Below are 72,089 nucleotides of genomic sequence, written 5' to 3'. Positions count from 1 at the left end.
TCACGTTCTCCATTGTCTCATCTATAAAATAGACATCCCACAGGGCGATTTTGAGGCTCTGATGAGATAATACACATAAACCACTTTGGAAACCCTAAAATGCGTCTAAGCTTTGGCTTATTAAAGGAATGCGCTGTGTGGTGGAGAGTTCCCTGATTGCATTCCTCCGAACCTCCTTCCCCCAAAGTGTTAAGATTTCAGACACGCTGGGAGGAAAATAAGTAATCATCTCCCCTTGGCAGATTTCAGTTTGTCCTCGGGAAGGACATATCTTTCCTACCTGCACTCGGGGGGATGGGAACATCCCAGCAGCCATTCCCAAGGAAATCTCTCATTCCTGCTTACTAGAGTTGGAGGGGCTCTTAGAGGTCGTCTAGTTCACCTCTTTCATGATGAGGAAACAGGCCCAGAGAGGTTGTGACTGCCAAAGGATTACAGATAGAGAGCAGCAAAGTCAAGATTCAATGCCACGTCAGTCAGTAGTCAAGGATTTTTCAAGCATTTACTATGTGATAGATCCTGGGACAAAGAAAGATGAAAACAGTCCCTGCCCTCAAGGAGCTTATAGACTCATGGGGGTGGCAATATTCCAACAACTAAAGGAGACATTTACAGAGAAAAGCTGAAACACTTTCTGTTGTACCACAGCTGTGGTATTGTGCTAGTTTGCACCACACCTTTGGGATGCCTTCTGGCTCTTCTCCACAGGGTGAGCACGAATGTCCATTCGGCACCCACTCCTGGGAAGGAAGGAGCTCTGCTTCAAGGACAGAGAAGTCAAAAGTGAGACACATCCTAAGACATGTTCGAAGAGATATAATGGTCAGAAGACACATGACCTTGGACAAGTCTTCTCCCCCTTCTGGAATCCATGAAATTATAAATTTCAGAGCTGGGAAGGATGGTACAACAAAGGGCACCTAGTTAAACCCAGTTCTTTACAGGAATCCTCTCTATGACATCTCTAATAACGGGACATCCAACTCTGCTTGGTGGCTTCCAATAATGGGAAAATAATTATCTCCTGAGGAAGTTCATTCCATTTTGGATAACCATTGGGAATCTCTTCCTTTGACCGAGACCAAACCTGCCTTTCTGCAAATTCCACTCCCAGTTCTCTCCTCTGAGATCAAGTAGAACAAGTCAAATCCCTTCAAATACTCTAGGACAATTATAATATATCCCCTAAATGTTCTCTTCTTCAGACTGAGTCTCCCCATTTTCTTTTACCATTTTTTTGAATGGTATGGTCTTCATTTCTCAACTGTGCTTACTAAATGTTTATTGATTAATTAATTGATGAATTATTCTGAAGGTGAGCCCACAACTTTTTCCAAAATGTGGCCCTAGCACTGGACACAATACTCAATTGTTTCTTCTATAAGATGAAAAGTTTAGATACATAATAATTTGGGACTCAGGAGGACTCTGGAGATTGTCTATCTTGATTCTTTCATTTTAAAGAGAAAGAAACTGAGGCTTTTACAAGGAAAATGATTTCTACAGGAAGATTTTCCAAAGTCCTTTCTCTCTGTTGACGATTTCCCATTTATTCTATATATAATTATGTAATTATTTGTAAGTCATAAACCTCCAAAGATTGTGAATTCTTTGAGGGCAGGGGCTCTCTTTTGCCTTTTCTTGTACTCTTGGTGCCTGGCACACAGTAGGTGCTTAGTAAATGTTTATTGACTAATTGACACCCAAAGTCACAAAGGTAGTGATAGAGGAAGGATTCAAACCTAGTTCCTCTGGCTTGAAACCCATTGTTCTTTCCATTAAATCACTGCCATTCATGACTTGATATTCTCTGAGACCACCCTACCCCATCTTTATGATTGGAAGCATCATCAAGATCCCTTCTCCTCCCACACACAGACACAGAAACAGAGCTAAAAGGAGCCTTTGAGAGCATCAGGTCATGAGTAACAGTGTGATTCAGAGGTCCTCTGACTGAGCAATGAGCATCTTGGGGGCATTTCCAGCATCAACTGGTCAGGAACTGACTCATCTGGCCTTATTCTGACCACCCACACTTAAACCCATCCCCCTTGCCAGTCAAACCTGCCTTCTTGTCCCCATGTCATTGGCTTCTCCATGGACCAATGACTGGGAAGGCAGGGGGAGGAAGGAGTGGAAGTTATTATCTTCATCTAAAAGCAAGGGTCAGGTCAGGCCACTTTCATGATAATTTTTCTTACCAGCTCCTATGTGGCACTGAGGTTGCCTCAGTGCATCATGGGAGAATTGGCCCTTTCAGTTTGCTACCAACCCACTCCCTTTCTGGTCACCTCTTCGTAGTCAAAGATCTGTCCCTTACTACTTGGATGACCTTTGACGTTAGGCTGCTTAAATTCTCTAGACCTCAGTTTCCTCATCTGTAAAATGTACAATCTGAATATTTCGACTTCATATTTTAATTTTTTTCTCTGTTCCTTATTTCATTTAAAAATAATTAATTCATTTTAAACATTCATTTTTTAAAATTCTGAGTTCAAAATTCTCTTCTTCCTCCCTCCAGCCCCTCTCTTCTCTTCCCCCTTGGGAAGCAATAGAAAATCAGTTATATATGTGAGGTCATGAAAAGCATATTTCCATAACTAAGATTACTTCCAACTCTACATCCTAGGATTCCTTATTCCTTGGTAATGGACAAAGACCTAGTGTTGAATGATTTCTGTCCATCTCCAAACAGTATCCCACTCTTCTCCACATTTCCAATCTGACATTTCCTGCAAGGCCCAGTTCATATTCTACTGACGTCATTTTGGCTGTCTTGACTACTCCAAAAAAGTGATCCTCGCTTCCTCTGAATTTTCCTAGCTCTTAGAATCATTATGGCACAGGTAGTAGCCCTAATCTCACAGACTTTGGGAAATCTCTTGTATTGTTATTTGGTTATCACAGAATCATCTTATCACCAAGTGACAGAGCTGGAAAGAACCTTAGAGATCCAAGAATCACACAAAATTGCAGAATCTCTGAGTTACTGTATAGATCAGAGGAACATGACGCTTTTCCAGAGAGCTCCTTCTGCTTTCCTCTCACGCTCACTGTTGAAAAGGTTTTCCTTGAATTAAGCCTAAATCTTTCCCATCCATGAATCCTAATTCTATACTTGGAGGCCAACTTGGTTGTTGTTCTGCCTACTCAAAGAGGACCAAAATGGCATCTCTATGGGTGATGTCTTGATTCATGCATAAGTTTCGTGAGTGAGGCAGTGCAGTAAGTGAGGCAGAGTTGTGCAAAGTCATCAGCCTCACTTCATCTTCCAGAGTCATTGAAGTCTGGTGGCAAGACAAAAGTGAAGAAGACTAGTGATGGCTAGGGATGCAGGATGAATGACCTTGACTTCTTCAATGTCTTACTAAATCCTAAGCTCTCCCTAGCACCTACTTCAACCACCTTCATGAATGTTGGAACAACTTGCTCTTATCTGCCCCTTCCACTGGTGGAACCTTCACATGCCTGGAGTAGATTCCCCCATAACTCACCTACAGGTATGAGGTCTGTTGGTTACTCTCTATCTAGTTTAACCTGCCTGCCAAGATGGTTTACCAGAGTGTGGCCACTTTGCATGTGGCAGCTTTTAGGAGCCATGTGTGAGAGCTGGGTGGCAGATGGACACTGAAGGAGAAAAGTGGTCCTGAAAAGGGCTTAGCAAACACTCCTCCAGTGGAGGTACCAAGTAGAATGAGTCTAAATTATTTCCCACATGACTGTCCTTTAACTATTTGGATGACATCTATCATGCCCCCCCCCCCTTGTATTTGGGGCTAGCACTGGCCCAGGTTCACACAGCTGACAAGTAGTAGGGCTGGTATTCAAACTCAGGCTCTTTAACTAAACTCATGGAACTCTCCAGTACTCCAAGCTTTCCCCATGGGATTGGCTCCTCAGCCTGTCCCTTCTAGTACAGCTCACTCAGGCAGTTCACAGCAGGCCCAAACAGCTTACTCTGCTCTGAGAGAAGCTTAGGGTACAAGCTATTTACAGAATAGGTCACAGCAGGTGATTACAGTTTTAGTGTCTCTAGCTTCCCTTTCTTTATAGTGCTTTCCCCATATTTCCTTTCCTGATCCCTTGCTATCTTGGGTTCTCTTAACTCTCCAGGTCACTAAATAAACAAGGTTCTTTCTGGCTGGGCACAGCTCAACACCACCCTCCTCAAAGCTGCCTTAACCCCATCTAGGCAGCTTCTTGGGATTTTCACCATTTTTTATTTGAGCTAGCTCCTCCCTGGCCCAGCACACAGCCCACAAGTGATGAAGAAGATTCCTTTACTCTCTCCTTTGAGGCTGTTGATCCTCTTTTTTTTATCTCAAATTCCTTGACATCTTAACCTTCCTTTTTCCACACCCACAAAGATCTTACCTGGGTGACATAAAGCTAATGCCAGCCTAAGAAGACAATGACATTGGAAATGCAGATAGGAACATAACCATTAACATATCTAAAACACAATTGTACTTTGATTACTCTTGCCTTACACAGACTGGGTTTATACAGCATCTCCATAATTGGGAGTGAGTGAGGTTTTCTTTAACCCTTCCTTCCTTCCTTCCTTCCTTCCTTCCTTCCTTCCTTCCTTCCTTCCTCCCTTCCTTCCTTCCTTCCTTCCTTCCTTCCTTCCTTCCTTCCTTCCTTCCTTCCTTCCTTCCTTCCTTCCTTCCTTCCTTCCTTCCTTCCTTCCTTCCTTCCTTCCTTCCTTCCTTCCTTCCTTCCTTCCTTCCTTCCTTCCTCTCTCTCTCTCTCTTTCTCTCTCTTTGTTTGTTTGTTTGTTTCTTCCTCTCTCCCTTCCTTCCTCCCTTCCTCCTTCCCTCCCAGAGGTTCTGAAGTCCTTAACACTCTGGTCTGAGCAGCACTGTAAGGGACCATGAAAATGTAGGGTTAATTTTTAAGATCTAGAAGTGCTTAATTCCAGGAGGTAGAGGTCATCACAAGAACCCAGAAAACCCAGGGAGAAAAGACCAATCCAATCCAAAGTATTGAAGGGGGTGGAGCTGAGTTCTGGTACAAAGCCTCAATTCAGGAACTGAATTGTTGGAGAAATGAGTAAATCAAAGAAAACACAAATTGGCATAAAAATTATTGTGAACCTAACTCTACAACAACTTTAAGAGACCTGAAGGGGGAATAACAAATTTTCTATAATGACTAAATTACTACCTAGAAGAAATGAAGCAAAAGACAAAAAAAAACCTCTTGAAGAAAGAATTAGAATGAGAATAAGTGGTTTCCAAAAGAAAGTTGTAATCCATACCTAAGAAAGGTGCTCTCTGAAAACTAGAATAGACCTAAGAGAAATCAGGTTGCTATGAGGTAGCAAGTTATACATAATAGAACAAAATTTAAAAATAAAGGAAAATGTAAGATATTTGATATAAAAATCAACAAACCTAGAAAACAGGTCAACAAGAGATTATTTAAGAATAGAAAGACTACCTGAAATCCAAACCATGATTTTAAAAAAAAGATTGGACATTGTATTTTAAAAATGCAAAAATGAACACTATCCAGATCTACCAGAACCAAAAACACAAAGTAAAGACAAATATAATCCACTATTCACTTCCTGAAAGGAACCCCAAGAATAAAAATATGAGGAATGTCATAACCAAAATCTAAATCTTCCAAGTCAAAACAAAAAAAGTTTCAAAAAGTAGTATAAGTGCCAAGGAAATATAATGAGGATAACACAAGACTTGGCAGCATCTATTAAAAGCAAGAGATCCCAGAATACTATATTTCAGAAGGTAAAGATATAGACTTAAAATTTATGATAATTTACCTCGCAAAGCTGAGTATAATTCTATAGTTGAAAATGGATCTTTAATGGAATAGAAGACTTCCCAACATTTCTGATGAAGACTAGAAATGAGTAGGAGCTTCAAAATGCAAGCACAAGAGATCAGAGAACCCTAGGAGAGTAAGTTTATTTGATTGAGCGAAAAGAGCTATATAATGATGTAGTGCTAACATTCTGATAGGAAGAGAAGAAAACAAGTGTCCCTTCAGAACCTTAATGTCTTCAAAGGATATTGAGGGAGTTAAATAAGAAAGAGGGACTGGAGGTGGATTGGATCTATTCTGTGTGTTTTAAAAGGGGAAAAGGGAAGAAAAGATAGAATATACAACCATAGAGAGGAGGGGGGGGGGAAACTTGCTTTCCCATAATTAGGGTACACGAGAAGTGTATTCAAACATGGAGGAAGGAGTGGGTATGATTAAAATTTCATCTGAAACATAAAAAATAGTGGTGAATACACATATACACAATCAACAGAAAATAGGTAGAAGGGGGGTTAAGATTAAGAAGGTGAATAATACTGGGGAGGAGATGGTAAAAACATTTATTGATCTTGAAAGGTATAGTAAATGGTGAAAATGAAAAGAACTACTGTCTAAGGGAGTGCTTTAGATGACCCTTTAGACAGCTGGGGAACAGTTGAACAAATTTTATAAAATATAATATGGTACATGATTGTGGCAACAATGCAACATTATTGAATCATAAGAAATTATGAAATAGCACAATTTAAGAGAATCCTGACTAGTATACACTGAAACAAAAGTGAAGTGAGAAGAACTAAGAGAATAATTTCTTAAAGAGCAGCAATATAAAAAATGACTTTGAAAGTCTTTAGATTTCTAATCAACGCAATGACCAGCTATATCTCCAGAGGACCTATGATAAAAGCATGATTCTCATCTACTGACTGAGAGCCAATGGTGGAAAAGGAGATTATTTTTGGCTATAGACTCTATGTGGAATTGTTTTGCTTGACTATGCTTTTTGTTACAAGGGCTTTTTCATCTTTCAGTTTTTAATTGGGATAGAGTGTTAGCATTAGTGATGAAAAAAGAGAAAACTATTTGTAAAAATTTTTAAATGCACAGGAAAGAACAAAAGGAAGTTCAGAAAGAAGCAGGACAATTTTCAAAGTAATACATAGAATTTCTTATATATTTTATTAAAAATGAGCAGTATGAAATGGTGATTCACAATTTTAGATATAATCCTCCTTTTGTGTTCAGCTTATATATGGAAATACCCTTTTTGATCTTTTAGTTCAAAATAATGAAAAAAGAGAAAGAGAAAGAGAAAAGAGTTATTCAACAAGAGAGAGCTTTTGAAGCATCCCTGGGGGCAGGAGAATAAAGAAATGAACAGGATGAATACAGAGAAGTCTGGAAAGATTTATATTAATTGATGCAAAGTGAAGTGAACAGAGTCAATTAAATCTATAAGATGACTATAATAAGGTAAATTATAAGAACAACCAAAAAACAATTAAAAAAAAGATGACTATGGCACAGTAAATAGAGCACTAAGTCTAGAGTCAGGAAGGTCTGAGTTCAAATCTAGCTTCAGACATGTATTGGCTGTGTGACTCTGGGCAAATCATTTTGCCTCTGTATACCTCAGTTTTATCATCTGTAAAATGAGGATAATATCACCTACTTCTAAGGGTTGTTGTGAGAATCAAATGGGATAATATTTTTAAATGCCTGGGGTATGTGGGGAATACTAAATAAAATGTCAACTATTATTGTGGAAATAATATTAGTAAAAACTAAGTTTGACCCCAAAGAAGAGATAAGTGAAGATACTTCTACCCCTCCCTCCCTCACTTGTCAGAGTCCTTGGATACGGAACACTGCATAAAGCCTGAGATCCATTTTACTGAATTTTTCTCTTCCTCTTTTTTGTCCTTTTTAAAAAAATAAGTCTTTGTCATAAAGAACGGCTCTCTGAGAAAGGAAAAGGATATAGAATGATATTTAGGTGATGCAAAAGCAAAAGATATCACTAAAATCCATTAAAAACAATTAAAGTCCCTCTAGCACCTGGGTCAGCCTTCAAGATCAGGAGAAATAGGCTTGGGTTTGGGAGGTTCTGACCTCAAATCTGGCCTCAGCACTTCCAAACTGTGTGACCAAGTCTCTTAATCCCAGTTGCCTAGCCCTTACTTCTGGAACCTAAGAGAGTAGGCAAGGGTTAAAAAAAAGACCAGGGGAAATAAAATAGCTCCGACCAGTATGTTCTCCCCTCTCACAACACAACCCACACAGCGCCTCCCCCAGACCCTGAAATCCTGCAGATGCAGGTCATAGAATAGGGGTGCAGCAGTGGCCAGTGGTGGCACCAGAATGTTGTAAATGAGCAAAGAGATGGGATACTGTGGTGGTGGTTGGTAGGCTGCATAGTTTAACATCTCCAGGTCCCAGTTTCCACATCAATATAATGAGAAATTGGGACTAAGTTTGCTCAGTGACTTAGGGAGCTAAGAGAAACTGAGCAAGCAAGAGAATTAGAAAGGGAGTGGTAGAGGAGGCATTTGAAAGAGAAGATCTAGAGACAATTGTTCAAAAGAAAATGCTGTCTCATGTGTGAAACTGTGACCCAGTCCAAAAATAGCTTGTACCCTGAGCTTCCCTCAGAGAAGAAAATGATGCTTAATATTGCTGTAAGTTATCTGAGTGAACTGTGCTAGAGAAGACTGGCTGGGTGGGGGACAGGCCCTGGGAGCTTCATCAGAGACGAACTTCCTTCTTGGTTCATTGTGATCAGGGCAGACCCTGCTTATAACACACCTAGCCCTGGAATTATAGAATTTAGAACTGGGAAGAACCTTCTTGTTGTTCAGTCATTTTCCAGTCATGTCCAACTCTTTGTGACCCCACTGGGGATTTTCTTGGGAAATACACTGGAATAGCTAGTTGCTTCTTCAGCTCATTTTACATATACAGAAACTGAGGTAAAAGGTGAAATGACTTGCCTAGAGTTACACATTTAGGAAGTATCAGATGCCAGATTTGAACTCAAGAAGATATCTTCTTGACTTCAGGCCCAGTGCTCTATCCACTGCACAATCTAGGAAGGACCTTAGAGCCTTGCAAGTCCATAGCAGCATGGACCTGGAGGAGCACAGACCCACATCATCCCTTAACTGCTGTAACAAAAAGAACTATACAAAGGAAACAAAAAAGGGACCACAAATTCCTCCATCTCATTTAGAATTATTCAAGGAGATTGTCAGAAACCTGCAGATATTCTGATCAGGTATAAGCCAGAGTGGGCAGAAACCACAGCAAACCAGAACCAGAGGAGGAGATAAGGCCAGACCATAGCCAGACCCAGAACAGGACTCAGTCAGCCTGCATGCAAGTCACACCACATGACTGGGTCAAATAAGGTGATGGGGACAGAAAAACCCCTAGAGATCACTTAGTCCAGTTCTCCCATTTTATGGATGTAAATATGGGGACCCAGAAATGTTCATTTATTTGTTCCAGGTCACAAAACCACTAAGTAGCAGAGTCAGAATCTGAATCTCAGTTTTCTCATTCCAGATCTAGTGATTTCTGTGAGGAGAGCTATTCTGTTAAAATTCTATCCACCAGTGATTCACAGAACTAACCAATTTGCTGTGCCTGTCCCCACTCTCCCATCTTTTCCTCTTAGGGATGCTTCAATGAGATACCCAATACTCAGTAGCAGAAGGAGCCCTTGTCTGAGCAAGAGCCCTTGGCCCAAGTCTCAACCTCCTCCGTAGCTATCATGTATGACCCTGAGCAAGTCCCCTTTGCACCTTGGACCAGTCTCCTGGTATAAAACTGGTGGTGGATACTGGGTGCTGTCCAAGGTTCTAGGAACAGCTCTGTACAACATCCTTCTCCCTTTCTGTTAGTATATGCCCCCATTCTTTCTTTCTCTTGAATCTGCAATCTAAACCTGAACTTGAAAGTCTGAAGGATTCTTCACTACAGCTTTCGCATATTGCTTCTAGTTCTGCTGTCTGATACCAAGCAGAAAAGGTTCTTCCTTCTACAAGGCAGTATGATGGTAAGGAGAGAGAAAATTCTAGGGAAAAGGTTTCTAGCCTGAAGCATAGGGGAGAGACATTTATTGTTTGTAAAATGTTTATTGATTGAAAAGCAGCAGTATAATGCATTGGAAAGAACCCTAGATTTGGAGGTAGAAAATCTGGTTTCTATTCTAGTTCTGCCATTTTCTAGCTGTGTGAGCACAGGCAAGTCTCTTCACATCTCTGGGCTTCGGTTTGGCATGTGTCAAAGATCATCACTTGATGATCTCTAGTCTGTCTTTTCTAGTGCTATATTTTGTGAGGCTATGTCCTATCTAGCATAATCATTTTCCACCTAGCTGCACTCCTTTGGACTTTTCCATCATGCCCCTGTGCTGGGTACCTTTCCTTCCCAGCCCCCCTCCTTTTATTTTCTTTTGTGTGTTATCTTCCCCCTTTAGATTGTAAGCTCCTCGAGGGCCAGGACTATTTTCTTTTTTTCTTCCAGATTTTTATTCCTAAAGCTTAGCACAGTGCCTGGCACATAGGTGCAAAATCAATGTTTATTGACCACATGACTGAAAAGCAGATAATGCTTTACAGTTTACAAACTGCTTTATGCTCAAAATCTTGTTTGAACCTGTAAGGTAGATGCTACAGGGATTATTACACCCATTATTTCAGACTGGGAAACTAAGACTTATCTAGTGACCCACCATTACCTCTGACACTTATTGGCCTTGTGACTCTGGGCAGATAACTCACTTCTCTCTGCCTCAGTTTCCTCATATGTAAAATAGAGATGATAATAGCAACTACATCACAGGGTTGTTGTGTTGATCGAATGAGATTTTGTATGTATATATGCACATATATATTTGTCAATGCAAACTTTAAATCATTATATAATTACCCAAATATCTCTAACAATTAGAGTTATTGAAAAGGAGAATGATATGTTTCAGAGTAATAGCTTCAGAGCTAGAAGGGACCTTAGAAGCTTTCTAGTTTTATCCCCTTATTTTATACATGAAAGATGCATACATGAAGATGAACATACACAGCATGATAGACGGGATTTGAACACAGATTCTTTGAGTCCAGAGCCATTGCTTTTGCTTCTATTCCACCTCAGAATTTGTTAGAAATGTTGCCTAGAGGACTCTGGTCAAGATTGGACTAGATGACATTGGAAGTACCCTTTCAATATTGAGATTCTATTATTTGGAAGTGTCTAAGCTCAGATCAAAGCTAGCTCTCCTACTGCCAATGCCAGGGCTCTTTTCATATCACACAGCATGATGGAAGAGGGAGAAGACTTTTCTGTTTGGCGTCAGAGGGCAGAACTAGAAGTAGATGCAGTACTTTAAATCTTATAATAATGAAAACTTAAAAAAAATTCATTTTTATTACATGCACAACCCACCTCCATATCAGCCATTGTTGTAAGAGCACACTCATATAAAACCAAAACCCCCAAATAAAACCATATGAAAATTCTTTAAAAACCTTTACCTTTCACCTTAGAACCAAAACTATGTATTGGTTCTAAGGCAGAAGAGTGGTAAGGGCTAGGCAATGGGGGTTAAATTACTTACCTAGGGTCACATAGCTAGGATGTATCTGAGTCCAGACTTGAACTCAGGTCCTCCTGTCTCCAAGCCTGGTGCTCTATCCACTGGACTACCTGGCTGCCATTGAATCCCCTATCAGACTTTGAGCTCATTGAGGGCAGAGATTGTTTTGTTGTCTATATATCCCAGTGCTTGGTATAGTGCCTGGCACATAGTAGGTATTTATGAATGCTAGTTGACTGACTGAGTGGAACTAAAGGGTCCCCTCTCTCCTTCTCCATCTTTATTAACAGGGTGAGGCTGGGAAAGAGATGTCACACTGGCAAAAAGACTATTTCCTGTTTTTGCCTCCTAGATCCTCAATGTCCTGGCTAGGAACAGCCCAGAATCCTTAGGACAGAGCCTTGAATCAAGCTGTAGGAGGTGGGGCACACAGAGGACTTAGAAATGGAAGGACATTTAGAAGTCATTTGTCTAAATCCTTTCATTCTATAGGTGGGGAAACTGAGGTCCAGTGAGGTGAAAGGATTCTCTCAATATCAAACTAGTGATAAGTAGCATGGCCACAAGTCTCCCAAGGGTTGTTCAAAAGTGGCATTCTTAAAAATTGAGGAGCCCCCAATAGTTTTGTTTATGTGGACTACATTTATCAATATTTACTATTTTAGAAATTAAAGTATAAATTTAAAATATTCACTAATTCACTAAAGTAATAATAAACTCATTAAAGTAAATGATATTTTAATTAAAAAGTTGCTGAAAAATGTAATGAAAATGTATGAAAAATTCACAGAAAAATGTAAATATTTTCAAAACAAAAAATCAGTGAGAAGAGCAGTATTTTTTTAAACTTATTTTTGCAAATCTCTTTTATGTCTGACTTAATAGAAGACAGCTGGATTCTCAAACCTGCTTCTGCATTCAATCTTCTGTGATGTGTTGTTTTGGTTGAAGTACATGAAGGAAATCTAGCCTCACAGAGATGTGGAGCTGGAAAAGGGAGGATTATTTTAAAAGGCAAATGGTGTCTTAGCATTATTATAAAGGTAGTTTCACTTCATGGATGCTCTGAAAGGGTCTCAGAGTACTCCAGGGATTTTCAGACCATACTTTGAGATCCAATAGGTGAGAAAAACTCCCAAATCCCTTCCAATTCTAAATCTACAAACCTCTGTAGCTGTTTTGGTATCTGTAAAATGGGTTCGACAATCAATGTACTGTCTGCCTCGATAAGTTGGTATGAGCCAAGAACCTGCCAGATTTTGAAGATTATGTAAATGTGAACTATTCCAGATGTACAGTTGGAAATTTTTTTTTTAAACCCTTACCTTCTGTCTTGGAGTCAATACTGTGTATTGGCTCCAAGGCAGAAGAGTGGTAAGGGCTAGGCAATGGGGGTCAAGTGACTTGCCCAAGGTCACACAGCTGGGAAGTGTGTCTGAGGTCAAATTTGAACCTAGGACCTCCCGTCTCTAAATCTGGCTCTCAATCCACTGAGCTACCCAGCTGCCCCCTACAGTTGGAAATTCTTGAACCCCTAAAACTACATTACCCAAAATTCCTTTCTGCATTACCTAGAATCCTTTTCCCTTTTTCTGTGCCTCCATGTTTGTGTGGCCACCTTATTGTTTTATAAGTTCTGTAGCTCCTCCCTTTCTTTCTTGGCTGGACTGGGTTTAGATAGTTCTTTTACTTTAGTTATTATTAATAAAACTTTAAAAATATTATACTTTCCACAAAGAAGCATCTAAATGATCACACAAGATGATATGGTAGAATTCTTCCTCAAATACAAGCTATGTGACCCTAAGCAAATCAATTTACGCTATTGCCTGAGTTTCTTCTTCTGTACAATGAGTTGGAGAAGAAATTGAAGGAATTGGTGAAGCCCTCCAGTATGTGTTCCAAGAAAGTCCCAAACAGGATCACAAAGAGTCAGACACAACTGGAAATGACTAAGTAAATAAGTTGACTAGAAGGTCTCTGAGGTTTCTTCCAATACTGAGATTCTAGGATTCTTCAGGCAAAACCTTGGTTTCTTTAAAGCTTCCAGGAACATATTCTCTGATATCTAAAGTGCCACTAGAAAGAGGTGGCTCTGCTGTGTAGAATCCACTAATTCTTTTGTTCTTCCATCTTTTTTTAGCCCTTACCTTCCATCTTAGAATCAATACTGTGTATTTCAAGGTAAAAGAGCAGTGAGGATTAGGCAATGAGAGTTAAGTGACTTTCCCATGTCACACAGCTAGGAAGTGTCTGAGGCCACATTTAAACCCAGGACCTCCCATCTCTAGGCCTGGTTCTCAACCCACAGAGTTACCTGGCTGCCTCCACCCCTGTTTTTACATCTTAACTGATTGTGGTTCCTGTGCCCTTCACGGTCCTCTAGTATAACCCCCTCATTTTTTAAAATGGGGAAACTAAGACCAGGATAAAGTGTGACTTGCCCAGAGTCATGATGCTTTTATTTGTGCCTCTGTATCACAATCACCTGGTGCATACTAATTGCTAAATAAATGTTTATCGTTGTTGATTGCCCAAATTCAGACTCTGGGGGGAGGGGTCATGGGTATAGTAGACATAGGAATAGCTCATATTTCCATGGCATTTCTTTTTAAACCCTTGTTTCCCATCTTAAAATTGTTACTAAATATCAATTTAAAGCCAGGAGAATGGGATGGGCTAGGCATTGGGATCACACAGCCAGGAAGCACCCGAGTTTTATAACATTTCCCCCTTTTTTCTTTTAAACACTTATTTTCTGTCTTAGAATTAATACTATGTTTTGTCCAAAGCAGAAGAACAATAAGGGCTAGGTGACTTGGGCAAAGTCATATAGCCAAGAAGTATCTGACACCAGATTTGAACCCAGGATGTCCCATCTCTGGGCCTGGCTCTCAATGCCACTAAGCCGCTTAGTGGCTCTGTTCCATGGCATTTTAATATTTATAAATTCAGTTTTTCCACAATGACCCAGGAATCAATCAATCAATCAACAAGCACTTATTATGCACCCACTATTTGCCTGTCATCCTGATAGGTTAGTCTCTTCCCTCTAGGAACTTAACCTGTCTATCACTGTAAACACAAGTAGATAAATTATATACAAGGGAAATAAAAATAATTTGGAGAGGAATGAACTAGCAACTGAGGCAAGGGAGTAGGAGAGTGGGGAAACAGAAGGACAAGGGACCAAGACAAGACTCATAGAGGAAGGCAGTTATTTGAACTGAGCTTCAAAGGAAATTAGGAATTCTAAGAGGAAAAAGTGAGATAAAGGGTATTCTAGGCAAGAGTTACTGCCTGTGGCAAAGACCAGAAAACAGGAGATGCTGTACCACATGTGAGAGGTAAATAAGAGGAGATAATAATCACTTGCATTCGTATAGCACTTTAAAGTTGGAAAAAACTTCATAGGTTTAACTCATTGAATTCTAACAAGTCTGCCATTAGGTGAGATGTTATTTATTATAGATAGGCATTTATTATAAATAGATGCCACTTATTATTCTTATTTTATAGTTGAGGAAACTGAGGAATACAGAGGTTAAGTGACTTGCCCAGGGTCACAGAGTAGTTCAGTGTCTAGAGCTGTATTTGAACCCAAGTCTGGGGGTCTTTCCCCTAAACCCATTTTGGTGAACCTATGGCATGCATGCTGGAGTGTGTCAGAAGGGATTGTTCCCCTCCCTCTCACCACACATGCCTGAGGGCATTTCTCACATGATCTGCCCCTCCACCCAGCAGCCCAATGGGAGCCCTTCCTCTCTCCCCTGCCTGGGATAAGGTGGGAAGCTCACATGTGGTGTGAGGGTGCAGTTTGGGCACTCAGTCTCTAAAAGGTTCACCATCACTTCCCCAAACCAACCAGAAGCTGGTAAATGAGAGTAATGTAGACTAGTGGTGTCAAACTCAGAGAGAAACAGGACCAATAATCCATACATAAGAATCCTTGACACCACATATTGACTTAGTTTTAAAATGCAGTTTATCTGTGTTTTATTGTATTTTTATTTTGTTAACTGTTTCCCAATTACATCTTAATCTGATTTGGGGAGTGTTGCTGCAGTGTTTGGTCCCCAGGGTGAAGATGTTTGACTCCTGCGTGCTGTAGAATAAGGCTGAGAAGGAAGGCTGGACCCAAGGAGTTTGTGTTTAATTTTGGAGGCAAGAAGGAGGTAATACAAATATTATCTCAATTTTCCAGAGGAAGAAACTGAGCAAGATCAGAGTTCTCCCCTGACTGGCCCACGGTCACACAGCATGGAAGTAGTCCAGAAAAGTCATGAGGAAAGCCAGGTTTCCTAACTCCCAGGTCTTTGCCTCTCAGTCCTTGTGTTCTGGACAGCATGCTGGAGATGGGAAAATTTTCGATCCCAGAGGGAGATCCAAGATGCTTTAATTCAAGAGGTCTGTTCAATCACATGGCAAATGTGTGACAGAGTCTGGATCCCTACACAGGACTCCTGACTTACTTTATCCACCCTTTTCCACCCTGGAGCTGACCCTGGTGCTGGCTGGGCCAAAGATCCCAGAGTGAGGTCATGTCTGATTGTGTGTGCACTCTCCTCTCCTGGAGGAGAAGACTGTCTAAGCTTGGAAGTGCTCTAGAAATATGAGCTGCTGTTATTATTGAGGGCCTTGGGGCTTCTTCCACAGCCCCCCCCCAGTTCCCAGTGGAGAAAGGGGGCAGAGATGATTCTCTCAACATTCAATTTGGTGGGAGATGAACCAAGAAGGAGGAAAAGACGATGGAATTGGCTTCCGGGGAAATGAGCGATGAATGATGGCAGGTGTATACTTGACTGACTGGTCTGATTGGTGTCTCTTTCTGCATCTCCCTCATTCTCCCAGCCCACTGGAGCAGCCGGCTGCTTCAAGGTTACTTAAGCGATAAATTATGTTATTTGGTTAACAGCCCAGCCAATCACATTCGCTGCCGACTTGCTAAGCCCCCACCTTTTTTACCTCAGAGCAGCTGTGCAGGCCCCCTACATTACCCTTCTCTTGGCCTTATTACAGGAGGCCTGGACCCCAATCAGCCTACGGGCTGGTGGATGACACAGGGAAGGTTGAGCCTGGATGTGACTGAGAGATGCTTATCAAGGTTCAGCTTCTGCCTTTGGAGCCTTTGTAGTTGTTGGGCGAGTCATGGGTCTCAGTTTCCTTGCCTGTAAAATAAAAGCAGGGACGATGGCTTAGATGATCAGTCTCTGAGATCCTTTCCAGGTGTCCGCCTATTATCCTATAAATCCTGGTGTGTCCCAGGGTGACCTAACTGCAGATTCAACACTCTATCCTTAGGCAGCTCCCAGTCTGGTCTGGGAGTCAAGATTCAGCCTCAGAAAGTGCTCTAGTATAAGGAGGTAATAACCTAGGATTTTAGAGCTCAAAGGAATCTTTATGATTATTTAATTTAATTGCTCCATTTGATATATGACACTTAGTCTGCAAGGAGGAAAGGACTTGCCCAAGATCACATAGGTATGAGAAATAAATGGTAGTGAGATACTTAATTGATGAACTTGGAAAAGACTTGACTTGATTCTAGGAGGCTGGTGGGAGGTGAAGGTGGAGTAGGGGGAGCAGTAAGCCCCAAGAATAGCTGCTTACTGTGGAAAGGTAGACCCTAGACAGAGTCTGAGGACCCAGGTTCAGATCCTTGTGGATTATTTATAATCAATATAAACTCAAGCAAATCATTTTACTTCCTTGGACCTTGATTTCTTCATTTATGAAAATGAGGAGGCTGGACTAAATGACTTCTAAATTCTCTTCCAGCTCTAAATCTGATATCCTAATGGGTGTAGGGGGGAGATAGTATGAGCAAAGGTGAAGGATTAGGATTGAGTAAGAATTGGTAAGAAGTAAGTAAGAGAAGATAATAAGTAGCATTTATGTCACCCTTTAAGGTTTGCAAAGCACTTTACAAACGTCTTGTCAAATTTATCCTTACTGCAAAACTGGAAGGTAAGTGCTATTGTTATCTTCATTTACAGATGAGGAAACTAAGGCAGACAGAGATTAACTGACTTGTCCAGAGACACACAGCTAATAAGTGTCTGAGATGTCACATTTGAACTCAGGTCTTTCTGTCTCCAGGTCCGGTACTCTATCCACTGTGCCACTAGCTACCTAAAAGTTTAATTGACATACATTTATTGAAATAGAAGGGACCATATTAGAGGGTCAAAGTGGGAAATCCTTTAGTGATAGTTCTCCAAACCAGTCAGTCAATAAATAATTATTAAGTACCTACTATGTGCCAGACCCTCTACTAAGCACTGGGGACTTGAAGAAGCAAAAGATAGTCACTGTCTTGGGTGGTTTGCTCTCAGCTGGCAGTCACTGAATTCTCATCCTATTTTCATAGTTCTTGAAGAATAAAGAGCCCTGGATAGGCTTTGTTATTCTCTACGGGTAGATTTCCTGTGTGGTCGTGTGGCTGATTTGAGAGGGACAAATTTCTTTGGGCAACAGAGCCTGCTAGATTCCCCCAAAATCACAATTATGGATTAGATTCTCCTTGGATGATATCACTATGGGCATCACTCACAGAATCATGAATGCCAGGCTTAAAAGTTCTTTTAGAGATTAGGTAAACATCTCTCTTATTTTGCAGAGGGAGAAACAGAGTCCCAAAGAATGAAAAGGAGTTTTCCAAGGTCACATAATGGGTAAATAGCCGAACTAAGACAACCCCAGATCCACCAAGTCAAGATCTAGTGCACTTTATGCTTCAGGGTCTCCACTTCCATCACCCACCAGCCTAGGACAGAACCTCTTCCCCCTCTCCCCCAGACTACTGTTAAGAGCCATCTAGCTTGTCTCTGAACCTTTTGACTCTCCCTTTTCCAACTATTCCTCCATACAGATATCAAAATAATCTTACTAAAACTTACAAGTCATTGTCCTGCTCAGGAGCTTTCAGGGGCTTCCTATGGGCTACAGGATAAAACACATGAACTGGTAAATGTTTAACAGCTGTCTTTGAAGAAGCAGAGGTGGGGAGTGATGTGCCCACAACACATTTTAAAATTTAATCTACATTATTAACATTTTCTCTATCACTTTTAAAGCAAGTCCTGACTTGTGACTTTTGCCCATTTCCAAGATATAAATGCCAACCAGCTAGGTAGTACAATGGACAGAATACTCCTGGAGTTTGGAAGATTCATCTTCATGAGTTCAAACCCAACCTCACACACTTAATATCTATATGACCCATGACAGGCCACTTAACCCTTTTGCCTCAGTTTCCTCATCTTTAAAATGAGCTGCAGAAGGAAATGACAAACCACTCCAGAATCTCTGCCAAGAAAATCCCAAATGAGGGTATATTGAGGACATCACTAAAATGACTGAAAAACAACAGTATAAATGCCCATGCTAAAAATTTAACAATCAACTCTCAAGAGCCAGTTTGAGGTGATTTCAGCATATCCCCCTGCTCTTCCATCTGGTTCTAACCTACTTTTCTAGCCTTATTTCATGCTATTCCCCTTGCTCTCCTTTTATGTATCAGCCAAAAAATCATTCATTCTTCCCTAATCATGCCTTGTACTCTCATGCCTCCATGCATTCACAAAGTGTATTTCCCATGATTAAGGGGATATTCCCCTTTCCACTTCTCTGCTTTTTAAAGGTACTCTCTTCCTTTAAGGTTCAGCTTAGATGTCACATCCTCCGTGAAGCTTTCCAAGATTGCTCCTCTAACAAGGTGAAAGTGATCTCTCCCTTCTTGACAGATTTTCTTAGACCATCTTCCTTTGCCTCAATCATACCACACCTGGTATTATACCTATATACACTGTACACTATTCCCAGAAGCCCCAGGAATGCCCTGTTTGCTCATCTCACAGATCAACAGCCCACACCAGGCTTTGACCACTATACCGAGGCCAGCCAGTCTAAATATTGGCTCTCTTATGTATGGAGCTACCTATAGAGATGATGAAATTGAACCAGCATCATCAGTTAAATCGATTTTATCCTCAACTACCTTTGGCTCAGTCTTTGCAAGAGAAAGCAGGCTAGGAGGGAGAAGAGGGGAGAGGGAGTGTGAAGGAGGCAAGCATATATACACCCTCAAATTATCATCTATTACAGGAGGCAGCGTAGGGATGGTGGAGAAGAGCACTTTCCCTGCAGGCATGTGTGCATATGTGAACTTTCAGGGGCCAACATAACATGAGCCAGGGAATAGGAATATTTCTACAAAATCTGTAGCCCAATATTAGGGGCATAATTTCACTTGGGGTGTTTTCTAACAGCTGGGCTGCCTTCTTAGGTTGGTGGAAGTGAAAAGAACCATAACTATAGCAAAGGTAAGACTTAGTATGGACCTTTAAGAATAGAATGTCAAAGCTGGAAACTTTAGAGCATAGAATGTTAGATCTAGGAGGGCCCTTAGTAAAGAGGGAGGACCTTAGAACACAATGTTAGAGCTGGGAGGGCTCTTGGAACAGAGAATGTCAGAGCTGGGCAAGAAGGACCTTGAAATTGAACCCTCTAGAAGAAGCCTTTCTGGATCTCCCTTAATGCTAGTGCCTTCCCTTTGTGATTATTTCCAGTTTATATTTGTATGTATCCTGTTCATACATAGTTTCTGGCTTGTTGTCTCCCCATCAGACTGGGAGCTCCTTGAGAGCAAGGATTGTCTTTTGCCTTCTTTGTATGCCCAGGACTTAGTACAGCATCTGGCATCGTTGGTGCTTAATAAATGTTTGTTGGCTAATTGACAGATGGTAAGAGTTGGAAGGGACTTTGGGGCACAGATTGGTAGCTGCAAAAGGGATCTCAGAGCACAGAATGTCAGAACTGGGAGGGACCTTAGGTCATAGAATGGCCACTCTAGGGACCTCAGAATATAGAATGTCACAACTGAAAGACAAAAAGCAATTCTGGGATAAATGAATGTTAGGAATGCCAGACTACATGCCCTATGATCCCCTTTGTTGTTGTTCAGGCATTATAGTTATGTTTGACTGTATAGAGACTCTATTTGGAATTTTCTTGGCAAAAATACCAGAGTGGTTTGCCATTTCCTTCTCTAGTTAATTTTACAGATGAGGAAACTGAGATCAAAAGGGCTAATGATTTGCTCAAGGTCAGATAACCAGCAAATGTCTGAGGTCAGATTTGAATTTATAAAGATGATCTTTCTGACTCTAGTCATGGAGTCTATCCACTATGCCACCTAGCTCTAGAAGACCAAACTCCCTCCAGTATGCCCCCAGAACCACAGAGACAGCTGTAAAATCACCATATCAGGATGAATTTGAGGTTTGTCCCACCGTTCATTTCCTACACCAAATGACATCTCATTGATGGTAGAAGTTGGTCTTCCACATTGGTTGTAGGGAGCCTGCAACATTGCTAAAGGAAGGGAAAACTGACCCACAATGACCAGTGATACACTCATGCCTGGTAGACAATAAGTGCTTTAAAAAACTTTGTTTTATGGGCAGCTAGGTGGCTTCATGAACTGAGAGTCAGGCTTAGGGACAGGAGATCCTGGGTTCAAAGGTGGCCTCAGACACTTCCTGGCTGCGTGACCCTGGGCAAGTCACTTAATCCCCATTGCCTAGCCCTTACCTCTCTTCTGCCTTGGACCTCATACACAGAATTGATTCTAAGATGAAAGGTAAGAGTTTAAAAAAACTTATTTAATTCCTTTCTCATGAGGTGCTAAGAAAGAAAAACAAAAATGAATCTCCAGGAAATTAGTGGAAAGAACCTGGGTCCCAATAGATACCAAGAGATCTGGGTTCTAATTGTGGCCTTGCTGTGTGGTTTTGAGTAAGTCACTTCCCTTCTTCTAGGCCTTAGTTTCCCCATCTGTAAGATGAGAGGATTAGAACAGATATCTCTAAAGTCCCTTCCTGCTCTAAATTTATTTTTCTCCAAAATCCTATGATCCCTTGGGTACCCTTCCAACTCCCTGGGAATGTGAGGTATATAGTAGGAGTCTCCATCCCTCCTCAGCAATCTCCTCCCATCACTTATGGCTCCTTCTTTAATATACTTTCTGCTTCTTTCAGCTTCTTCTCTATACCTCCTTCCCCTCGCCTTATTTCCCACACTCCCACAGCAGAATGACAGAGAAAATATATATTCTTTCTGGTTCCCCTTTGCTCAGCTAGACAGGTTCAGACAGCCAAATCTCCCTGTTCACTCAGGCCTCAGGGCCTTGAAGACTGACTCTCTGCTTCAGAGCAAAAACATGGCAAGGTCTTTGAAAAGAATCACAGCATTTCAGAGCTGGGAGGGACCTCAGAGGTCACCCGGTCCAACAAGTCCCTGAATAAGAATCCTCTTTACAGGATCTCCCAGGAGTGGTTGTCCAACCTTGGTTAAAAGACTTACTTTGGGGGAAGAGAGGCTGGCTGGGGAGGGACAACTTTGATGGTTAGAAAGGCATCGCCGCCTTTTTCATACCTCAGACCTCAATCTACCTCTTTGCACCTTCTTTACCTTTACTATGTGTTCTGGTCTGTAGGGCCAGGAAGAACAAGGTTATGTCCTTTTCCTTATCACACCACCCAGTACTTGAAAGCAGAGATATATTTCTCCCAAATCTTGTTCTTTAGACCAAACATCCTCATTTCCTTTCACCATTGCTTTCATGGCACAGTCAGACCTTTTCACCATCCTGGTGGTCGGTCTTCCTTGAGTTACTCTCAAGCTTATTAATCAATGCCTTCCCCAAAATGAGATACCCCCAAAGGAATAAAATTCCCTGGTCTAACAAGGGCAGAATATTACCAAGCTACCATATCAACCTCCCTCATTCTGAGCACCAAAGTAGAATTGGCTTTTAAAAATCTTTTTCTATTGATAATTACTTACTTTGTTGTCACATCCTTCTTAACTCACATTTAGCTTGTGACCCACTAAAAACCCCTAGATCTTTTTTTCACATGAACTATTGTGGAGTCCCATGACTCTCCTAGCCCTTATTTATCAAGCAGATTTCTTTTTAATCCAAGGGAAAGATTTTCTATTTATACACATTAAACTGGTTATATTGGCCCATTTTTGGCCCACTAAAGACTATTGGGGTTCTGATTCTATCATCTATTATGTTAGCTCACCTTTATGGCTTCATATTACCTATAAATCTGGAAAGTATTTTTCCAGTGCCTTCATCCAAGTCATTCACTGATTTTAAAAAAATGTTGAACAGTGTAGGACCAAGGACAGATCCCTTCTGCACTCCCATAGGTTCTTCCTTCCAAGGCTCTCAGGGGGTACACTCATTCAGCCAGTTCCAAATCCACCTATTTTTGTTATCTATTCAGGGGTGTACTGAATCCAGTTTGTACTAGCTCTCCTGGGCTGGTTAAAATTAAATGATCAAAAAAAATTTAAATAAAATAATCAATGTGAGCATTTACATTTCAGGAACTGGCCAATGCTACAAATCAGGACTTGATTTATTGCTTTCTTAATTGTCTGGATTTGAGAAAGTGATGGATAAAATGTTAGTGCAGATTAAGCTTAATTTTAAAGTGTGTGTACATGCATTTTCCCAGGAGAAGTAGTTGCTAAACATTTACTAGTGCACCCCTACATCTATCACACATCCTATCAAAGATGGCAGAAGAGACCTTATCAAACACATATTTAATATTGTGATATTTCCCCAATTTACTTTATAGTTCCTCTGTCAAAAAAATAAATGGGGTTAGGCTGTCATTTCCTGTCCTTGAACAAGTCACACTGGTTCTAAGTGACCACAGCTTCCCTTTCTAAATGTTCACAAACCACCCCTCTAGAGAATACATCTTTATTGGAGAAGCAGGAAACTATGGGTGTAGTGAATTCAAGTCATTCTGTACCAAGAGTAGTTTGTCCTCCCTCAATGCAGATTGTAGATGTAGAATATTATATACTATGTGTCAGAATTTGTAGATGCTTTTTTATTAGACTAGATAAGCTAAACTGTTATTTCCCCCTATTTCTTGTTTATTATGGCTCTCTGGGAGGAGTAGGAAGAAAAGTATACTGGGAAATTTAGTTAATGTACAAAGAAATGATATTAATACAAGTTTTAAATTTTGTTAATAGGCTCCAGGGGCTTGCCAGGAAATGAACTCAGGTTCAGTGTTCTGTGGCTTACCAACCCCCACCCCCTTTTTGCAGAGGTCAGCAAGACTTCCCCCACCTCTCTGAGGTAACTGTTCCCATTGAGGTAACTTTATGTAGGCAAGGTGACATTCCCTCCTCTCCCAACCAGCACCAGCAATAAGAGGTCCTCATCAGGGCTGGCACCAACCCTAGCACCAGCATCAGCATCAGCACCAGCACCCTCAGGTACTCACCACTGCCTATATCTATATATCTCACATCACTGAGATATAAGCTAACCCCTGACATCACTAACTCTAACACAGTCTCCTCTCCCAACTACCCTCCATCCCTCCTTCCTGAGGTGGTGAATTGCCCTGGGTGACATTCTCCTTTCCCCTCATGAGGTAACTTCTCACAGTTGGCCTCTTTTCCTGAGGTAAGAGTCACCCACAACAGCACCCCTCCCTTCCCCTTGCCCCCTTATGCAGCAATGTTCTCCATTCAACCTGCACCTTCTGAGGTAATGATATGACAACAGCCTTCCCCCTCATGAGCTAACTTCCTGTGATAAGCCCCTCTCCTCCAGAGGTCAACCAGCTACATATGGGATGCTCTCCTACTCCCCGGGGGGGTGGGTACCCATGATCTACTCTCTCCTAGTGAGGTAAGGCATTAACACTCTGTCCCCTACCAACCCCATGAGGTAACTGTCTTCCTCCTGAAATAACTGTCCAGGACCACATCCCTCTCTCCTGACAGGGCCATCCATGGTCCGTCCTCACTTTCTAATGGGGCACTAACTCTCCAGGATCACATCCTCCACCCCCTTCCCAGGGTGGCTGCCCCTATGGTCTGTCCCTCTTGTCCAAGGGATGCTAACTTCACACAGTGATCCTCCCTCCCTCCGGGATACAGATACCCTCCTTTCCTCTTCAGTGCAACGGGGTGTTTACATGAGTGATGGGAAAGTGAGGTGACCAAAGGTCCCTCCACTTGAGTTCTATGAAGCTCAGTGTTGCCCCAACAAAAAGCTAGAGCCCAGCATAAGGAGAATTGCCCCGGCCCCAGACCATGAGGCATTCCAGCCACGCCCAAGCCCTACCATGATGGATCCCCCAGTGGGAACCTTGTCTCCTGCTAGCACACAGATGGAGGGGAAGATGTGTTTTTAGAGAGCTAGACCTTTCCCACCCTCCCTTTCCTGTCTCTGCAATGCCCCCACTCCTGCCCAAAGTCGTGTGACCTTGGGAAAAATCCTCTCTGGCCCTGTTTTCCTAAGGGGAGGCGTACAACAAGGAGGCACATTTCCAGGTTGTGGGGGTGCTGAAAGCAGCGAGCATTCTTCCTATTTCATTCTGCCCTCCCCCAGTCCACCGCCCCCGCATCAGAATCAGGCCCAGATCCCCTGGAAGGCCTGGGATTTGTATTCTTCAGATGTAGTGGTTCTCGGTTTGGCTTTTACTATACTCAGGGGTGGCTCCAATTATCTCCAGGGGAGCCGCCAAGTTCTCAAAATACAATTAATCTTCATTCACCTTAATGTAAAAAATAAATGTGTGCAACATAGCACTTATAGAGGGGGAAGGACCACTGATCATCGGAGCGGGGAGGGAGCTTAGAACATAGAACACAGGAGAGCAGATCTGGGAGGGATGGAAGAGGGATCTGAGAAAACAAACCATTGGAGCTGGGAGAGATTGGAAAACAAAGATCAGAGAATGTCAGAGCTGGGGATCGTCGGGATGGGATATCTCGGAACATAGAATTCAGAACAAGAAGGGGCCTTAGAACATACGTTGTAGAATATTACCTGAATATCACTCTAGAAGCCCTTGATTCCAAGCCAACTCATTATGCAGGTGGGGAAACTGAGGCCCGGAGAAGGGAAGATGACTGGTTTTATATTCATTCTATGGTAGATCTCAAGCTAGAACTAAAAACCACTGAAACCAGCATGATAAAATCAGGCCAACAGCCACAGAGGGTACAGCCTTACAAAGTCTGGGAATCTTTGCCTCCAAGTGTCACAGACCTGGGCCAAGAGTCACCATTTATTTCTTGACCTATGGGGCCAGGTGGATCAATCAGCTAAGGAAGTACCGCTAGACAGACTAATCCTGAACTCAAGAGTCCAGATTCCAATCTGGGCTGTGTGGCCTTGTGTCTTGGACCTCTTCCTTACCCTGGACCTCAGCTTTGAAAATCTCATCTATGAAATGGGAATAATGAAAGTGGCACCATAAATCCCCAAGGGCTGCTGGAAGGAAAGATCACTCATTGTAAATCCCAAAGCTTGATGGAAATATGAATAGTTAGCATTAAAGAATATGATTTTGATGACTCCAAGGTAGGCTTTCCCTGTCCTTCCCACCCCAGTTCTTCTCTGACCACTGTATGATGCCTAAAATTTCACCATTGGTGTACTGTTTTTACTGCTCTGTTCCCTGCTCCAACATCACTTGGCTCCTTTGAACCCTGTCCCCAAGAGTCATGCCCAAGCCTTGCTCACAAATGTACTCCTTAAGGCTACAGGGGCCACAAATTGAAAGTAGGAGCGTCGTTTTCTCCCTAAATGCACAACTGGCTTTGCATCCAGCCTGATTCCTCATCCTGTTGCCAAACTCTGATTGATTACCAGTTTCTTGGAAGACTGCTCCATCCTCGGACTGGATCAGTTAACAACCCACGTTCAGCGCTAGCCATAAAAACTCTTACAGCAGAGAAGAGGGGTAGGAGGTGAGGAGAGGGCGGGGATAGAGGATAATATTCAAGGACCCTGGCAAGGGAAGAGGGGGGAGGTTCTTTAGAGGAGAGAGCCACAGGAATGGCCTTGCAGGGAGAGCCCCTCGTTTCAGAAGCCCAGGAGGGGAAGGGACTTACCCAAGGTTACCCAACAATCAAGAGGGCAGGACTAGAGTCCAATGTGGCCACAGATCAGGGTCAGAGGGAGTGCAGGGGCTGAAGAGGGAATAAAATGATCACACTCTGGGAAGGCAAGTTGGGGGGACAGAGTTCCACAAAGAGAGACAGACAGACAGAGAGACAGAGAGACAGAGACAGAGAGAGAGAGAGAGAGAGAGAGAGAGAGAGAGAGAGAGAGAGAGAGAGAGAGAGAGAGAGAGAATGACACATCCCATATGTTCCTGGAAGTGCCTCTCCTCATTCTCCTCCATGAGCTGCAGCATCTCTTGACTCTCCATTTAATTACCATTCGCTTAAAATGTCAACAGGCCACATATGGGATTTAATAGTTATGAGGGAGAGCAGAGTAATTATGGGGAAAAGGGCCCCTTTTTATGACCGAGGCAAGAGAGAGAAACTGAGGAGAGAGAGAGAAGCCGAAGAGAGAGAACTGGGAGAGTGAGCTGCCATCCAGGCCTCCCACCTTAGAGGGGGATTCTGCTGCCAGACCCCTCTTTTCCAGGCAGTGTCCCTCCAGAGTCCAGCCTCCCCTAACCTCAGCCTCTCCACAGATGGCCTGGATTCTCTATAGAAAGTCCTCCTTCCCACGTCTCTTATCTTGAGTGGGTCCCTCTTTTTACTCTTGATGGACCCCCATTCCCTCTGGATCTTGGCCACTGAGGCTGGGCTAGAGGCAGGATTGGTGGTCTGGGAAGTGCTGCCACTGCCAGGATTTTCACACCTCTCCTGAGTCCGGTACTAGTCTCCATCTCTGCCCTCCGCTTCATCCCCCGTGTTCTCTCTCTTCATCTGCACTCACCCTACTGGTGGAAGCTTTCACTGTCTCTTATATGGGCACTTTCCGGAGTCTTCTGGATGGACTCTCAGCTTTCCCTGTCCCATATACTCCCATGCAGCTGCCCAAGTAATCCACATAAAGCTCACCTGACTCTGTCACTCCTTTATTGCCTCTAAGAGAAAATAGAAACTCATCTGATTGGTGTTTAGAACTCTTCATAGTTTCGGTTTGCGAGCAGTGAGGTAGTGCAGTAGATAGAGTGCTAGGCCTGGAGTCAGGAAGACCTGAGTTCAAATCTAGCCTCAGACATTTCTTCATTGTGTGACCTCGAACAAGTCACTTAACCCCCTTTGCCTCAGTTTTCTTATCTGTAAAATGAGCTGGAGAAGGAAATATCAAACCACTCCAGTCTCTTTGCCAAGAAAATCCTAAATGGGGCCATGAAGAATCAGACAGGACTCAAATGACTGAACAACAATAATAGCTGGGCTTCAGTCTACCTTGTCAGGCTCCTTTCACATTATAACCTTTAACAAATCTCTGGTGTGGCCTACTTATTGTTGGAGCTTAAATTTACCATTCCATTTCCCACCTCTTTGCATTTGTAGAGGCTCTTCCCCATGCCAGGTATGCCCTTCCTCCTCATCTCTGCCTCCTAGCATCTCTAGATCAGATACAGTATGTTCTTCTGTGAGGCCTTTCCATGGTATACCCAACATGGGTTGTTAGAATGCTTTCCCCTCACACTAGCACTTGTATACTTCTTTGCATTTTTCAGCCACACAGCAGAAAGGAAGCTCTTTGAGGGCAGGAATTTGGGGGGGATGGGAAGGGTCTTTGAATCCACACTCAGCATCCCAAGGTCTTGTGTCCCCCTTCCCTTCTCCCATTGGTTATTTCCCTTTAGAGCTTCCATTTTGGAGATGACCCAGGCCAGCTCTGCTCTGTTTCCCTCCCAATTATGCTTTTCACTCTGGAATTTGCCACAACTGTGCCTTAGCTGATATCTTCCTCTCACCTGCTATGGCTCCCTTGCTCCTTAAGGGACTGGGACTGACTTTCCTTTTGTTTGTATTGGTATCACTGGCACTTATACTATTCTGGAATGTAGTAAATGTGTAATAAAGACTTCTTGCCAGCATGTTTTGCACATAGTAGGTGTTTCAAAAATTCTCATTGGATTGAATAGGACTTGTGGAACCCTGGACAAGACTTACCCCTTTGTTTTGTTTTGTTTTGTTTTGTTTTGTTTTGTTTTAACAGATGGATCTGGTCTCCCAGCAAAGAACTTCTGCCAATAGAGATCAGCACCTTCTTGACAATTTAAGAGATTTGATGGGGATTCATAGGTTGAAGGAATTGCTGAGATCATGCAGTTGTATGTAGTCAGGAGTCCCCTGAGGGAGAGATAGGGAGGGGGCCTGCCAGGTCAGGTCACCACCAGTCTTAATCACCACTTCCCCTCAGACCATGATGGGCAGAGCCTGCAGACCTGAGCCCAAGAGCTCAAGAACGATGGTGCCTCCAGACCACCAGACCTGCTCTGGCAAAGCCATTACTGAAGGGAGAAATCACCATCCTCATTACTGGGGAAAGCTTTGGATCCACTGCCCCAAAGAGTGAGAGAGGGACAAGAACCCTGGGAGTGGCATCAGCTCCAAGAACACCAATCCTACCTCTAGCCCAGCCCCAGTAGACATCATCCAAGGAGGAAATTCCTATGGAGAAAGGGCCAACCATTTCTACCAACTTCTACACATAGGTCAGGCATGCCAGCCTAGCTGAAGCAACAAGGGAGGGAGGAGGAGAGGGAGGGAGGCACGAGGGGCACCATGGGCCACTGCCATCGCCTTTCAGAGCCTAATGGGAACAGCCCATCTTTTCCAAAAGAACTGGAAATAGCAAGCCTTCTAGCCCAATGCCCCAAACCATTATTATCCTGAGAAGATGCAGCCTGGGCCACTGCTCTGGCAGGAGCACCAGCCTTGCCTACTAAAGGCTGAGAAAAGAAGCCTTGCCATTCAAGGCCTTGGCAATGTCTAACAGTTCTACATCAAAAACAGATAGGATTTGCTATAAGGAATAATGAACTGGAGGAATTCCTTGTGAACTGGAACAACCTCCAGGAACTGATGCAGAGGGAAAGGAGCAGAACCAGGAGAACATTGTACACAGAGACACAGGGTGTCACAATCGAATGTAATGGACTTCTCTACTAGCAGCAATGCAATGATCCAGGACAATTCTGAGGGATTTATGAGAAAGATGCTGTCCACATCCAGAGGAAGAACTGTGGGAGTGGAAACACAGAAGAAAAACATAATTGATCACATGGGTCAATGGGGATATGATTGGGGAAGTAGACTCTAAATGATCACCCTAGTGCAAATATCAATAATATATAAATAGGTCTTTTTTTAAAAGGGTAGATTTGAACCTAGGACCGCCTGTCTCTAGGCCTGGCTCTCAACCCACTGAGCTACCCAGCTGCCCCTTGGAAATAGGTCTTAATCAATGACTCATGTAAAACCCAGTGGAATTGCCCATTGGTTACAGGAGGGGGTTTGGGGTAAGGGAGGGAAAGAACATGAATCATGTAACCATGGAAAAATATTCTAAATTAATTAAACAACATTTTTCAAATTAAAAAAATGGATAGGATTTCATCAGTGGAAATGGCATTTAAAAAGAGGCATTTCCATCTGCCTTTCTGCTGTCTCCTAAGGATCATAGGACCTTTCCAGCTGAATTACAACTGAAATCTTTCACAGGTGATGTCTCCCCATTAGAATGTGAGTTCCTTGAGGGCAGGGACTGTTTAACTTTTTCATTTGTATTCCCAGCACTTGAGCTTTGTATGAAGTAAACACTTAAATGCTTCATTCATTCATTCATTCATTCATTCATTCATTCATTCATTCATTCATTCATTCATGTGAGACTTGACCCCAGGTCTTAGTGTTTCTAAAGCTAGCTCTATCTATTTTCCCACCATGCTTTGCTAAGACCCATTCTTTGGGCATTTATTTTCTGATCTGCCAAGTGTTTGTGGAGGGTATAGGTGGGAGTGGGCTACAGAGGTATAATTCATGACAAACTTGGGAAGTATAGGGTTCAGCATCTTTGAGAAGGATTTGGTTTATGAATGAATCTGGTTGCTCTAGGAATGACTCATAAGGTTTAGAGTTGGAAGGGACTTTTGATTCAGTACAATACATTTATTTTATTTAAAAATAAACCCTTTATCTTCTATCTTAGAATCGATATTAATTGTCAGCTCCAAGGCAAAAGGGTTGTTAGGGCTTAACAATTGGGGTTAAATGACTTGCCCAGGGACATATAGCTAGGAAGTGTCTGAGGGCAGATTTGAACCCAAGACTTCCTGTCTCTAGCCCCAATACTCTATCTACTGTGCCATCTAGCTGCCCCATAGAATACATTTATTAAATGCCCACTTTGTACTCAGTGCTGGGGATACAAAAGCTGGAACAAAATAGTTCCTTCTCTCAAGGAGTCTAATGGAGGAGACCATCACCAAAAAACTAAGTACAAGCAAGATATATACAGGATAAATTGAAGACAGCCATCAAAGGGAAAGCACTAACAGTGATGAAGATGAGAAAATCTTCCTTTAAAAAGTAGGATTTTGGCTGAGACATGAAGGAAACCAGGGAGGTTTCATGGAACCTAGAAATGTCAGAAAACGGACTGTCAAAGCTAGAAGAGGTCCTAGAGACCACCTAAATGAGTAGTTCTTAACCTTTTGTAGATTATGGTCCTTTTGGCTGCTAGTCTGCTAAATCCTATGAACCCCTTCTCAGAATAATGTTTTATGTGCATAAAATTTAAAAATGGATTAAAAGGAAAGAAATTATATTGAAATAAAGATGTCATTTTCCCTCGTGTAAGTTCATGGACCCCCTAAAATCTACTCATAGACCCCCATGGGAGTCTGTGAATTTCAGGCTAAGAATCCCTGATGTAAATATTCATCTGCATATTTTTTCAGAGAAGGAAACTGAGGTTGATATTGGGAAAGGGTTATAACCATCTTGGCTGGTCCAAGACCCAGCATTCAGTCACCAGGAACTCTGTTCTCCCTTTCCAAGCTTTGTTTCCCATCTTGAGAAATGAGGTGCTTTTGTCCTGGAAGTTCTTGCAATAGATAGATGGCAACACCTCTTCCTCAAGGAAACCTCTTTCCCTTGGACATTGACCAAGGGGCTGATAATGACCGGGCTGGGCCAAAGGCATGCCAATAGATTCTTAGGGTATTTAGTTCCTAATTGGGTACTGAATGATGATCTCTCATGAAAGCCACAATGGCCAAAGAACCAATAAAAGAGGTAATGATGAAGTCTATCCTGCCCACTGAACAAAGAAGACAGGTAATGACCATGTAAAATATTTCAATAAAGGAGCAACATAGATTTAATTTGTCAGTCAAATTTAGATCCTAGGAAGGCAATACAGCAGGAGCTCCCAGAGTTAACATGATTCTTCCAAGGGATGCCAAGAAACAAGGGGTATCTTTTTTTCATTCTCATTGCAATTGACCTAGAAAATTATGTGGTTTAAAGCAAGGGCCTGCCTTCAAGTCAAGATGTCTTGAGTTCCACACCCTATACCAAGATAAGGTCACAATGCGTATATGATTTAGATGTAAAGGATACATAAATTAGGTAAGTAAATTGTAACATAAAAGGGTAAGTAAATTAGGGGAACATAGAATAGTTTACCTGTTAGATCTGTGGAGAAGGGAAGAATTTATGACCAAACAAGAGACAGAGAACATTACAGGATGTAAAATGAATAATTTTTGTTATATTAAATGTAAAAGGTTTTGTATAAACAAAACCAATGCAACCAAGATTAGAAGGAAAATAACAAACTGGGAAAATTTTTTTATAACAAGTTGCTCTGATAAAGGTCTCATTTCTGAAATACATACAGAACAAAGTCAAATTTATAAAAATACAAGTCATTTCTCAATTGACAAATGGTCAAAGGATATAAAAAGGCTGTTTTCAGACGAAGAAATCAAAACTATCAATAATCACATGAAAAAAATGTTCTAAATTCCTTTTGATTAGAGAAATGCTAATTAAAACAATTTTGAGGTACCACCTCACACCTATCAGATTGACCAATGTTAGTAAAGGAAAACATAACTGTTGGAGGAGATGTGGCAAAATTGGGACACATGTATTGCTGGTGGAGTTGTGAACTGATCCACCATTCTGGAGGTCAATTTGGAATTATGCCCAAAGGGCTATAAAACAATGCATGCTCTTTGATCTAATAATACTGCTACTAGGTCTGTATCCCAAGGAGTTTTTTTAAACGGGAAAGAACCTGCTTGTACAAAACTATAGCTGCTCTTTTTGTGGTGGCAAAGGATTAGAAACTGAAGGAATGCCAATTGGGGAATGGCTGAACAAATTGTGGTATGTGATGGTGATTGAATACTATTGTGATATAAGCAATGATGAACAGGGTGATATCATAAAGAGCTGGAAAGCCCTATGTGAACTGATGCAGAGTGAAATAAGCAGAACCAGGAAAAACACTGCACACAGTAACAGCAATATGGTGGAATGGTGAACTGTGATAGACTTAGCTATTCTCAGTAATACAATGATCCAGGACAATTTTGAGGACTTAAGAAAAAGAATGCTATATATCTCCAGAGAAAGAACTTCTGGAGTAGAAATGGAGATGAAAACATATGCTTTTTCACTTTTTTTTTGGGTTTATGTTTTGGGATTTGGTTTCATAAGATTATTCACTTCCAAAAATGAAAAATATGAGAAAAAAAGATGGCCTGAGTTCAAGTCATGCTTCTGACACATTCAAGCTATGTGATGTTAAAGACTTCTCTGGGTCAATCAATGTTTAAGTAACAAGGCATTTGGTATTCCAGGAAACTCCCTGTGGTGGGAGTTACAGAAAAATTGATGACTTAATTTGATGGAGGTAGTCTCCATTCTAGGAGTCCCCATACACTGATAACAACGTAGATATGGATCTCTCAAAAAGTTGTGGTTGCAGCAAAAGGATACTGTGTCCAATGTCTGCAAATCAGCTTGAATGAAATTCCATCAATTAACAATCATTGATTCGATTTATTAAGCACTTCCTATGTGCCAGGCATTGGGCTAGGAGAAGGCAGTGGGTTGTTATTGTTCAGTCATTTTGGTCATGTCCAATTCTTCATAACCCCATTTGGAGTTTTCTTGGCAAAAATCCTAGAGTGGTTTGCCATTCCTTCTCCAGTTTATTTTACTGATGAGGAAACTGAGGCCAACAGGGTTAAGCAACTTGCCCAGGGTCACATAGCTACTCAGTGTCTGAGGCTGCATTTGAACTCAGGAATATCAGTCTTCCTGACTCCAGATCTGGCACTCTATCCCATGCCTCCACCTAACTGCCCTGAAAAAAGTACAAAGTTCTTTGGGGTAGAAAGACAGAAAGGGAAAAAAAGTCCCTGCCCTGAAGGAGCTGACATTTGATTGATGGGCACAATGTATACGCATAGAATACAGAAACATCTAAAAAGATAGTTTCAGGGGAGAGGTGCCACGAGCAGTTGAGGAAATAAGAAAGACCAAACAGAGGAGATGGAATCTGAGGTAAGATCTGAAGGAGGCTAGGGCTTCTGAATCAGGGAAGTAAGGAGAGAGTAAGTGCTAGGCATGGTGAACAGCCTGTGCCAAGGTTTGGAGATGTGAGAAAGAGTTGTGTGTGAGAAGCAGCAATAAGGCAGGTTTTTTGCCGGGACTGTGTGAAGAGGGGAAATGGGAATTGGGAACAGCACTCACCCAATGGTGACAATCCAACCCATCCAGCCGGTCTAACTTTCCAGCCATCTGCCTGTCCATTGCCCTTTCTCTCACTCCACAGACCATATATCTTCAACTTCCTATTCTTCCCTGGGACACAGACACAAGGACACCCCCCCCCCCCAGGGTTGTCCTGTCGAATGAGATATTTGTTTGGGATTTTTTAAGCCCTTGCTTTCTGTCTTATTAACAACTTCAAGACACAAGGACAAGGGCTAGGCAAATGGGATTAAGTGACTTGCCCAAGGTCATTTAGCTAGGAAGTGTCTGAGATTTGAATCCAGGTCCTCCTAAGTCCAGGGAGTCTATCCACTGTGCCACTTTGCTGCCCTGAGATAATATTTGTGAAGCACCTGGCACATAGTTGGTGCTAATAAATTTTAGCTATTATTATTATAACAGCAACCAACAGAAAAGATGAAAGTTTGTACAAGGTCTTTTGCATCTGGACCTCTCCCAGAGAATCTTTGCCACTGGCATCTGGGGGAGCAGCAGCAACCTTCTTCTTGAGTCCAGACCCAGCTACTTCCATCAGGAAGGAGAATATGGGGACCTTTAACCAGCTATTAACCCTATCTCTGAAGCCAACTGTGCCAAACTTCCTTGGGGGAGATCCACAGAATCACAGAGTATCAGAGCTAGGAACAACTTTAGAAATGAGTGTGTTCCTCCTTTTCTCTTTCTTTTTCAAGTGGGGAAACTGAGACCTAGAGAGGAGGAAAGTCTTGCCCAAAGTCATAGAGAATAAATGTTAGGGGCCAAGAACTAAATCCAGATATTGGGACTTCAAACTCAATTTTACAATCCTGAGCTTCTTTTTGCTTCCCTCCTTGGCAGATTCCTTTCCTTCCCATAGTCTAGTGACTAGACTAGACTCTATCTGTCCACTTGGGGTTGGAGAATTAGGAGCACCATGGGGTGGAGATATCAAGGCAGGAAGAAGTACCTTAGATTGTATCCCAGGATGGTTGGAAGGCTCTTTCCTATGTCGGAAGGTTCTACCCTAGTCTAATCTATTCTATTCTGTTCTAATTTGTTCTAGTATGTTCTATTCTGTTCTCTCCTAGGTTAATTTGTTCTGTTCTATTCTACTCTGTTCTAATCTGTTCTAGTCTGTTCTAATTTGTTCTAGTCTGTTCTATTCTGTTCTCTTCTAGGCTAATTTGATCTGTTCTATTCTGTTCTAGGAATCTCTTCATTCTATTCTATTTTCTTCTAGTCAGCTAGCATTTATTAAATAGCCATGTGCCAGGGATACAAAGGCAGAAAGGAAAACCAATCCCTGGGCTCTCAGGGAGCTTATATTTCTTTGGGGGAAACAAATGAAACAAAAACCACTAAGCAGTTTGAGGAGAGATTGACAGACAGAGAAAGCCTCCTGGGGAAGGAGGTAACATCTGAAATAAGCCCAGATGCCAACCAAACCAGGGACCGGAGACAGTTCAGAGCATGAGGCCCCTGTTGGCTTCCAGCTCTGAGGCCCTTAGGACATCGCCATTTATCCTGGTGTCAGCTAGTTCATAGGAGTGCAGGGTGATAACAAGGGTGCCATTTGAACATGGGCTGTGGGAGGAGAGATGTGATTCTCACCAGGTCCTGAGAAAGGCACAGTAGCTGGCAGACCTTCCTTCAACATGTCCAAAGATGCCAGCATGTAGGTGGCAGCCAGGAATTCCTGCTCCTCCTATCCCCGTCCCCAAGCCCAGCAGGCTGGTTCTGGTTGCCAAGGCCCATCCCTGGGGCCTCAGAGCCTGGGAAGGAACTTGGAAGCCACTGGAAGGCCTCAGAATCAGGCCTTTCCTAAAGCTTTTATTAGGGAAGGCCTCCAGCAAGATCAAGCTTGGCCTTTCAGCTCTGCAAACAGGACCTCCCCTCTCCACCTAGGAGGGTATCTCGAGTTACTACTGTTCAGGGGCTCATCCTAAGGAAATAAAGGAAAGAGGAGGGGCTGGGAAGGGGGTGTCTGCAGTGGGGAGATGGGAACTGGGCCAGAGAGAGGCAGAGAGATGAAGGTGGGATGAGTATGAAGTGTGGCAGGCTACCCGGACAGCTCCTGCGTTCTGGGGGGGTGGGCTGTGAAATGGAGAGCCCCCTCCGTGATGTCACAATGAGGGGCCAGAGGGATTCTAGAATCATTCAACTCCCCCAGCAGACAGGGCCCCCAAGGGGAAGGGGGAGAGCCTGAGAATTGCCTGACAGGAGCAGGTCACCAACCAAAGCAAAGGAAGGCTTCCAGAAGATGTGATGCTCTCTCCCTTGAGTCCCCTGAGGTCAGTGAATCTTTGTTGACACTGTTTGCTCTCTCCTGCTCCAGCCTTTGCTCCATCACCCTGGGGAGGCCCCTCCTCTCTTAGGACTTCTCAACCTGGTCCCTCGTCCCTGTTATGGCTCTCTAGATCCTGCGGCTCCATTGAAATCTAGTCCATCGAGGCTCCTGCCAATGAGTGAGGGACTTAAGCATCTCTTCAGAACTCTAGCCACCTGCTAATAAGAACCTGGGCCCCTATTCGAGCCCCACCATTCCATGCAGGAGCACTAAGTGTGAGGCCACAAAGGGAGAGCGGGACACCATCCATTCTCTTGGCTAGACCCCTCTGGGGTGGAATACTCCACACACAACCCCCAGCCATGGGGGCAGCGAGGATGTGGGGTACGGCCTTTCACTCCCCGATGCCCGTGGCTTTCCTTTTTCTGCTTCTGGAGCTGCCATCCAGCAGGGCTCTGGTCCGGGCAGTGGCCAATGACAATGCCAGCGTGGTGGACTTCAGCGATGCGCCTGCCCTGTTTGGGGCTCCCCTGTCCAAGGATGGCGTTCGGGGCTACCTGATCGAGGCCCAGCCACCCAACGCCTGCCAGCCCATTGAGAGTCCCACGCTATCCAATCACTCCTTGGGCTCCATTGCTCTGGTTCGCCGCTTCGATTGCACCTTTGACCTCAAGGTCCTCCACGCCCAGCAGGCTGGCTATAAGGCGGTTATCGTGCACAACGTCCACTCCAATGACTTGGTCAACATGGTGCACGTGTACGATGACATCCGACAGCAGATCGAGATCCCGTCGGTCTTTGTCAGCGAGGCCACGTCCAAGGACCTCCGGGTCATCCTGTGCGGCAACAAAGGCGCCCACGTCCTCCTCTTGCCCAACCTTCGCCAGTACCCCGAGGTGGACTGCCATCCCGCCCTGTCCATCTCTTGGGTCCTGGGCCGCATGATGACTCTGCTCATAGTCACACTGATCATCACTAGGAAGGTCTGGCTCTACTGCTGGCAGTGGCGGGAGCAGAGCATCGTGACCAAGACCCCCAGCCGGAAGAAGACGCACATGCGCCCCTTCCCCCGCCAAAATGACGTCTGTGCCATCTGCCTCGATGAATATGAGGAAGGGGATCAGCTGAGGGTCCTCCCTTGTACTCACATGTACCATTACAAATGCATCAACCCCTGGTTCTCCCAAGCCCTCTGCAGGTCCTGCCCCGTCTGCAAGCAACCTGTGATCGGTGCTGAGGAAGGCTCTGATTCCAACCCTGATAGCCTCAGTGAAGACGAATCCACCCGGTCACAGCTAAACCAATGGGCAACAGAAATGCTGACCCTGGTCCGGCAGGTGACACCTGACACACATAGCTCCAGTCACAGAGGGGAAGACTCAGAGGCTGAGGGGGAACCCCAGAGGGAGTCCTCCGAACCCTGAGAAGTGCTCCTCTCAGGTCTCCCTGCCCCCAATTGGCTCTTCCCTCCCTCCTTCCCCCCACCGCCATTTATTCTGTTCCCTGCCAGCTGGCTGCACTGGCTGCTCCCTAGGACCTGGCTGAATATCACCCTGTACTTGTGTCTGGCACAGTCTGGCTTGCCTTGGTAGAGAAGCCCAGATGCTGCGGTACCTGTTCGGAAATGCAAAACTTTATAGGCTGGAGACAATAAAATGCATTTGGAATCATGCAGGTTCTCTGGTCACCTGCTTGAAACTCTGTTTGGACAGGTTTTCTTTGGCCTTCTCTTATCTTCCCTTTGGTTTTTTGTTGAACCGCCGGCTGCCTAAGCAGAGGAGAGGGCTGGTCCCCTTGTAGTAGTGTAGAATCTAAAACTGGAAACAGTCTTTTAACTCAATCCTTTTCTTTTACAAATGGGGAAATTGAGGCCAAAAGCCAGGGTGCGACTTAGCTGGGCTTCACAGATAGGAAGCAATAGAGAGGGCCATCTGATGTCCCACACCCAGTATGATGAATTCCCTACTAAGGTATCAGATGTCTCTCCTGGAGATACGATCTACTCCCAAGAGCAATGGCTGGAAGGCCCAAAGAGGGGCTGAGCAACCTTGATGTTGGGAAAAGCTTCCTCTAAGTCGGATGGGTTCCTTTTGGGGGCAGGTCTTTAAGCAGATGACTCTTTGTCAGGGATGCTAAAATGGGATTGGTTTCACGTATATGTTGGACTATTTGGCCAATGAAATCTCTTCCAACTCTTAAATTATGAGATTCTGGGACCCAGGGTGCTGGCTCTTTCAGGTGATTCAAGGGGATCACCAAGCCAGGGCCCTCAGGCAAGGATTTCTTTATTGATGGTGGGTCAGTGTATGAGTTGGAGGTAGAGGAGTAGTTTCCAGATGGTTTTTCCCAGGTGTTCAAGGATCATAGAATGCAGATCTCCAGGGTAAGAGATAGCTCAGACCCAGGACTAGAACCCATTTCTTTGATACCAAATCCAATGACACTCTCTTTTGTTGAATGAGGTCCTAGGTTTGCTCCATATTCTCCATATCCCTCTGAATTCTGCATGCTTCCCCTAGTTCCAAGAGAACAGAAGAGTTAAGTAGCTATTAAATAGGAGCCTTAAAAGCTTATGAGTCTTGGAAACTGAGGCATCTGCCCACTGCCTGCCCCATTTATTATAGTTATCCTGCCATGTATGTCTTATGCCCACTACAAGACAAAGGGTGAGGGACCTGGGCTGCTGCTTGTGTCTGCTTCACAGCACAGGCCAGGAGAGAGCTTTGATCCGAGAACATTCTCCAATAAAGATTTGCTGAATGTCAATGAATGATTCCACTCTGCCTTCTGTCCTAGAATGCAGAATATCAGGGATAGGAAGGAACTTAGAACAGAGACTATCAGAGTTGGGAGGGGGAGAAACTTAGAACATAAAATATCAGAACAGGAGGAATCTTAGAACAGAGCATGCCTCAGCTGGAAGAACTAGAAGACAGAATGTCAGAACCAGAAAGATGCTCAGAACATAGAATTCCAGAGCCAGCAGGATCTTAGAACATAGAATGTTAGTGCTAAAAATGCTTTCCACAGAGACTCAGAGTTGGGAAGGGGAGAACCTTAGAACATAGAATACCAGAGCTGGGGTAATCTTAGAACACAGAATGCCAGAGCCAGCAGGATCTTAGAACATAGAATGTTAGTGCTAAAAAATGCTTTCCACAGAGACTCAGAGTTGGGAAGGGGAGAACCTTAGAACATAGAATACCAGAGCTGGGGTAATCTTAGAACACAGAATGCCAGAGCCAGCGGGATCTTAGAACATAGAATGTTAGTGCTAAAAATGCTTTCCACAGAGACTCAGAGTTGGGAAGGGGAGAACCTTAGAACATAGAATACCAGAACAGGAGGAATCTTAGAACAGAGCATGCCTCAGCTGGAAGAACTAGAAGACAGAATGTCAGAACCAGAAAGATGCTTAGAACACAGAATGCCAGAGCCAGCAGGATCTTAGAACATAGAATGTTAGTGCTAAAAATGCTTTCCACAGAGACTCAGAGTTGGGAAGGGGAGAACCTTAGAACATAGAATATCAGAGCTGGGGTAATCTTAGAACACAGAATGCCAGAGCCAGCAGGGTCTTAGAACATAGAATGTTAGTGCTAAAAATGCTTTCCACAGAGACTCAGAGTTGGGAAGGGGAGAACCTTAGAACATAGAATATCAGAGTTGGGGCAATCTTAGAACACAGAATGTCAGAGCTGGAGGAACTTTACAACCCAGAATATCAGAGCTAGAAAGGTGCTTAGATTAGGGAATGCCAGACCATACATATCTGAATTGAGGGGATCTTAGGGTATATGATGTCAGAGCTATGGGAATCTTAGAGTAGAAAGTCAAAGCTATAAGGGATCCTAGAACACAGAATGTCAGAATGAGAAGAACTGTAAGAATATGGAATGTCGGAACCTGGCACAGGGAAGGGAATCTTAGTGCTCAAAATCTTTAAGCTATGGGGACCTTAGAACACACAATGTCAACTGACCTTGGAATGCAGAATGTCTATATTGGGAGGCATTTCAGGACATGGAATTTCAGGGGTAGAAGGGATCTTAGAACAAAAGAACAAAGAATTCTAGAGCCAAAGGGAATATTAGAACATAGGATATGAAATGTCAGTCTTAAAAACAGCACACGCAACATCAGGGTCTAAAGGGGCCGTGGAAATCTTAAGAGTATACTAAGCATATTAGTATAGATTCTGACTAGTGATTCTGAGGTTCTTGCCAGTCCTGAGGTCCAACTCTTTCATTTTGCAGACAGGAAAACTGAGGCCCAGAGAGGAAAACAAGACCATTTCGCTTCTTAGTGGCAAAACCCAAGACTGACATGACCCTGTATCCTGGCTGTGAGCCCAGTGTTCTTTGCCAGTCCATAGTTCTGCCTTTAAGGCCAAGCTTGTCTTCTGTCCCATCCCTCCCTCCCAAGAGCCTAGCAAAGGAAAAGTAGTGCTGAAGGGGAGGGGGCCAGGGCCCAGTGACAAGCTTCATCACTTGATTCACAACATAGGAATTCTCAGCACTGTGCAAGACTAACTCTGTTAGAACACTGATATGCTCTCATGCCCAAGGAATATATTTGCATTCCAAGAAGCCTTCTGGAATCACAATGTTTTTAGCCACAGGAACAAATCTTACATAAGGACTGAATAGATTGGTGGATCCTGAGCCGAGAGTCAAGAGACCTGAGTTCTAGTCCTGACTGTAAAGATAATGTGCATTAGCATTACTTGTGACCTCCAAGTCCATTCCCTAATATGGACCTCAGTTTTTCCATCTGTAAAATGAAGGAGGTAGACTAGATGATCTCACAGGGACAGTCTAACATTCTATTCTTCATCCCAAGGCACTACCAGCTCTGACATTTTGTTTTCTAAGGGTCCTCCCAGCCCTTATTTTCTGTGTTCTAAGGTCCCCTCCTCTCCAGCTCTGAAATTCTATGTTCTAAGGTCATTCCAGCTCTAATATTCTGTGTTCTAAGGCACCTTCTAGCTCTGACATTGTGTGTCTTAAGGTTCTCTTATCTCAGATATTTGTATTCTAAGGTCCCTCCCAGCTTTGATAGTGTCAGCTTTGACAATACATTTTAGGGTCCATCCAGCTCTAACACTCTGTGGTTCTGTGCTAGGCCCCAAAGTCCAGCTTCCTTACCTAGTGTGGCTACCTCAGTTGCCCTTATCATTGGGTGCCTGTTCCCTGCCCTCCTTCTTTGAGTCCAGCAAATCTCAGGTCTCCCCAAGCACCAGCTGAATGTTTGTGGAGCCCATTAGCTCTGCAGCCCCTTTCCATTAAGTCTGTTTATCTGATGGCTAATTGTAATTCTGGGATTCTCCTTGGGACTTGCCAGAAGGAACAAGCCAACAATATTTTCAGGCTCTAATCCCACCTAATTCCAGCCTTGGCCCCACAGCAACAGTAGAGGGTTGGGAGGGGGTGGTTGGGGAGTGAGAATGAGAGAGAAGGTTCTTGCAGTCCTTTTCCCAGGCCCAGCTGTACCTCTTTTCTTTCCTCTGTTCACCTCCTCAGCAGCTTCTCTCAGCCAACCAGATCCTGTTCAGCCTTCAAATCTCAGGGGCCACTCAGTCCTTAGCAGGAAAAGTGCTCTAACTAGCCCAGCCCAGCCCAGCCCAGCAGGAGTGAGCTCCCTATCCCCTATTCTGAGCTGCTCTAGTCTTTTACAATTCACACTAATAATATGTGCTTTTCAGGACAACACAAGGAAGCCTGAGAGGTAGATTGTGCAATTGGCATCATTTCTGTCTTACAGAAGAGGAAAGTGAACCTCAGAAAGACTAAATAGCTTTGTGCTGGGTCCCAGAGCTTTTAAGTAACAGAGCTGATACTATAGTTAGGTTTTTGGACTTTGATTCCAGTGCTTTTACCATTGTACCTCCCTCCACTGAGGACCCTCTGTCTTCTAGAGCCATCCGATTTCTTCTGTCTTTCCCTTCTCCAGCTATTCTATACTGCCTCCTACTATGTAGGCTTCTTAACTTTTAAGACCAGTGTTTTTTCCTCTAGAACCATTTATGGAAAAGACAGATAGATAGGCTAGTCAATAGATTTGGAACAGATTCAATAACTGGACCCAAAGAATAGTCAATAAAAGTTCAATGTCAGTTGGAAGGAAGTCTTCAGTGAAGTGCACCAGGGCTTTGTACTTGACCCTATGTTGTTTAACATTTTTATCAATGACAGATTAAGGCATGGATAACATAAGTAGCTACTGTGCAGAGAACACAGATCTGAAAGGGATAGTTAACATACTTGGGTGGCAATCAAAATCTAATACAATCTTGATAAATTGGAACATTGAGCTGAATAGAATAAGATGAAATTTAGTAAAAACAAATGTAAAGTCCTACACTTGGGTTCAAGCAATTAATGTCACAAGTTACAAAGTGGAAGAGATATAGTAAAATAGCAGTTCATGTTTTTTTAAAAAGATCTGGAAGTTTTAATGGAACATAAGTTGAATATGAATCAACTGTGAGATATGACAGATGATAAGTTTAAGGCAATCTTAGGCTCCATTAAGAGAGACTTGGTGTTTAGGATGAGGAAGGGCATGGTTCCTCTGCACTCTACCAAAAGCATATACCTTGACAATCCAACCCAATTGAAGTATTCTCTCTTCCTTTTGTAAATGTTCTATATTCTCCCACCTCCACCATTTTTATCTCAAGGTGTTTTCTATGCCTAGAATACTCTGCCCTCTTTCTCTCCCAATTGAATTCCTAGGCCCATTTAAAAGTATAATTCAAATCTTATCTCCTCTAGGAAGCCTTGCCTAATAAATCTCAGCTTATATGGGCTTGAGGCTCTTTAAACCTCACAAAGCAGTTTGCATCTCTCTGGTGTAAAAGTGTGTATTATAGTCATCTGCATTTTTAAGTCCCCTGACAAAACTATTAGCTCTATGAGGCCAGGGAATCAAAAGCCATAGGATCATAGATTTAGAACTAAATGAGTCCTTAGAAGCAAATGAAGGACACTTCCTTAGATTACAGATGAGAAAATGGAGTCACAAAAAGGTTATATAACTTGAGGTAAGATTTGAACTGATTTTTTTTTACATTGAATATAATAGAGCTTTTAAATTTAATTTATAAATTAAATATATCTTTTCAAGATTGAACATGTCTTAGATTTAAATGAAATTTAAAATTCTTTATTTTTTCATGCTTTTTTTATTAATTACATGTAATAAAAATTTTCCACATTAGTATTCTGAGGCTATATGATTCAAATTGCCTCCCTTCCTCCTTTCTCTCCCCCTTCCAGAGGTGACAAGCAATTCAATCTGGGTTATACATGTATTATCATGTGAAACCTATCTCCATATTGTTCATTTTTGTAAGTGAATAATCATATAAAACAAAAGCCTCAAACAAACAAACCAAATAAATAAGTGATAAATTATATACTTTGATCTACATTCTGACTCCAACAGTTCTCTCTCTGGAGATGGATAGCATTCTTTGTCACAAATCCCACAGAATTGTCCTGGATCATTGCATTGCTGAGAGTAACCAAGTCTATCACAGTTGATTATTTCACAATATTGCTGTTACTGTGTATAATGTTCTCCTGGTTCTGCTTATTTCACTCTGCATCAGCTCATGTAGGTCTTTCCAGCTCTTTCTGAAATCATCCTGTTCATCATTTTTTACAGCACAATAGTATTTCATTACCATTATATACAATTTGCTCAGCCATTCCCCAAATGATGGACATTCCTTCAATTTCCAATTCTTTGCCACCACAAAAAGAGCAGCTATAAATATTTTTGTACAAGTAGGTCCTCCCCCAACTTCTTTCCTTTTCATCTCTTTGGGACATAGATCTGGTAGTGGCATTACTGGATCAAAGAGTATGTATTGTTTTATAGCCCTTTGGGCACATGAACCTAAGTATTCTTGACTTCTGAGGCAGCAAGGTATCTCATGGATAGAGTGCTAGAACTGAAGTCAGGAAGACCCTGAGTTCAAATCTGGAAAGTCAAGATATCAACATAAGATGTTATTCATCCCCTTCAAAAATGAAGGACAAACAACAACCGCAGTATGGTGTGGTCTTCAGGTCTCTAATAATCCTGGTCAGCACTCCCAAACTCCCCATCCCTGACCCACTCTACTTTTTCCTAAAACATGGCACCTGGAATTAAGCACCACATTCAAGATATGAACTAAAATGGAAGACAGGGTTAGTGGCTCTCAGTTGCTTCCTCCTGGTTACTCTTCATTTGGTACTGCCCAGGATCAGGTTAGCTTTTGGGCCACTGTATCTTACTGTTGAGTCATAAGTTCAGTCTAGCAAATTCCCTAAATGCTCTATTTTTGTTTCCTTTCCTCTTACCTTAAAATTTTTTAATGGATCTTTTGGGTTTTTTCATTTTTATTCCCAAATATCTCTTTTTCCTTCCCAGCAAATCATTCCTTACAACAAAGAATAAAAGAAACAGTAGTTTGACAAAACCAACACTGAATGAGTCTGGCAATGTAAGCATAGCCCCATACCCCTAGTTCCCCATCTCTGCAAACAAGGGAAGGAAATGCATTGCTTCTATTCTTCCCTAGAATTAAATGTGATCATTATATTTTCAAAATATTCAGGCTTTTAGTTGGTTTGGGGTTTTTGTCTAGCCATTTACATTGTTGTACCTATCTCTCTACATCATTCTGAATATTATTCTCTTGGTTCTACTTATTTCACTTTTCATCTGTTCATATTAGTCTTCCTAATAACTGCAAAGCCTACATTTGACCATGTAGAGCCCTCTCCAGTTTCTTCATCCATCACATGTGGAGGGCTTGGTAGATGGTCTCTAAGGACTCTTCCAGCTCTAAAGTTCTATGTTCTAAGACTTCCAGGTCCAACAATCAAGAACTTCCAGGCCTAGGAGATTAGAACCAGGCAGAATGGCAGAAGTAGGTATGGATCCTAAGTCCCAGCCAAGGCTTCCTGTCTCCTTCAGTGTAGCCCAAAGGAGATCAGAGGTCCACAAGGAAAGTCCTAGCCAGAGGCAAGAAAACAGATGCTGGGATCATCTCACAATCCTTTTCCTACCATCTCCTCCCTGGCCTGCTTTCATCCAACCTTTTCAGCCTTATTTTACCCACCCTTTGTGCCTATTTTGTGCAGGCTTGTATATGCATCCATTGCTTCTCTGAATAGAGTATAAGTTCCCTTGGGAAAGGGGCTGTTTCATTTATGTCTTTTTTTTAACCTTTACCTTCTATCTTAGAATCAATACTGTGTATTGGTTCTAAGGCAGAAGAGTGGTAAGGGCTAGGCAATGGGGGTCAAGTGACTTGCCCAGGGTCACCCAGTGAGGATCATTTATGCCTTTATAATCTCAAGGCTTAGTCCAGTGCCTGGCACATAATAATGGTGTGATAAATGAGTGTTGATTATATACCCAAATTGGCCTGCTCTCAATAGACCCTGATCAGACTCTGCCCATTCCTGCCTCCAGGCATCATATTGCAACATTTCTGTATGATGAGAGAAGAAACCTCTTTGCCTTCTCTGCTAATTATCTCCTTCTGGCCAAACCCCAGCTCAGGTAACCCCTCCTTAATGAAGCCTGCCCTGATTGTACCCAGCTAAAAGGATCTGTCCCTCCTAGAACAATTTTGTCTGGGGCTCTTTTATTGTTGAGTTATTTCAATCATGTCCAAATCATTGTGACCTCATTTGGGGGTTTCTTGACAAAGATACTGGAGTGGTTTGTCATTTCCTTCTCTAGCTCATTTTACAGATGAGGAAACTGAGGCAAACAGAATAAAGTGACTTGCCCAGAGTCACACAGTTAGTAAGTGTCTGAGCCTGGATTTGAACTCATGAAGGTGAGTATTCTGATTCCAAGCCCAGCGCCCTATCTATGGTGCCACCTAGCTGCCTCTTTTTGTGTGATCGAGTGGAAAAAGCATTGAAATGGGCAGGAGTTAGGGGTATAGGGAGTCAAAGGGGCCATACATTCATATTCTGGCTATATGCCTAATTTTCTGTGACCCCAGACAAGTCCTTTAACTTCTGTGGCCTTCAGTTTCCTCATCTGTAAAATGAAGAGGGTTGAACTCAATGACCTCCAAGATCCCTTCCAACACTAAATCTCTGCTCCTATTATGATCCAATAAATTGTAAGTGCCCTGAGTGCAGGGACTGCTTCTGTTTGTTTTGGTTTTGTGTCCTCCCATTGCCTAGCATGGTGCTTGGCACATAACAGGGGCTTAATAAACATTTATTGAACTGTCTCTCCAAGGTTTCATTCAGCCCTAATATCTATGACCCTTCTATCTGTCATACTTGGCATGGATACTACTTCTCCCTCTTTAGGATCCAAACTCTGTGAGGACCAGCATCTCTTCTAGTGCCAAGCACAGAGCTTTTCCCACAGCAAGGACTTTGAAAATGTATATTGATGGGCAGCTAGGTGACACAGTAGATGGAACCCAAGACCTGGAGTCGGGAAGACCTGGGTTCAAATTTGACCTCGGACACTTTCTAGCTGTGTGATCCTGAGCAAATCACTTAACCTCATTTAGCCAGCCCTTGCCCTTCTTTCTTAGAGTTGTTACTAAGACAGAAAGTAAAGGCTTAAAAATATATGTTGATTTGAATTGCAAATCTCTTTGTAGTACAGAGGAGAAAGATCCGCAGCCTGCAAGCTAGGGGACCTGTGGTAGAGTCTCCATTGTGTTTGCTATGTGACTTTGGGCAAGTCATTGCCCTCTCTGGGTCTCTGTTTGTCCAACCATAAAACGAGGTGGGGGTGACAGACAAGACGACATCTTAGGGATATTTCATCTCAAATGCTCTGAAATCCCATGGTTTCATCTTTTATCCTGCCATCTTGGAGGCCAGGTTGAGTGAAATTTCCTGGGGCTGGCAAGGTTTCAAGGCAATTCCGTTCTCCAAGGGGCTGTCCCTAATACACAGAAATTCTGCTGCAGAAGCAAAATTTGCCCTCATCACAACAAATTAGGCAGCTTTTGATGGGTACCATTAATTCCTGTCCATCTCTATTTGCGGCATTTAGCGGGTGAAGGGATAGAGGGCCAGGCGGGGCCCAGTGAGGGACTGGAAGAGCCTCTCCAGCTGAGGTTATTAAGGAAAGAGGGACTAGAGGTAGCAGCAGCTCTGGCTGCATAGGGCTTTGGGGAGCAGCTTCATTAAAGGGAGGAAGGCTCTTTCCCGAGGCCACATCCTTTCTGTCTGACCCCAGGCCACTTGGAAGTAGATTAAAAGGGCCCCTCTCCAAGCCTGAGAGAGGACTAGATTTCTGGTTATTTCCCTCCCCAACTTAGTCCACTCTGAAAGAGGGTTGAGGATGGGGGAAGAGTGATGTGGGAGAGGCAGGAGAAACTTTCAAATGGCCATACCTTCCTGTGCCCTCTCCAAAAAAAGTCCCAGCTACATTTATAGAGCACCAAGGCAGACTTCTGTTCTGAAAGCTGTGTGCCCTTGGGTAAATCCCTTCACCTCTCTGGGTCTTGAGCTTCTTCATCTGTAAAATGAGGTTGGGTCTGATGACATCTAAGGCAAGAGTTCTGAATCTGGGGTCCCCGAACTTGGTTTTTCAAATGGTTATTTTGATAAGCAGATTTCAGTTGAGTTGGTTTCCTTGGTAATCCTACCAAATTTATTTTCTGCATCTGAATCCATGATTTTGAAAAGGGCTTTGTAGACTTCACCAGACCACTGGTCAAATCCAGAGGGTACAAACCTGTGAACCCATGTTCCTAAGGGTCTTCTAATGCGTGATGAGCCCCAGGAAAAGGAAGCCCCAGGAAAGAACAAAAGGGATGAAGAAAAAGTTGGGCAGGTTAGACAGTGGGTGGGAAAGACCCCCCCCACCACCACCACACACATACTTTAGGAGACAGGAAAGCTGCCAATGACTGTCTGTGTGACCTTGGATTAGTCATTTCCACTCTCTTGGCTTCAGCCTCCTCATCTATCAAAAAATCAATAGGCTAGGTATGAGGAAAAACACTGCAAAGTGACAAATGCTAGGTGACTTATGGCTGGAAAGGACCTTAGGAATCGTTTGGTCCCAATTCATCTTTTGCTTAGGGAGGAACTCTGGGCCCAAAAAGGAGATACATAAACCTTAAGACTCTATATAAATAGTAATAATTATTATTTGACTTACCCAAGGTCATGCAGGAGGGAAAGAGTGGGCTATTTCTCAGTCATGTCTGACTCTTTAAGGCCCCAACTGTGATTTTCTTAGCCAGGATTCTAGAGTGGTTTGCCATTTCCTTCTCCAGCTCATTTGACAGATGAGGAAACTGAGGCAAACAAGGTTACATGACATACCCAGGGTCACACAGCAAGTATCGGAGGTTGGTTTGAACTCAGGTCTTCCTGACTCCAGGCCCAGCACTCTATCCACAGTACCCCCTCATTGCCCTAAAGATCAGAACCAGAATTCAGACTAAGGTTCTCTAACTCTAATATTTCACATGATTAAGATTTGCAAAGAGCTTTATAAATACTTTCTCATTTGATCCTCACAACAACCCTAGGAAGTAGGTGGTATTATTATCCCCATTTTACAAATGGGGATATTGAGGCAGGTGGAGGTTGAGTAACTTGCTTAGGGTCACACTGCTTGTAAGTGTCTTTGATAACCTGCTTGACCCTGTTGGGCTTCTCCATAACACTGGGTATCCCTTGGATGCTAACCTTTTTCTCAAGCCCCCTTTTGTGTATTATCTTCCCCCCATTAGCTTGTAAGCTCCTTGAGGCCAGAATCTGTCTTTCCTTTTCCTTTTTTTTAAAAACCCTTACCTTCCATCTTAGAATCAATACTATGTATTGGTTCCAAGGCAGAAGAGTGGTATGGGATAGGCAGTGGGGGTTAAGTGACTTGCCTAAGGTCACACAGCTGGGAAGTGTCTGAGGCCAGATTTGAACCTGGGACCTCCCGTCTCTAGGGCTAGCTCTCAATCCACTGAGCCACCCAGCTGACCCCTTTTCTTTTTCTATGTATATCCCCATGGCTTCATATGGTGCCTGACACACATGAGGTCTTCAAGAAGCACTTGTTGGCCAACAGACTGGTTTTGAACTCAGATCTTCCCTGTCTCCAAATCCAACATTCCATCCACTACTCCACTCAGCTGCCCATAAATCCAATACTCCTCCTACCAGACCAGGCTTCCTCTGTGCATGGGAGCTTTTGCATTATTAATATCTAATAACAGTATGAAATTATGGAGGACCTGGGGCAGGATCTCCCAGTCCCCACCACCTCCTTGAGGAAAGGCCAGAGAGGGAAAGAGAGAGAGAAAGAGCTGGAGGCCTCCAATCCTGGGATAAAGAAGCTCAACTTCCCCCTCTTGGTGGTGGGGGGCCATAGGACGTGTCTCGATGGGGAGGATCATATTCCAAGCATGTTTGAGCAGAAGAATATGGCAGCTTGGAAAAGAGTAATTGCAGAGGTGGGAACACTCAGAGAGGGCATAATTTTAACAGGCAGTGTGTGTCCCACCCAGTCTCTTTCTGCAGTTAGAGGACTTGGGGGAAGCGTTCACAAAAGAAGCTGATAGACCAGTAATAATTATAGCAATAGGCCTTTACTGCAGCCTGTTTTAACTCACACAAGGGAAGGTATAAGGATGAACATGAGCTCTGCAGGGGTGGGAGCTGGAGAGCAGGGACAATCAAGGGAGGAGGCAGCCAGAGAGACCTTGGAAACAGCAGATGATGGGACTGAGGCCAGGGAAAGGGAAGGAAAGGGCAAGGGATGGGGGGCAAGGTCAATTGGGGTCCCTCTGAGAGACCTGCACAGACTACTTCAGGATCTCTCCATTGCTCTTCCTAGAAGAAATGGAGGTTCATTGGCTTGGGTCCCATCTCCTTCAGAACAGGTGAGATCCATTGGTTTTGTGGGAAAGTAGGGTTGAAAGAGGAGAAGGATGGGTTCTCCCAAATGGGCTGGTAAGATCTTGGCCAAATAGGGATATTTTCAGCATATGGTATGGAAATTTGGGGAACTTTCCAGAGAGGGACAGGAAGAGGAGGTTTTAGGCAAGAGGTGGGGATGGAGCCACAATAAAAGTAATTTGCTATAAGAAATTTCGGTCAGCCCTCCACTCAACCCCAAACCAAAGAAATATTTTAGATTTCATAATGTGATAAAATATTATTGCATTAAATTTGGAATCAGAGGATCTGGGTTCAAATTCTAGCTCTGTGACTTTCTAGCTATGGAATTTTGAGCAAGTCGTTTAATTTAAGTCATTTAGGCTTTAGGGATTTTTAGCTACAGAATAAGTGCGTTAGAAAAACTGATCTCAAAGGTCCCTTCCAATCCTGATGACTGCTACCTATTGAAGCTTTTTTGATGAACTCTTCCCCAGGTGGAATATGGCTATTCACATAATCTGGCATCCAAGGCCAAGCCTGGGCTCCTGGAGGAGGCCACAGGGGTGTCAAGCCCTGAATGAGCAGAGGAGTGGAACGAGGCCACTCCTTAGGCAAAACAGCAAGGGTGCCACAGCAGGCATCCCAGGCACCCTGAGAAACCAACAGCTCTTAATTGGAGCAGGTGTTGAGTGTCTAAGGCACTAAAGTGGATCAGACATTGATTCTAGCCTAGACTTTCCAAAGAGCCCAGCTTGGTCTGGTGGTCTCTGTCTTAGAGGCACCTGGGGGAGAGTGTGGCTAGGTGGGGTAGAAAGAGGGATAGTATTGGAGAAGAGGATGCAAATGTAAAAGGCAAAAGCATCCTCCTGAGCTGATGCTTGACATTCAGAGAGTCACAGGACCATAATGCTAGAAGAAAACTTAGAGAGCATCTGAGAGCAAAGATTCTCTCTACAACAACAACAAAATAATAATAATAATAATAATAATAATAATAGCTAGCATTTATAGCACTTTAAGGTTTGCAAAGCACTTTACATATAACTCATTTGATTCTCACTCCATGGGGTAGGTATTATTATTTCCATTTTACAGATGAGGAGATTGAGGCTCAGAGAGAATAAATTACTATCCCAGAGCCACACAGTTAGTCAGGGCTTGAGGCAGATTTCCAACTCAGGTCTCCTTGACTCCAAGACTCTATTCACTAACTCTCCCTGGCTGCTTAGATACAACAGCTCTGGCAAAGTGACCATCCCAAGACCTCCATGCCTGGGGAAAGAGTCCATCCCAAGGTAACCCATTCTCCTTCCTTCTTCCAACAAGCTATCCTTGTTGGGAAGCTTTTCCTGACATTGAGCTCCAATCTACATGGCTCTAGCTCTCAGGCAAGGTTCTAGGTTTTGCTCTCTGGGGCCAAGCAGAGTAAGCCTCATCCTTCTTCCCAGTTACAAAGCTGGATCATAGCTCTTAGAAACTTACTCTCCTCCTCTCCCCCATTTTACAGAAGAGAAGACTGAGGCCCAGGAAGGTTAAAGGACTTCCCCAGTGCCACATGATTTATGTCAAAAGTGGGACTTGAATGGAGGTCCTTCATTCCACAAGCTGGTACTCCTTCCACTGAACCAAGATGGATCCTTAATGGATTGCCATTGTAGAGTATAAGCTGCCCCTGAAGAATGTTAGCCCTAGGAGGGCAGGGGTGTTTTAAATTTTGTCTTATTATCCTAGCACCTAGGACAGTACCTTGCATACAACCTAATGGGATAAATGAATGAGTGGTCTGAATCACAATAATAATGTGAATAGATTGGTATAGGTAATAAGTATTAGCGATGATAATTGCCTCACTTCCCTCTCAGGGTGGTTATAACAAAAGCTTTTTGCAACCTTTAAAATAACAGATAAATGGAAGTTACTCTTAACACTTCTGTTCAGTGGCTCCGGGACTATGCCCCCATAGTGCTCTGTTCTTCCAGTAACTCCCTCGGGTCAATCAGGAAGAAATTATGGTCTCAAAGGAACCATATTAAGTCTAAAGTGTCCCACACCTTACATTTTCTCTGCTTTGATAATAGCTCTCCATTTTATTTTACTTTGAGGCTGACAAAGCAATTTCCTCTGGAATCTACCTCCACCCCATCTATTCACCATGAGAGAGATAAGAAAAGGATTATACTCCCTATTAACAGCTGAAGAAACTGAGGCTCAGAGATGTTCAGTGACTTTTTCAAGGTCACACAGCAAAGATAGGACTCTAGTGCTCTTGAAACCATCTAATGCCACTCTAGCCACCAACAGTGGGGGCCAGACTTTCCTGGGCTGCAATCCCAGTCCCCTTGTCAAATCAGCTGAGTTAAGAGAAAGGGGAGTGGGGAGGGACTCAGGGTAGGTCTGGTTAGGCCTAGAAACCCTTCCCCCATCAGCCCTTGCCTCTTATTCCTTTGGCTCCCCTCCCCAGCCCTGGCATTGATGAGTGACCTGGCATTCCCGAGGTGCCGGGAAAGCATTCAAAAACAATACGGAATCAATCCTCTAAAAAGCCTTTTATCTCTATTGGCCGGGTGCTCCTGCGGGGTCAGGCGCCGGGTACCTCGGCCCATTTAATCAGCTGCTTCCAGCAGAGTCGCTCCTCCTTGGAGAAGCCGGCTCAGGAACCTTCCCCCCTGCGCATTAGAGACAGAAAAGCTGAGCACTGCAGGCCTTACATCATCTCCCCAGCATAGGCCCTCTCGTCCCCACCTGCCCCCCTCCATGGCAAAGGCTCTCAGGATAGAGAACTGGAAGGATCCACGGACCCCAAACAATAAGCTCCTTCATTTTACAGATGGCAAAACTGAGCCTTAGATCAGCATTGTCATCAAGGTCACACAAGAAATGGAGAGCAGAGCCAGGATTCGAAGCCAGGGCAGGGAAGCTCTCTTTCCCCTGCACTGCAGTTGCAGTTTAGGATGATTTCCTTCATTGTACAGTTAGGGAAACCAAGGCCCATGGAAGAAAAAGGATTCAAAGGCATAGAATATGAGAACACAGAAGACCACAGAAATCACTTAGTCTTAAATCCTTCATTTTATAATGAAAGAAGTTGAGGCTCAGATGTCATTTTATGGAATTCTAGAGATTTAAGAGACCTCAGAAATATCTGGTCCAACCTATACCTGTGTAAGCATCCTTGTCACCACAAGTGGTCACACCAGCAGTGTTCTGTCTGCCAGAAGAAAAAAATAGCTGTCAAAGGACTCAGGTTCAAACCACAGTTAGAATGGCAGGTGAATGGGGCTTACCACCCAGGTGACCTTGAGCAAGTGTTTGCATCTCTGGGCTTCATTTTCTTTTTCTGATAAATGAGGGAGTTGAACAAGAGGCTCTAAAGTTTCTTCCAGCTCTAAGACTCAGACCCAGTCTTTGCTTGCAGACCTGTAGTGAGTAGGAATTCAGCACCATCCCAAAGCTGGACAGCTCCCATTGTGAGGAATTTCTCCTAATGGTATCCAGAACCAGGATAAATATGTCACTGCAGCATTCCTTTTTCCTCTTTCCTGCGACTTCAGATCTGTCCTTCAGGGCCAAGAAGGGCTAGTCTAAAGACTCTTCCACCGGATAGACCTTCAAACACTTAGACAGCCCAAGGTCACAGAACTGGTAACTGAAAGAGTGGGCACCTCCGATTTCAAATTCAGCACCCTCTTACCTGAACCTTTACCTCTCATTTTGGCTCTCATTCCATCCTTTTGGATTCCTTAAAACTTTGGATCTCAGAATCCCAATTAGCCAGGGCAAAAGGAAGATAAATGGTGGGAGACCTCCACCCACTCACCAAGTCCAGAGACCAGGATTCTTGGATTTTCTATCCTCTCTTCTGTGATGGAGATGAGGCAGAATCCTGGAACACTGAGAGCCAAGACAGGGCCAGAGGGGCAGGAGCCATAAGGGAGGGGTCAAGGAGCACAGATACTGGAAGTGAGGGAAAACTAGACTCATCAGATTTTCAACTAAAACAACTTAGAAACCAGTTAGTCCAACTCTCTCATTATACATGTGAAGAGACTGAGGCAATGCTATGGGAAGGGACTTGTTTAAGGTCATACAGATCAATACCTAGACATGCAGAAAGGGATCTGAGAACCCTGGAGCTAAAGAGCATCACAAAAGTCCATTGGCCTAGAAAGTCATTAGAGGTATGTTGAAGTAACAGCAACTAAGAGATATTGCTTCTATTTTTACAAGTGCTTTGCAGTTTACAAAACACTTTCCTACTGCACCTCTGGGAAGTAATGCATATGTCATTAGTCTCATCTTACAGATGAGAAGACTGAGGCTTAAAGAGGTAGCTAAGGTCATTTATCTAGGATTCAAACCAAGCTCTTCTGGTTTCAGGTCCAGGGTTTATTCTACAACATCCCACTGTTGTCTACTTTTAAAAACCCTTACCTTCTGTCTTAGAATCAATACTAAGTATTGATTTTCTAAGGCAGAAGAGTGGAAAGGGCTAAGCACCTAGGGTTAAGCGACTTGTTCAGGATCACACAGCTAAGAAGTACTTGAGGTCAGATTTAAACCCAACACCTCTGGATTCCAGAGCTGGTGCTCTATCCACTGTGCTGCCTAGCTGCCCCTTATTGTCTATTATTACAAGTAAAATTAATAGAAACAAAATTCAAAAGAAACAGGAGATATGCAAATTTATAGAAATCTCTATCCCAATAGTTCCCACAGGTTATTTGTGTCTAACTTGTGGTAGAACCCTCCAAACTCTCTGATCAGTCCTAGTAAAACATATTGCATATCAACCTCTACATAATGTCATTTTGGTACTCTTTGAGTTTAAAGGACAACAATCAACCAAGTAGAAGTCAAGTGCAGCAAGAGGGTCAGGAACCCAGATAAACAGGGGTTGAAGACAATGGCTTAAAGGGGTGGAGGAGGAATGCTGAAGAATATAGGTGCTGGAGACTCCAGTGGAGCCTACTCTTCTCTCGACCTCCCTCACTCTTTACCTCCTATATTTCTTAGGTAATTTCCATCCTTCCTACCCTGAAGGGAAGAGATATTTCCCTAGCTAGCGATCAGGTTCAGATCTGGTCTCCTATCTTCCAGCTAAGCCAGAGGTCCTCCTCCACATTTGTAGTCATCCCCTAGCCTCTTTAGTCTTCCCTTCTTCTCCCACCCCCACTCTCCCAACCCCTTCCCTCCCTGCAGTAGCTAGATCCTGGATCAGAGTCAGGTAACCTCTTCTAGGGTTGTGTCTCCTGAAGGCACTTCTTCTGCTGATGGCCATTTGTTTAATTAATGCTCTCTTTTGCCAGGATCCTGCCCACCTTCCCGGCAGGCCATTGCTTGGCTGGGAGATGGCTAATTAATGAACCCTCTTTGCTCCATTCTGCAGCAAAGATCCCCATATGTATTTGTTTAAGACTCACTGTGACACGCAGAGTTGTGATTATGTGCGTGTGCATGCGTGCTCATGTGTGTATACACTTGCTCCTGTGTCATAGGATTATAGATAGTGATTTTCAAGGCAAACTAAAAATATTAATAATCACATACATTTGATTAGGACCTCATACTTCCTGAAGAGGCAATGGAGTTTGATGGGAAGGGTCCTGGGTTTAAAGTCAGGAGATCTGGGTTCAAATCTCATTTTTGCAGCTGAATGATATTAGACAAATGCAATTCTTTTAATTTTGACAATCCTTGAAAAATATATATGTTCAAAGCATACATATTAAAATAGTGCATTGATAAGTTGAAATAGATGGATCTATATGGCAGATAGGATTGGTAGGAGACTCCAAATTTTGCCATATAAGAAACAGTTGAAAAAATATGGATGTGAATAAAGTCTGGAGAAGAGGATAGATGAGAGGGGATGGAGAGGTATAATCATTATTTTCAGATATCCAAAGGACTATTATGTGTGAGAGATTTTTTTTCCTTTTCTAGGCAACTAGGTGTTGCAGTAGATAGATCCCTGGACCTAGTCAGGAAGACCTGAGTTCAAATAAGACCATAGACACTTAAAAGCTGTGTGACCCCTGAGTAAGTCAGTTAACCTTTGTTTGCCTCGATTTTCTCAACTGTAAAATGGGGATAATAGCAGCACCTTACTTGCAGGGTTGTTGTGAGGATCAAATAAGATATTTGTAAGACACTTGGTACAGTGCCTGGCACAGAGTAGGTACTATGGGAATACTTATTCCCTCTATTCCCCCTTTTTCTGTTTCTAGGACAGAGCTAGAGCAGATGGGTAGAAATAATAGAGAAGCAGGTTTGGGCTCAGTATAAGAGAGACCTTGCCAACATTTGGAGCTGTCCAGCACTGGAATAGGAAGCTTTTAGGAACTGAGTATTCCTCTATCCCTGTAGGTATTCATATGGAAGCTAGGCAACTGCTTTGGTTAAAGATTGGGCTAGATGGGCTAGACAGCTTCTTAGGGCCCTTTGTACTTTCTGATTATGAGGATAACAACTGGACCTATGATTTCTTTGGTATTGGGAACTTTCGAATGAAGAAATTCTCCCTTTCATGGTAAGTAAGAGCCTGTCCCATAACTGGAGTGATTCCTGACCATTTACTGGACTTGGGTCATTTGTTAACCTTCAGTTGATATGGCAGTCTAAGAGTAACACTGTCCCTGGATTTGGAGCCAGCATAGGACAGTAAAAAGAATGTGACTCTTATGTTAAAGGACCTGGACTCAAATCCCACCTCTAACAGTAAGTATGATTTAAGTCACATATTCTCCCTGAGCCTCAGCTTCACTGTCTATGTAATGAAGATGGGAGACCTTTGAGGACCCTTCCAGTTCTAGTTCTGTGTCCTTATGTTCCCAAGTCCTTTCTCTTCTTTTGCCTTCAGTTTCCCTAGCCATAAAATGAAAAGGCAGGACTAGGTGATCCCTAAGAGTCCTTTTCAAATCGAAATCCTACAATCCTCCTGGCCCATTTGATTCTCCTTCTTGGAATCAAAAGGCCCTTGTGTATAATAGGGACTGTCAGGAAACAGGGCTCAAAAAAGAGAGGGTGCTACTGACTGAAGCAGGTAAGAAGGGCTTCCTGAAGAAGGTGGGGCTTGAGCAAAGCCTTTAATGAGGGCTAAGATTTGGAGAAGAGGAAAGGAGGGTGAAGGACATGAGCAAAGTGTGTTGTGTAGATAGTGGGGAGAGAGACCAGGTGGGAGGTAGAGAGAGACATTGTTAAAAAGAGATATGGAGAAGGGAAGGAAGGATAAGGGTATTGAATAGGGCAGGGATGAGGGACAGGGGATAGGTGGAGAAAATGGGCCAGTGGGCTGAGACAGGAGGAGAGGGATGGGACAGAGACCTGGAAGGGGGAGATGTTGGAGCAGGGGTATAGGCAAAGGAGGAGGGGACAAGATATGGAAGAAGGACAGGACAGGGGATTAGGGGAAGGTGGGGCAGAGGTCCAAGAGAGGAGGGGAGGGCTAGGATAGGGGACTAGATAGAGAGAAAGGTTGGAGTAATAGGGAAAAGCAGGGCAGGTAGATGGACAGGGAAGAGGGATTAAAAGAGGAGATTGGGTTGGGGAAATAAGAATGGAGGGATGGGGCAGGGAAGGAGGGATGGGGCAAGATGTTGGAGCAGGGGATAAATAGGGGGACAGGGCAAAGGCCATTCATGGAGAGAAATTAAATTCTCTGCAAAAGTCTGCTCAATTGTAAGGAGAAGACATTAGAATTACATACAGGGAGCTGCAGAGCTGAGCCTGGGCACAGAGCCAGTGTTTGGGGGAAATAGGTCTGCCAGCCATCATAGCCCACATAACAAACAGACCCAACCCTCATGCAATTGGTAGGGGGGATGTGTGCAGACACTCTGCCTCTTTCCCAAGCTTTCCTCAAAATAACATCTCCTCCAGGCATTACCTGGAACTCTCTTCCACCCCCAATACACAGGCACATACAATTGTGACATATGCTGTTGGGCTTTAGCCTAGCTTGGAGGCAGCACAGTACAGAAGACAGAGTCCAGGACTGAAAATCAGAAGAGCTGAGATCATATTCTAACTCTGATACTAACTTTCTATGTGACCTTGGATGAGTCACTGCCCCCTCAATTTTCCCACCTTTAATCAATCAACAAACATGTTGATTGTGCCTACTATGTACCAGGCCCTGTGTTCTGCCTTGGAGATACAAAGACACAAAAATGAAATGATCACTGCCCTGTAGGAATTTTTTCTCTAGGTAAAAAAGGAAACATGCATCTATGATATACCTGCTAAGATGCTGTGCTAAAAAGACTTTACAAAAATATTATCTGACTTGATTCTCATAACAACTCTAGGAGGTAGATACTATTATCATAATACCCATTTTACAAATAAGAAAAACTGAGGCTGAAAGATGTTAAGTGAATTGCCCAAGATTACACAGCTAGTAAGTGTCTGAGTATGGATTTGAACTCAGGTCTTCTTGATTCCAGGTCCAGTATTTTATCTATCTGGCATGAGATGTACATGAGAAGTATAAACCAACATTGGTAAGACATTCACAGCTGGGAAAGGCTTCATCAAGATGTCTTTTGGGTACAGAGTTGAAGGAAAAGAAGGATCTTAAGATCTCTCTAAAGTGGGCCAGCCATCATAGCCCACATAACAAACAGACCCAACCCTCATGCAATTGAATCAAGGACAAGGCATCAGGTCCAAGGAATGGTCAGTATAAAGGTTTAGAGGTGGGAAATGGAGTGTTGGACACTCCAACAACAAGGAAAGCAGTTCATCTGAGCAGGAGAATGCAAGAAGGGGAATAATATAAAATAAAGTTGGAAATGCAGGTCAGGCAGGACCAGATGGTGAGTAGGTGCTTAATAGACATTTGTTTGATTGATATTTGATTCTAAAGGCAATGAGGAATCCCTGTAAGTTTATTGAGTGGGAGAGTGACATAGTCAGATCTGTACTCTGAGAAAATCACTTTGGTACTGGTGTGGAGAATGGGCTGGAGAAAGGAAAGGCTTGGAGGAAGGAGATCAATTAGCAGAGTTTTGCAATAGTTCAGGCAAGAGAGGGGATTGGATTAGTTGGCCTCTAAATTCTGTTCAACTCTGAGTGCTCTACATTTGCAGGCCCCTTCTACTTTGGACACTAGAGTCCAAGATCCTTTCTAGGTCTAATATTCTCTTCCCTAAGGGTCCTTCTAATGATGACATTTGGGGTTCTAAGGCCCCTCTAAGCTCTGACATTCTTTCTTCTGAGACCTCCCAACTCTGCCATTTTCTTGAGTTCTAAGAATCCTCCTAGCTCTGACATTCTTTGATCTAAGGCAGAGGTGTCAAACAAGGGACCCATGGCCCATGACACTCCTGAATAGAACCCAAGCCAGACTATCATTTAATTCCTATCTGATTTTATGTGTTGGTATAGTAACTAAAAAAAGAAATCTATATACATATGCGATTTTTGAAGTTAATAAACCCACAGAGATACTTACATATGGTTTAGTGGCCTCCCATTTCCATATGAATTTGACATAACTATTCTAAGGACCCTTCCAGCTCTGACATTCCATGTTCTAAGGTTCCTCCTAAGTGATGACATCCTGGGTTCTAGGGTCTCTCCTAGCTCTGACATTCCATGTTCTAAGGACTCTCCCAAACAGATATCCCAGGTTCTAAAGGTTCCCCAGGTCTGACATTCTGTGTTCTAAGGGCACTCCCCAACTCTGGTATTTCATGTTCCAAGGGTCCCCCAGCTCTGACATTCCATGTTCTAAGGTTCCTCCTAAGTGATGACATCCTGGGTTCTAGGGTCTCTCCTAGCTCTGACATTCCATGTTCTAAGGACTCTCCCAAACACTGATATTCCATGTTCTAAGAGTCCCCCAGTGCTGACATTCCCTGTTCTAAGGGCACTCCCCAACTCTGGTGTTCTATGTTCTAAGGGTCCCCTGATTTTGGCATTCCATGTTCTAAGGTCCCTCCCTAGCTCTACCATTCTATGATCTAAAAATCTCTTATACATCTGACATTTTGTGAGACTCTGAGTTTGTGGGTCTGACCAGAGGGTAATGAAAGAACCCTGAATCAATCAGAATATCTACTGACTGGGGATCCCAGTCCTGTTTCTTGCTGCCTTGTTATCTTGAGCAAGTTCCTTTTCTCCTGAGGGTCTGAGCTGCCTCCTCTATAAAATGGGTTTGGATGAGATGATTTCTAGGCATCTTTCAGTTATAGAATCTACAAATTCTGAATCTGCTGCATTAGTCACGATTTCATTCTTGTCTCCACCTCCAAGGTAACCTAATGCCTTTTATCTCCTTCAATGAACACGCTGCAGAATTCTCTTGGTCCTAGCTTTAGATTAAGAGACCAGGTGATTAGTGGCAATAGTATCATTCTTTAGAATTAAAAGAAGAAAAGAAAGAGACAGAAGACAAGAGAGGAAGGAGAGTGAGGGGAGTGGAGGAGAGGAAAGGAAAGGAAAGAAAGAAGAGGCTGTGTCTAAACCATCCAAGAAGCAACAAAAGCTCCATGCTTTCGTCATGCTCCCTGATGTGATTTAGGAAATTGGACAAACCAACAGTCAGAGGCAATTTAAATCTCAAGACTTGTTCCTTTTAGGGGATTTTGCTCCTTAGGGTTAAGTCAGGAGGTATTTGATTAAATGTTCCTAATGCCCCAGAGTTTGCAGAGTGAAGCATCAATCCCACTTTAAAGGCATCTAGGTGATAGAGTAGATAGAGCACTGGATCCAGAGTCAGGAAGACTTGAGTTCAAATCCAGACTCAGATACTTGCTAGCTGTGTGACCCTGGTCAAGTCATTCAACCATTGCCTGCCTCAATTTCTTTAACTGAAGAGGGGGATAATAATAGCACCTACCTCCCAAATTTGTTATTTGGATCAAACAAGATAATTTTTGTTAAGTTCTTAGCACAGTGCCTGGTACATAGTAGTTGCTTAATAAAAACTTGTTTTCTTCCTTCTGTTGAAGAGAGGGACATATGGTCAGTAAGTCAGGCAGGCAATCAGCTCCTAGACAGCTGTCCCCCACTTTAAGAAAAATAGATACAACTTCATCACCATCTTTACCAACATCAATCAATGAACAACATTTATTTGATTTGATTTTTCAAACCCTTACCTTCTGCCTTAGTATCAGTTCTAAGACAGAGGAGCAGCAAGGGAGAGGCAATCAGGGTTAAGTGACTTGCCCAGGGTCACACAGCTAAGTGCTTAAGAAAATATTAGGATTCAAGACCCCTGATCTCCAGGTCTGGCACTATCCACTGTACTACCTCACCACCCCTTCAGAAACATTTATTAAGCATGTATTATATTCCAGGCACTGGGAACTGCCTATCAACATTGCTAAAATGTGCATGGTGCTTTGCAAAACTGCTTATTTGACAGAGCTCTTTATGGTCTACAAAGCTTTTTGCCCTCTCTCTCCAAGGCATCATATAGTCTATTAAGCTCTGGCAGCATAGGGTAGTAGAGAGTTTTGTGCTTGGGTTCAAAACGAACTGGGTTCCAATTCCATCTTGGATATTTCTTGTGTGTGATACTGACCAAACCTCAGTGGGCTTCAGTTTCCTCCTCTGAAAAAGCAATGTGTTGGGCTTGATGGCCTTCAAGGTCCCTTTCTGATTTAAATCAACAATCCTCTGAGCCACACAGTACTTTATTGTCTATAGGGCACTTTGACAATCTGCAGCGGAGTTTGCTATTTACAAAACATTTTAAAATCTACAAAGAACTTTCCCCCTTATCTCACTGGATCCTTATGTGTGAATCTGGTCATGTAGCTCCTCAGCTCAGAATACTTCAGTGCCTCCCTATCACCAACCCAGTCAAGTTCAAACCCCTATACCTGGTGTTCAAAACTCCCCCTGCCAAAGTTGTCCCCCAAGACCCACATTGACTTCCCTCCTATCTGTCTAGCTATTTCTCCCCTCTAGTCTCAATAATGGCTGTACCCCTGCCCTCACCCCACACTTGCCTGTTGTTTACGTGTGTCTCTCCCATGAGATTGTGAGCTCCAAAAATTGCCTTTTGTTCTTCTTTGTATTGCCAGCCCCTCGCACAGTGCCTGAACATGGTAGATGCTTAGTAAATATTTATTGCCCCACTAACCTCAGTGAGCCTTTGTTCACATTTTTCACTCTGCCTAGAATGCCCTCTCTCCTTCCTTCGCTCTCTTCCCACGTTGAATTTCTGCCCATCATTTAATATCCAACTGAAATGTGGCATAAGATTGTAGCAGAATACTCTTGTGCTGTAAGAAATAACATACAGGAAGGTCACAGAAAAACCTGGAAAGACTCATATGAAGGGATGCTGAGAGAAATAAGCAGAACCAGGAGACACTGTTCACAATAACAGCAACAATGTATGATCATCAATTGCAAATGACTTAACTGTTATCAAAAGGCAAGGATCCAGGTCATCTCCAAGGGTCTCATGATGAACAAGGCTATCCACCACCAGAGAAGGAGCAGATGGAGTCTAGGTGTGGATTGAAGCATACATTCTTTGCTTAATGAGTTCTTCTCTAGTGTAAGCAATATGTGTCTCTTTCACAATATGAGGAACATGGAAATATTGATTGCACAATAGCACAGATAGAACCTATATCATATTTCTTGTTGTCTGGAGGAAGGGAGAGTTGGAGAGAATGTGAATTGCAAAATTTCAGAAAATGATAATTAAAAATTGTATGTATGGGGATAGCTAGGTGGCTCAGTGGATTGAGAGCCAGGCCAAGAGCAGGGAGGTCCTGTATTCAAATCTGACCTCAGACACTTCCTAGCTGTGTGATCCTGAGTAAGTCACTTAACACCTATTACTTAGCCCTTACCATTCTTCTGCCTTGGAGCCAATACAAAGTATTGATTCTAAGAGGAAGGTAAGAGCTTAATTTTTTTTCTTGCTATGCAAAAGATAAAATAAAATAAATGTTTAAAAAATCTGGTTGAAATGTTATTGCCTCTAGGAAGTCTTTGACCCCAATTGGGATTAACCTTGCCTCAGATTTCACAAAGTTTTTTGTTTTGCATCTCTCTAATTTCCCTGTCACGTGTGAATAATAGTTACCTGTGTTTGGTGGGTTTTTAGCACTCAACTAGACAGTTAGCCTCTTGGAGATGAGTCTTGGGTATTATTTAAAGTTCATGCTACCCCCTACCCACCTCTAAGACAGGGCTTTGCAATAGCTGCTTTATAAAATACTTGTTGAATTGATTCTTACAAACACTCTTAAGAAGTTGGTAGCTCACAAATTATTATCCCTATTTTACACAGAGGAAAAGTAAAGGCAAGAGAATGGAGAGGACTTGCTCAAGGTCACGTAGGGAGTCTGAAGCAAAGCAGGACTCACACTCAAGTCTCCCCTTCCTGTCACTGCCTTCCTTTCAAACCACCTCTCTCTGCTAGAGGACATGACTCAAACCACAATCAAATTCTTCATTTTACCAAAGGAATTACCAGTGGGATTCATCAGACAGGCTGCTCCCCTGGTACAATTAAGCGTTTGTTTACAGAGCATTTATTAAACTCATCTCACCATGGATGTCAAAACTGGAGGGGACCTTGGAGACCTCTCCAGTCCTCCATTTTTACAGAGATGGAAATTGTGAACCAAAGGGGTTTGGAGGGATGGGGAAGACAAGCAAGCTAGTGAGTGGCAGAGTCTGAACTCACAACTGGGTCTCCTGACTCCAAATAAAGTTTTGTTTCCACTACTCTATTGTTCCCTGATGAACACTTTTCTTTTTCCGGATCAAGGTAACAAGGGAAGATTAAATCTCATAGGAGGCTACTCCCAATAGTCCTGGTCCTGGGAGATTTTAGCATCAGATTTAGTACCAGAAGAGTCCTTAAGAGATCATCTAATCCAGAGCTCCTTAGCCTCCTTTGGGTCAGGGTCAGCTCTGACAGTCCATCTGGTGCAGCCTAGGGACAGGAGTAATGTTTTTACATGCATAAAATAAAATACAGAGGATTACCAAGGAAACCTTTTCCATTGAAATAGTTACCAAAAATGTTTCCCCCCCCCAAAAGACAAGTTTAGAACCCCTAGGTTAAGTTAAGAACCTCCGATTTTAGTCCAGCCTTCTGATTTTGCAGAAGAAGAAACTGACTTATCCAAGGTCACACACATAGGAAGTGAGTAGCCCAGTTGGGCTTTGAATCTCGACTGTTGAAGAAATGGTGGATGTCAGTGCCTGATTTCTGAGGGGATTATAGAGTCAGACAAACAGACTTCAGAGACCCTGAATTTATGCCCTCTCTGTCTCTGTCACTTACAGGATGACCTTGAACCAGTCCATTGCCTCCAGTCTCCCTCTGTGCAAAATGAAGGGGACCAGATTTCCAAGAGCCCTTCGTGTTCTGGGGTGGGTGATTATCACTTACTGTCTGGTTCCAGTGAAAGAAGTCTTCTTCTCCACCTCCTCCTCTTCCCCCTGGGGCCCTCTCCACACCCACCTCTGCCACCACCTCAGAAGCCAAACTATCAGGGCCAAAATGGGGAGGGGGGAGGAAGGCATTTTTTAAGCACAGATGGCCCTACTCTGGTATTGCAACACTCTGCCAGTTAATTAATGCTAGCTGTAATTAAACTTTACACAAATTAGCTGTCAGCTCTGCTAAAGGGAGCTATTCCTCTCCAATGCCACCTTGAATCGCTGAGTTGGAAGACTTGGCTATGGTGTAATTAAAGGGAGGGGAGGAGCCTTAATTTGTAGGTGTAAAAGGCCAAGACCCAGGCTAGCACAGCTGAAGGGTTGGGGTCCTTTACCCAGTTGGCTCTAGACACAGGCTAAATAGGGGGTTGCCAACCGATATAGCTACACCGCTTCCTCATTCTTGGTACTTAGGATTTGTGTCTTTCTTCTGTTCAAAAGCCTTCAGTGGCTCCCTATTACCTTCACAAGTCAAATCATTCAAAGTCTCCACTGTAGAATGTTCTACTTTTCTAACTCCAGCTCATATTAGTCCTATCCATGTATCCATGCTGGCACTCCCTGATGTCTGAACATCCTATGCAGGTTTCCCCCTGGCCCCCATGACTTTACTCAGGGGATTATCTAAGCCTAAAATTTCCATTTCTTTCATAGAAAGATGAAATATTAATCACTCTTATATTAGTTATAGTCAGAAGACAGTATGATCCAGTGGGAAGAGTCCTGGATTCGGAGTCAGAGGACCTGGGTTCAAATTGTGGCTCTTCTTGGACAAGTCCCTGGCTAGTCTCTAAGATCACAAATGACTCTGAATTTATGTCTTCAGTTTCTATGTAGAGGAGAGAGGACCACAAGGGTAGAAGATTCATATATTGGGTATCCCAAAAGTCCCAGCAAGGTTTTAAACTACTAAAATGACTGGTTTTGCCCATCTTTTCTCTCTTATTTCTCTTTTTTCTTCACAAAAAAATAAACTTTTGTTAGAGGGTTCTCTGAAAAAGGAGAGAGATGTAAAAATGGGAGAATGAATTAATCAAAAAGCTTGTATCAAATACTTATTATACAGTAGACACCATACATGCTAAGCCTCAGGGATACAAACAGGTGAAAAGAAAGACAGTCCCTGTGCCCAGGGATCTTATAATCAAATGAGGGAAAACTATTGTCCAAAAATTTGGAGCTGAGTCCAGAGAAAGGACTGGTTTGGCCCTTTCTTGAATGGAAGTGAAGAACTCACAACAAATAATAAAAGAAGTAAAAACAAAGATATTAATAAAAATTTAGATAAAAATAAATATTCAATGAATGAATGGGATTCTATTTGTTAGAGTGTTTCCTAATATTTATCAGTAGCTAGGCGATACAGTGAATAGAGTACCCAGACTCAAGTCAAGAAGACTGATCTTCCTGAGTTCAAATCTGGCATCAGGCACTTACTAGCTATGTAACCCTGGGAAAGTCACTTAACCCTGTTGGCCTCAGTTTCCTCATCTGTAAAATGAGCTGGAAAAGAAAATGGCCAATCACTCTGGTATTTTTACCAAGTAAATCCCAAAGGGAGTCATGAAGAGTAGGACACAACTAAACAACATCAACCTTATTTTACAGATGAGGAAATGGGCAACTGAAACTAAGGAACCTGTGTGAAGTCACATAGGTAATAAGAAGCAGAGTCAAGATTCAAAATCAGGTCCTCTTGACTCTATATTTAATGTTCTTTCCATTGGGAATGTGGAATTTGGAAGAAAGATGACTTTTGGGGGGGACATGACTGTGTTAGAATGAATGTCAGAGGATCTGAGTTCTAAGTCTGCCTCTGCCAACTTTTTATTTTTTTTACTTTTTATTAATTTTATTTTAAAATATTTTTCCATGTTTACATGATACATTTTCTTTCCCTTCCCCATCATAGGGCCAACAAGCAGTTCCACTGGGTTGTACAAATATCAGCACTTGATACTTATTTTCTATTACTCATTTTTGCCATAGAGTGATCTTTTAAAGCCAACCCCCAAATCACATACCTATATATACATGTGATAAGTGATATCATATGTTCTCCTTTTGCATTTCTACACCCATAGTTCTTTCTCTCAATGTGCTTAGCATTCTTTCCCATAAGTCCTTCAGGAGTGTCCTGTCTGTCAACTTTTTAGATGTATAGTCTTGGATTTCAGTTTTCCCCTTTGCAAGTGAAAAATATTAGACCAAATGGTCTATAAGTTCTTTTCCAGTGTAGACATTCTCTGATTCTCTCTTCTAGGTGGAGAATAAAAAAACTGTGGAGTCTCCCTGGCCCTCCTGATCTGCCTCAGGTCCCCTTCCCCACTCCCATTCCCCCAAACTCCTGTTGATTTAAACAACAGTATGTGTCCTTGCTCAACACCCCAGCTTCCCTTGTTCTGTATTGATTCCACACACCTCCAGTGATCAAGACACCAAAATGAGCCCCCATATACAATAGACTGACTGCCCAGGAACGTGCAACTAGCCTCCTGCGACATGGCCCCCTCCAACCCAAAGCCTCCTCCTAATCCTGCTTATGTGCAGAACATGGCTCACAGCATTGTGGGATTTCAAGATGGAAGAGAATCCAGCTATCACTTAATTCAATCTCCTTGGTTTACCTATAAAGAAACCTACCACTATTGAGAGGAAATGACTCATCCCAAAGTCTCATGGCTAGTCCATGGTGGGGCTAGTAATATGCCAACCCAGGCCCTGTGACTACAGAGCCAGCATGATTGCCATTTCAGCACTCCTTCATCACAAGGACACAGGTTGCTGCCAAGCCCGTCTTCAAAGTGCCACCTCCTCCAGAAAGTCTTACTTGGCTAATTGGTCCCTCTGTTTTTTTTTCCTAGGGACTGGGTGCTGATGAGTAGCTTCACCCTAACTGGGGATTCTGGGTCCAAATATCCCCTACAAACATCTACTGATAGTATGAATGGAGGAAAAACTTCTCTATGCTTCAGTTTCCTCATCTGCAAAATTGAAGGAAAGGGCTGGATTGGACAACCTCTGAAATCCCTTCCATCCCTCCATTCATGGTGCCATGCTATTTCAGACAGCCACTTTTCTGGGCAGAAAAACTCGGACTGGAAAAAAGTCCCACTTACGAGCCCTCCCTCTGTCTAATCAGCTGTGATCATAGTCCTTCCCCACCATTCTTAGTCAAACTTTAATAAATAGAATAATAGTGCCTGTGTTGCATCATTTTTCAGTTGTATCTAACTCTTTGAGATCCCATTTGGGATTTTCTTGGCAAAGATAATGGAGTGGTTTGCAATTTTCTTCTCTAGCTCATTTTACAGATGAAGAAACTGAGGCAAACAGGAGTAACTTGCCCAAGGTTATATAGCTAGTAAATGTCTGAAGCCAGACTTGAATTCAGGTCCACCTGACTCCAGGCCTATCGCTCTATCTATTGTGCCACCTACTTGCCTGGGAATAATAGTAAATCATAGATTTAGTGCTCAGAAAGACCTCAGCAATCATTTAGTTAGTGGTTAATATTTATACAGCAATTTAAGTGCTATAGATGAAAGTACTTTAGCAAAGCACTTATATATACATACATATACATTAATATTTATGTATACATAATCTTGTTTTATTTTCATAATAACACTGCCTGCCAGGTTGTTGCCATTATTATCCCCATTTGATAGATAAAGAAACTGAGGTAGATAACAGTTAAGTGACTTGCTGAGGACCACACAGCTAGTAAGTGTCTGAGACAGAATTTGAACTCAGGTCCTCCTAACTCAAAATTGATTACTCTATTCACTGTGCCACCAACACAAATGAGAAAACTGAGATACAGAGAGACTTTGACTTGTCCATGGTCCTAATGTAGTAAATGAGAGAGCAGGGTTACACATTTAGTAATTAGATAATTACAAGTTGTATTTCTCTAGTCTTTTAAGGTTTCCTCAATGACACTGGGTAATATCAGTGTCTCATACACAATAGGCACTTAATAATTGTTTGCTAGCTTGAAGAGGATCACTTGTCAGTCTTTAAAGGCATTAGAAAATTGCCAGCTCAATCCCCTCATTTCCAGACTGGGAAACAGGCCTAGAGAAGAGTACCAATGTGACCCAAGATTACATGGCTGGTGTGTGCCAAAGCTGGGATTCCACCCTGGGATCTCTGACTCCCTGTCCTGCCCTTTATCCTGGTGTCTGGACCCTTCCATCAGGAAACCCAGCTCAGTTCAACTGTATCACATGAAAACTGGTTCTTCTGATCTCAGGCTACTGAAATCACACCCAGATCTGAGTCACTATCATCCCAGGAGACAAAACAGGCATTTGTTAGGAATCTCTGAGGTGCGAATCAATAGGACTGAAGGAAGAGGGCTCAGACTTGGGACCAAGAAAGGGGGGTTTCAGTCTGGGTTCAGCTACCATCTTGCCTCGTGACCTTACTCCATTCCCCTCATATCTCTAAGCCTCAATTTCTCTCTTCTTGTGTAAAATAAGGATATTGGATCACAAGGGTTCTTCCAAATCCAATGTTCATAAGTTGGAGGGTGTGTGTGTGTGATACAATTTTCTTCTTATTCTTTAGAAACCAGCAAATATGGAAAAAGCTAGGTGGTTCAGTGGATTGATTCAGAGATGGATTCAAATATGGTCTTACATACTTCCTGGCTATGTGACCCTGGGCAAGTCACTTAACCCCCATTGTCTAGCCCTTGCTGCTCTTCTGCCTTGGCACCAATACACAGTAAGGGTTTTATAAAAAGTAATTGATTCCCAGCTGTGTGACCCTGGGCAAGTCACTTGACCCCCATTGCCTAGCCCTTACCATTTTTCTGCCTTGGAGCCAATACACAGTATTGACTCCAAGACGGAAGGTAAGGGTTTTAAATAAAAAAAAGTAATTGAACAGAGAATCTCAGACCTAAGGGAAATATTAAAACAGAATGTCAGATCCAAAAGGGTCCTCAGAATATAAAATATCAAAGCTGGAGGGAACCTTAGAATACAGAATGTCAGATCTGGAAGGGTCCTTAGAACATGAAATATTGGAGCTTAGAATATGCATAGAACATTAGAGCAGGAAAGGACTTTCAACCTTGGTTCAACCTTGTCGTTTTACAGATGGGAAAACTGAGATTCAGAGAAAAGCTAGAATTTGTATAAGGTCACACAATAAGTGAAGATTAAGTCCTACTTAGCCTTCCCTTCCTCTTTTCCTTTCCTTTTTCCTGTTTTTCTTGCCTCCCTCTTCAATTCCTCCTCCTTTGCCCATTTGCTGTTCTGGCCCAGGCTGGTACTGTCAGAGCCAACCTACCCCCCACTTAGGAGCCACTCTACTGCCAGAAGACTGCAGAGACTCTGTCTCCCACCTCCCACCATCAGTCATCTCAAGCTGGAACAGACCTGGCAATAACTAATGAGAAAAAGGTGGAGAGGAATGGAAGAATAAGCAGAAGCCTGAGGATCTGGTCTTGGCACCATTCATGGACTTGCTGTGTGACCTTGGGTGAGTCACTCAACCTCTCTGGTTCTCAACTTCACCCTCCTAAAATTATGAGAAGATATATAAGGTTTGTGTGACTTAAAGTACCCTGGAGAATGTAAACTTCTTCTGTTTGATTCTTGAGGTTAAAATATATTAGCCAAAATAACACTTTGTGGGGTATGTGTGGATTTAAATGGTGTCATCACTCAAGAGCCCTTCTCATCCTCATAATGGTCCTGGTAGAGATGCAAGACAGGGACTGATAATCCCATTGGAAAACAGAAATAGGGTTAGAGAGGAAAAGACTTGCCCAAGGTCACAGCAGGGCATCTAGGGACAGAGATGGAGTTTAGAAGCCAAGTTTTCTGATGCTTGGCCCCTTTCCTTTCCAGTGTGCCAAGCCTCTGATCCCTTCCAATATTGAGGTGTGCTGCCCTATAGCCCAATCTCTCCTGAGTCCTAGTATATGGACAGACCCATCATTGAGTGCACATATTTCTGCCCCCAATAGACCCTCTCCATGGTACTGAAGAAGGGGACTCGTGCATTAGAAAAAGCATTGAATCTGGAATAATCAGAGATTATAGATTGAAGTCCTAGGTCTGCCACTTAGGAGTTCATATAACTCTAAAAAAGTCGCTCAACCTTTAACTCTAAAATTCTGTGATTCATTGAGCTTCAGTTGCTTTATCTGTCACATGGAGGATCTGGCAGGTTATCTAAAAGGTCCTGTGATTCTGGCATGTTTTGTCCTGGGTTCCACCTTAGAGAGAAGTTGTTTTTAATTGGTGTGAAGCCAGAGAAAGCTGGCCAGAATGATGGGGAACTGAAGATCATTCTAGGATCAGTTAGAGGAATTAGAATTTCTTTGTCTGGAGAGAGAAGACTTAGGAAGCAAAGTCATCTGTGTTCAAATATTTGAAGGGTTTCCATGTTGGATTCCAAGGCATCATGGACTTTTAAAGCAGGAGGGATTTCAGTGGTCCTCCAGAACTACTCCATATGTGAAAAACAACCCCCACCAGGAATAGTGGGTGGAAGACTCAGAGAGGCAGATTTCAGCTCAATAAAAGGGGGAAAAACTTCCTAACAACAACAAAAAAACTCAAATAGGTTTCCTGCAGTAGGCAGAGGAATGGATGGGGAAAGGTAGTGAGCTCCCCATCAATGGAGTTGTTTAAATTAAGGCTGGACAAACACTTGACAGGATGAAAAAGAAGAGATTCCTGTTCAGGTATAGATTGGACCAGATGCCCTCAGCAGGAATTCTCCAATGCCAGCGACTGGAGGGAGAGAGGGAAGAGAGAAAGGAGAGAACAGGGAGCCCAGCTGTTTCTAGCAGCTCAGCTTCCTGGTTCAAGGCTACTAGCAGAAGTTGAGAAGGTCACTGTTGGGAGAATGTCAGGGAGGGAGGAGTGTTGTGGAGATAGTTGAGGCCAATTTGTCTGAAGGAGGCTCTTTCCCTAATGTTTCTTGTTTGAGAGCTATCATAGGGTCATAGAGTTAGAAAAGAGACCTTACAAAGTATTATAGTACAATATACTTTAAAAGTAAGAAAGAAAGATTGGAGATCTGTCCAAAATCACAAAGGTAGTTAGTGGCAAAGCCAGGATTCAAACCCAGATCCTCTTGACTTCAAATTCAATTCAGCAAATATTTATTGAACACTTGCTAAATGCACTGAATACTGTGCTAAGCATTTGGGGATAGTAATAATAATAGTTAATATTCTATAGTTTCCATGTACCAGGCACTGTATTCAGTGTTGTGTTTTTTTTTTTTGTCGATGTTGTAGGTTTGTTTTTCTTTTTTCACAAATATTATCTCATTTGATCCTCACAAAATCTCTGGAAGATAGGTGATAATATTATTGTCCCCATTTTATAGATGAGGAAACTGAGGTAAACAGAGATTATGAAGGTAAAATTAAAACAAAGCCCTCTCCATTCTACTCAGTCTTATTTCAAAATGTAAGATTGCTTTCTGTGATCACATCAGCAAAAGAGGGGGGAACCAAATTCCTCCCTTCACCCATAGAACT

The 72,089-nt window shown here is 43.0% G+C and overlaps 1 protein-coding gene across 1 annotated transcript; it reads left to right on the top strand.

Moving 5' to 3' along the window:
* The first annotated feature begins 36,135 nt into the window (after positions 1–36,135).
* ZNRF4 (zinc and ring finger 4) lies at positions 36,136–37,939 on the top strand. Its single transcript, XM_001375910.4, has one exon. The coding sequence runs from the start codon at positions 36,632–36,634 to the stop codon at positions 37,691–37,693; it is 1,062 nt and encodes a 353-aa protein (XP_001375947.2). The 5' UTR covers positions 36,136–36,631; the 3' UTR covers positions 37,694–37,939.
* Positions 37,940–72,089: the final 34,150 nt, after the last annotated feature.

Source organism: Monodelphis domestica, chromosome 3, assembly GCF_027887165.1.
Source record: "Monodelphis domestica isolate mMonDom1 chromosome 3, mMonDom1.pri, whole genome shotgun sequence".
NCBI classification, from domain to species: Eukaryota; Metazoa; Chordata; class Mammalia; order Didelphimorphia; family Didelphidae; genus Monodelphis; species Monodelphis domestica.
This window is presented reverse-complemented; position numbering and strand designations above follow the sequence as displayed.

What these genes read in the sequence shown, in the direction of transcription:
- ZNRF4 (XM_001375910.4), top strand. Translation starts at nt 36,632, where the DNA reads ATGGGGGCAGCGAGGATGTGGGGTACGGCCTTTCACTCCCCGATGCCC.